The following is a 72,089-nucleotide window of genomic DNA, read 5'->3' as shown; positions in this document are numbered from 1 at the left end:
CTATGGAGCTGGATGGCTGTCAGTGGCAGACTGGGGGACCCAACTCCCAGATTCATCGGGAATCTGTGTATCTCAAGGGTAGGCAAACTAAGGCCCGGGGGCCGGATCCAGCCCAATTGCCTTCTAAATTCGGCCCACGGATGGTCTGGGAATCAGCATGTTTTTACATGAGTAGAATGTGTCCTTTTATTTAAAATGCATCTCTGGGTTATTTGTGGGGCATAGGAATTGGTTCTCCCCCACCCAAAAAAAAAAAAATAGTCCGGCCCACCACAAGGTCTGAGGGACAGTGGACCAGCCCCGTGCTGAAAAAGTTTGCTGACCCCTGGTATACCTGAAGCTACCATGCACCTGAAGCTACCATTCTAGTACCTGACTGGCAACTGGTACCGTCCACATAGAATAAGAGCTGGCAATGACCTTGAGGGTCATCTAGTCAACTTCCAGCCACAGATGAAGAGTATTTTCTTTTAGTCAAGTAAGTGAGTGAATGGACAGGATGGAAACTAATGTTTCACTAGCGCCAGCACAATGTGGTGCACAACATAAGGCCTGTGTGGGTCAATGAAGATCTGTGTTGTCTATTCGTGGCTCCCTGTAGGAATTATAAATGTCCATTGTTCGCAGTTTGTTCCTCAGCTATTCTTGAGAACATATAACACCCACTATAAATGGAGGGTGTCTGTGTTACTATACTTACCTCAGCTTCTGAGAGAGAAAAGGGCTGGGAAAAGGACAATCACTGTTCCTGCCATACCCTAAGCCCTTAATATATGAGATAACTGAGTTGCCCAAGCCACTCTGTGATTTTTACTCTTGACTAAGAAGACAAGATGGATAAAACCCACCAGGAAAGCCTCTCACTGAAAATGTAGTACAGTGGTACCTCAGGTTAAGTACTTAATTCATTCTGGAGGTCCGTTCTTAACCTGAAACTGTTCTTAACCTGAAGGACCACTTTAGCTAATGGGGCCTCCTGCTGCCACCGTGCCGCCAGAGCACGATTTCTGTTCTCATCCTGGAGCAAAGTTCTTAACCCGAGGTACTATTTCTGGGTTAGCGGAGTCTGTAACCTGAAGCATCTGTAACCTGAAGCGTATGTAACCCGAGGTACCACTGTAATATGATTGAGATGACACAAGAAAGACTGAATCATTGCTTTGGAGGTTGATAAGGGTTCAGATTTTTTGCAGGACTATGCCCCCTTTCTTCATAAGAGTTTCCTCCCCTGTGTGGCCGTTGATATGTGTTTGTGTGTATCAGGAGTGGGGAGATTTTTCTGGCTGGAGGGCCACATCTTTCTAACCCCCACCCCCCATCCCAATGGGCCAAAGCTGACAGCAGATACCTCTTCTGAATCCAGGTAAGACACTTTCGGTGCTCAGTTTTCCTTCTTCTGGCAGTCCTTCAAAGAGAATTTTAGAGCGCAAATGTCTTGACTGCCCAGACACAGCTGCTGGAAATTACATGGTCAGCACCTTCCTCAGAGGACTAACAGCAACAAGTGGTGGGCTCCTTTCTTATCTCAGTATGTGTTGTGGACCATGTGCTGGGTTAGTTGCCTGAAACTTTTCTGGAACTAGGATCCATCATCCTATGATTAGCCAAGATCTCTTGGAGGCTGGATCTGTTGCACCCTATGGATTCTGCCACCTGAGGCAGTCACCTCACCTTGCCTCATGGGTGGGCTGGCCCAGATCCATAGCCTAATTCTAGTGGGATTTCCATTTTTGAACATGGAACTTGCCTGGATGTGAACTGGAAGCTCCTATAAGTCATGTGGAAGTGAACTGAAAACAGGGAATGGATAACTGTTACGCTTAATTAAAAATATGAAGCTTACTTAACAGTATTGTTTTGCCTCTTTATGAATTTGCTTCTGTGAAAACTGGAAATAAGAAGGTGTACAAGATGACTGCAGCAACCAGTTCAGGAAGTTTATGCTAAGAGAGAGAGTCTGAAAAACTCATTTCCCCAAGGCCTACAAGAACAGTATTTAAAACTATAAAATGACAAGTTGCAATGCCTACAACTTTAGGTAGCATTCTGAGGCTTAGGGCTAAAGGCCAAATGAGCTTATCCATCTGATTTGTAATTGTTGTCTCCAGTCTACTGTTAGAAATGCCTATGTGAAATGGAATGTATGAATAACAAGGAAAACCCATTAAGATGCATTACTGTCATAACTATGACATCACCCCGAGCCAATAGGAAAGCTGAAATGGTACTCTAGAGCTCTGAAATCATTTCTTAAACAAGAATAGAGGTTTTTAGCTTCCACAGCTCTTTTTGCCAACATTACATTTATTGCTAACCATTCAGATTTAAAGCTTTCAAGATACCAATTCCAAAACCAGCAGTGTGACCTTTCAAAACATCAGCTCACTGGCTTGCATAAACTATGCCCCTAAAGATGATCCATACTTAATAAGGATGTATATCCGGAGTCACTGGGTGAAACACTGTCTTTTATTTTATTTTATTTTATTTTATTTTATTTTATTTTATTTTATTTTATTTTATTTTATTTTATTTTATTTTATTTTATTTTATTTTATTTTATTTTATTTTATTTTATTTTATTTTCCTATCAGTTGGCTTGACATCTTTTCAGTTTTACACCCACCTACCAGGAGTAGGGAACCCCAGGTCTATGGACCAAATGCAGCCCTCAAGATCTCTCTATCTGACCCTCAGGACTCCCTCAGGCAACATCCCTTGCCAGGCCTTCTCTGGCTTTTGCCTGGCTGGAATGTGCTCTTGAATGGTCACAGTGCTTCCTGCTTGCCTAGATGGAGAGGTCTGAGTGGAATGGAGCCTGCTCCTCAATGGGTAAGCCATACATCTCTTGCTCCACCCACTTTTGCTTCTGACCCCGCCCACCGCTGGCATGTGCCACCCAGAAGGCAAGGCAATGTGGACATCAGGCTGAAAAAGCTTTCCCACCCCAACTCTGCAAACACACACCTTTGAATCATGGGCAGTTCAGTATTATTTTGTGCTCAGAATCTGATTCTTGTTACTGGGTTTTCCTGACCACTGCCATGCTCCCAGATCCCCCTGCTTGCCTTTTGGAATAGCTGAGGGCACTGCAGTATGCCAGCTAGCTAAAACCTGTGCAGATTAAATACACAAATTAATGGAAGATTGTTGGATAAGAGAGGTATCTAGAACAGGCTTGTACCACTTGTGAACCACCAAGTCAAATGCAGTCAGCAACCCTCGCAGTGTTTCTCAAACTTGGGTCCCCAGATGTTGTTGGACTACAACTCCCGTCATCCTGAGCTCTGGCCTTGCAAGCTAGGGGGGTGGGAGTTGTAGTTCAACAACATCTGGGGACCCAAGGTTGAGAAAGGCTGCTGGGTCTTACTAAACCTCCTTCTTCTGCTGGGACTGCAAAAACAGGGAATACAGACAGTCATAAGGCACTCAGCAGATGATGAGACATAGCTGGTGGGCTGTTTTGGAGCAGGCAGCTCACAAATTGTGGAGTCTGTTCTGGTGTCCAAATCATTACTTTTCAAGTTGCTAAATGAAAACATGCATCAAAAAATAGTCCTCTGTAGAAAACAAACAAACAAACAAAACCCTACAACAACCCTCTGCTTTATCCAAATATAAACTATGTTCTATGGTTCTAGATTTTCTACATTATGAACTGCTGCTGGCGTCTAGCTCAGCATTGTCCACACTGACTGCCAGTGGCTCACTGAGCTGGCAGGTAGGTCCGTCCCCCCAAGATGTACCTGGAGATGCTAGGTAATGAATTACACATTTGCATGCAGTGCGTAGGAAAATAGGAAGCTGCCTGATATAGGCCCAGTCCATTGGTCTATGTGAATCAGAGCCCTTTCCCAAACAAAACACAAAGGCAACAGTATCAAGTTGGAGTTCTAGAGCCACAGAATATGGTTTAAGTTTGAATGCCAACTAACAGCAAAGAATGTTATTTTTATGTGCTTTGAGGTTTCTGCTTGCTGCAAAATTTTAATCTTGAAGGGCAAAATGTGAATTGACATAAGGAAGAATTTTTTATAAAAGTATTTTAGAGCTTTATCCCAACTTATGATGATCCCAACTTATGATGATGCCTGCTTTGTTTCTTCTTACTCCCTAAAACAGTTATATTTTAGGTGCAAGACAAACTCCTACACTTTTGATGATGCAGTGGGGGTCCCCCCCCCCAATGGTTCCTTTCATTTTCTGCTAAATTTGCCAACCTGATAGAATATAGCATTCATATTTGCAGGATTTTTTATCAATGAAAAATGATTAAATATACCTTTCCCCACAAAATAGATAGATAGCTGGGCCCAGAATTTTGCTGGAAGCTGCTCCCAGGGGTTCCTTTATGAGACTAAGGTTGCTTATGGAATTGGGATTGCTTTTGTTCTATATTCAGAAGTCTATAACTTTTAGGCTGCATTATCATCATTTAGAAATCACTTGATTTTTGCCTTCCAATGTAATTGCCACTGTCAGAGCATCTCTCAGCATCCTTTTTCTAACCGTGCTGCAACATGCTTCCCCTGTCCTCTTATAAATGCCCTTGAAATATTAATGTGATGAAGTTGTATACAAAATAGGATGTTCCCTGTAGGCCTTTCCATGCGATTAAAAAAAAAAAGTGTGCCTCAACCGAATGCTATAGTTGCTGCAATACTCCAACAATTGCCAGCTAGAAGCACAATGCCCTTGTTCCACATATACAGTAACTAGGGAGGGAAATGTCATGACACTGTTGACAGCTGGTGACTCTTCTTCCTATAATGGCACTTTGGGTTTGCTCCAATGTGCTGCTCCAACATAGGAATACATAGTAAACAAGGAAATTTAGTGGGGGGGTGGATAGTTCCTGAAATGGCAAGGTAGAATGGCAGTTGCTGGATGAACGCTACAGTGCCAGAGCAGAACATCGTCCACTGAAGATGTAAAAAACAAGTTTGTAAGTAAACAAATAAATAAGGATCCTTCACTAGTGACTAATGGTGTCCTCAAGCAAGTGGTAACCATGAAACACCAGGGCCTCTTGGATCATAGCTGTCAACTTTCAGATTTGAAAATAAGAGATCAGCAGCCTTGAAAATAAGGGATCAACAGCCTCACCTGTCCTGGGGACAGTCTACAGGATATCTAACAATCCGGGATAGCAGCGGGAAGCAGCGGGAAACAGCGCTGGAATAAGGGAATTTCCCACAAAAAAAAGGGAAGGTTGACAGCTATGTCTTGGATGAAACTGATGACCTGCATCAATTTCAAAGAAGATTTATCTTTAGTTTTGGCATAGAGGTGCATTGGACACACTGATGCACGACATGTACCAGAAGAAAGTAGGGAGGGTGCAACTCTGCTCATTCCCCTCGATCTTCCACTGGCTTTCAGTACCATCAATCATGGTATCCATCTGGATGGGATTTCTGAATGAGGAAATGAGGGCACAGTGTTTCAAGGGTTCCTCTCCTATCTGAAGGGCCAATAACAAAAGTTACTGGGGGCTCCCAGGCTCCCGGTGTCAAGGGCTGGACTGAGGAGGAATGGTGGGGACCGCCCCCTCTTTTCCTGAACATTCCCGAGAACAGGAGGACAGGATAGATTTAGAACGGTGGTTTGCAGAAGGGCATATTTCAGAGGCTGTAGAGGGCAGAAGCTGGGAAATAGTGGAAGAAGAAGAAGACCAAGGGAGAGACAGCTGAAATACTCCGTGTCCTTGGAAAGCATTCCTGACACACATACCCCTCGTAGGACATAGTGGACATTGAGGGTATTAGAACAGAGAACTCAGAGGCAGAAAGCTCAGATTAACTGACGCAGGAGTGACGTCGAATAGGGGAGACATAGAGGGGTGGGACTTTACTTGGAGCAATGCCATTATTAGGGAAGGCTGAATTCCTTCGTCATTCTCTGTGACAAATAGAATTTATTCGATTGAATAAATTGCTTGGTAATAACTTTTATCGTTTCTCTGATTGTGGGCTGTGGGAGGGATGTGATTCCCCAAAGCCTGACACCCAGGCAGGGGCTGGGACTTGTGGAGGGTGCTCTGTGGTGGCGGGGGATGTCAGCCCCCACAATATTGGGGGGAGGTTCAGCCCCCTGCCCATCCATATTTAGGGGGCCAAAGCCCCTTCCACCCCTATAGTTGGTGCCCCTGAAGTCATGGCAAAGAGATAAGGAACTGAACAGAGGGGATGTGGTCCTGCACTTAAAACTTAAGAAGTGTCCAAGATGAAGCATTACTGAACCAAATGGAAACAGTGACCCCACTACTATCAAAGTGCTATCACATCACATGTGCCTTTGAAAGAGGAAACTTCTCAAATCTGTGGGGATTAGTAAAAAGAAAGTTGAAAGAGTTAAAAGGTTCAAATCTCTCCAGCAGTTTTTGCTGTGGTTATTGAAAGCTGCAATAATAGAAGCTAATCTATAATATATACTGCAGATCAGGAGAGGTTCCACCACTTTCAGGTAGATGCCAATGTAGTTAATGAGCAGTAAGGAAGCTATCAAAAATAAGAAGTGCATTTCAGAAAGTGAAAGTGAAAGTCTTATCTAAACAAAGGGAAAGAAGGAACGGAAACTTTTGGAAAAGAAATGCAAGCTGGCAATAAAGAATGCAAAAAACAACAACAACAACAACCAGGAAACCTGCTAGGGAGGCAGTAAAACCTTTGGATGCCAAGGAATTCAAAGGTGTGCTAAAGGAGGAAAAGGAGATTGCAGAGACACTGAATGAATTCCTTGCATCTGTCTTCATTGTGAAACGTGTTAGGCAGATATCTGTACCTGAAATCACTTTCTCAAGAAGGGAATCTGAAAAAAACAGGCAAGTAGTGAAGTCCTCTCTGGAGATAGAAAGAAATTCAATTCAGATCACATTTAAAGCCAGTCCTACCTCATTCACATCACAGTTTCCAAAACAATATGTAAACAGAAACGGTGAGCCTTCAGAATTCACACTTCTCTGAATTTTCAATACAGTTCTCCAGTGAAGCATTGGGTACAAATACTAGGGTCAAATGTGTATTAAAATGTGTATATTCATTAAAGTAACATAAAAAGCATAATATTCAGGAAAAAAATTTTGTAAAAATGTTGATATTAGGCAAAATTGCATTCAAAATGTATATATTAGGAGAAATTCACACTAAAATGCTGCTGATTTTTTGTAAGAACATTAAAAAAACAACAACCACAAACTGATGTGGGAAACTGAACTTAAGAATGGAAAAATGATAAAACAAAAGGAAACAAAAAATCCAGAGTCATTTATCCCTAGTCCTCTCTAACTAGTATTATAGAATTTGTTGAGTGTTAATAAGCAGGTAGATAGAAGTGGTCCAGTCGACACTTTGTCCTTAGACTTTCAAAAATATTTTGATAAAGTCACTCACCAAAGATCCCTGAAGGCGCTTAGAAGTCATGGAATAAAAAGACATGGCTCCCTTTAGACCAGTAAGAAGTGCATGGGGGAAAAACAGGAAACACAGAGGAGAAATAAATGGACAGTTCTCACAGTGGAGGGATGTAAGAAAAGATACAATTTGTAAATACTGCTAATATATAATATAATGCAATGCTAGCATTCATGTGAGTATTGCATGGACTTAATGGGTTTGAATCCATAGGATGATGGACATTCACTGGCATTTGAAAAGACAGAATTAAGAACACTATTATTCCCCTTCTTACAGAGCCATCAGCTGGATGACTTAAACTCTTTGGGCTGCAATTAACTCAGTGAGACTTGGTTCTCAGTACATGCGTCGTATGGTGTGGTTGAGTGTTTTTACAATGGGAAAATGTCCTTGCGGAATGAGCGGCTGTGCCATAGAATCTTAAATGTGGCATTGGTAAGCCTTGTTAGTCCACTGGTTTTCTCTCCTAGTAAAACAGACACAAAAATAGCCATCAAACAGAACGAGAAGTCAGAAGAAAACAGTGGGCAGGACGGGAGGGGAACACTCAAGGGGCTGAGGTCAGTTCTTCCTTTCCAAAACAATAGAAATGACAAACACATTCCAGGATTGTTCTCCCACTATAGCAAACAAAGGTGCTTGGCGGCACATCAGATCATGTGCCAGGATAAACCAGGCTTGGAGGGCCCAAGGTTGTGGCAGGAAACACTGAAGGTTTCACTGAGGGCAATGGAGCACCAAGGTTGTTAAAAATAGAGATGTGTTCCTCCCTCTAAGCCAGAATATGCCAGTGGATTGTAGGAGCAGGCACGTCAGGGACTTGCAGAAGGGGCTGCTGATGCTCAGGAAAGGAACTTCCTCTTTACCACTCAAGTGTTTCTGTATCATTTGCTTCTTTATTAATATCATCTTGCCCCTTCTCTGCCTGGCCTATGCTCATAGTAATTTTGCTTTCCTCTATTCAGCCCAGAGGCAGATCTGCTTTGAAACTAATGGATCTTAAACTTCAGGGCCCCTAGCATTATTATTATTATTATTATTATTATTATTATTATTAGTTATTTATACATCACCCATCTGGTTGGGTTTCCACTCTGGGCTGCTCCCAATAGAATATTAAAAACAAAATAAAACATCAAACATTAAAAGGACTGCCTTCAGAGGTCTTCTAAAAGTCAGATAGTTGTTTATTTCATTGACATCTGATGAGAGGGCGTTCCACAGGGCGGGCACCACTACCAAAAAGGCCCTCTGCCTGGTTCCCTGTAGCCTCACATCTCGCAGTGATGGAACCTCAGTGTCCAGGCTGAACGATGGAGGTGAAGATGCTCCTTCAGGTATACTGGGCCGAGGCTGTTTAGGGCTTTAAAGGTCACCACCAATTGTGCTCGGAAACGTACTGGGAGCCAATGTAGGTCTTTCAAGACCGGTGTTATATGGTCTCAGCGGCCACTCCCAGTCAGCAGTCTAGTTACCACATTCTGGATTAGTTGTAGTTCCCTTCAAAGATAGCCCCACGTAGAGCGCATTACAGTAGTCCAAGAGGGAGATAACTAGAGGATGCACCACTCTTACAAGACAGTCTGCGGGCAAGTAGGGTCTTAGCCTGCATACCAGATGGAGCTGGTAGACAGCTGCCTTGGAGAAAGAGTTGACCTGTGCCTCCATGAACAGCCGTAAGTCCAAAATTACTCCCAGGCTGCGCACTTGGTCCTTCAGCAGACCCAATTTGAGTCACATGACTCAAATTGATTTATGTTTTGTTGTAGATATTTCAATAATCCCAACGTTTGCAAGTCAATAGCACAGATGTTTTAAAGGTTGTTGTACACAGCCCTACCAAGGAAGATAACAGTGGTTACCCAGAGCTGGTTGCTGGTTGCAAAGGGCTCCCCATAACAGTTCAAGCTTCAGGACCCTAAAAATGTAGGTCTGCCACTGGTTCAGCCTGCTCCTTTTCTATCATTGGTTTAAAAATACAGGAGAACATTCTTTGGATTTTCTTCGTAAGCATATAAGGGTGGTGAAGGGAGAAACAAGGGGAAAGACATTAGCAGATCATGCTTCCAGCCCAGTCCTAGCCATGCTTAAAGAAGTCCTACCATATTCAATGGGACTTGTTTCCAAGAACACAGGGAACTGTCTTAGATCATCATCTAAGTATTGTCTATACTGACTGACAAAGGTTCTCCAGGGTTTCAGACTAGGGTCTCTCCCAACCCTACCTGGAGATGCTGTGAATTGAATCTAGAATCTTCTTTCTGCTGAACATGTGCTGGGCCATAGAGCTGTTCTCTGAGAAAATGTGTGTCCATTGCTTCCTGCACATGAAATTTGTTTAGAACATCATGAAACCTGGTGGGGTTTTTTGGTTCTCTTGTTTCCTTTTCCTGATATAAAAACACCTGGGAAGAGTCAAAATTTAAAGGCATATGAGAAGAATTGACTATCAGTATCAAATCAAAGGTCTCTTGAGCCCAGAACTCTCTTATGAAGATTGGCAAACCAGACACCAATAGCAGCAAGCTTACAAGGAAGACACTATAATGATGATGTAAAGACTTTAGAACTTGATTATCACAGCTGCCCAGCCTCTGAACCCAGGAAGTCCATTATTAGATATAACTCCCTCTTACAGTAAGCACAGTTATGGCAAGTGCTAAAAGGACTAGAGCCATAAAATCAACCACTACATAATGAAACAATTCAGCAAGGACTGAACACGTTTAGTAGCCACAGAGTGATGGCTGTCACTTGGAATAGAAAAATGGGGAATGGCGCATGCTGGGAAAGGTAAGGGCTGGCTGGGACCCCAAACAAGAGCATTCCTGTTAGGCGGTATGGAGATACTGCAACATTTTGTCTCAAGTAAAGACACAAGGCAGCAGCGTTTTTCATTCCACCCTGTATTCATCACATGCAACACTCTTTCCATTCCACTGAAGTTCATCTCCTGCCCAAAATGACAGCATTCATCTCATGGTCTACTGTGGTGAAATTATGTAATTTGCAACATCTGTGCAATTAATTATTTGAAATACATTATTCCATGACATTTGTTTCAGTGCAAAGGAAATGCAATGCAATGGGGTGGGGTGTAATCAATTACTTATCATTTGAGGGTTGAAAGCAAAAATGACAGTGAATAGTCATTGTATTCACTGGACTGATTTTTGTTGTGGACATGGGCTGAATAAACCATCATCGGCAATTTCTGTTCCCATTTCCATTTCCGTCAGAATTCTCTGACATGCCTATTTACAACTCCCACTTGCTATGACTAATGGACAAACTCTCCATGAACTTGTCTCTTTAAGAGGCACCTGTATCCATTATTATTACAATAACCCATGGCTGAAATCAATAAATCAATGAATTCATCCATTAACTGTGCATTGAGTTAAAGACTACTTGACTACCATGACCTGAGGTCTAACATTTTGAGAGCGAGGAGAGCGAGACCAATTTCTTCCCTCTCCTTTCTCCCCATACTGCTCATACACGCAGACATCTTGGTCAAGAGTTTATGCTGGTCATCTTATTTTTTGAATGACACCCTCCCCCCCCCCATTTTTAATGGAATATGATTGCTGCTGTCTCCAGCCCTATGGGTCTCATGAGTCTTGTTGCTGCTTCTTGGAGAGGATGCTTAATCCTCCCCCTACCAACCCTTTCCCTCTGCAACACACTTCCCCAAGCACAGAGTTCCAGACCCTTGTTCATAAGTTCAATGCAGGTCTTCAGTCCTTTTGGTGAAAGGGGAGAAGTAGCTGCGAGCAAATATTAGGACATCCTCTGGAGGGGAAGGACTGCTCCGCCCCTCTCCTATAAGCAGCCCCCTCATGAGGGCTCATTTCAAGAAGGAAGCAGCAATCAGGTCAACATCACCGACTTTTGTGGTATAACATTTAGCCTAGTCTGGATGAGTTATTCTGAATCAAATGTTCCTCAGCAATTGGCAGCTTTCTCCCAGAAGTCATTTTAAAAGCTTCTCTACATCATCCTTTTTATTTTAAGCACCAGTACATGTTATTTCTATCACATCTTTTGTAAGCACAAAGCAACTCACAGTAACAGAAGCCAGTGTTTTTACTCTAGGGGAGATCAGTCACTTCAAAACAGATCTCCCTTTCTCTCCAAAGGTTTGACAATGCCTAAAACATGTCTTCTGAAGCCTGCTTCAGACTTCAAGCTACCATATATTTCATACATGAAGATATGCTGCAGCTCTACCTCTCTCACTGTCCATGCGTGTGGATCTGGTAGCATTTCTGGAAAAGCTCATTTGAAGATCCTGGATTTCAACCACCCATCTAACCACCTAAAGTTGGATTCCAGGACATCTCCATTGCATTTTCCAATAGTCAAACTTACTGACTGGTGCCAGGGCATGCTCACATCCTACTTTAGGGATAACTATTTGCAGAAGTTTTCTTAGTCCCCAAAGGACTATAAGGATTACAGAAGTGCTGTGTACATTTTTCCTTTGGAATTTGGTGGCTCTGAATGGGTGTAACTAGGAGGATTTGGCCAGATTCTCAGTGTTCACAGACCCCAAGCTGCTCTGTTGTGAAGCAAAGAGTCAAAATGGCAACTGTTTCCTTACTCATGTTTTTAATGGGATGAAGGCAGCTGCTGTCAAACGTTGCCATGGCTGAAATCTGCCACCCAAATAAATTGTTAAGAAGTATGTGGCTTCTTGGGGAAGATTTTCTGTTGGTTAAAATTTTTAATATTTTAGCAAATGCTTAAATTTGACTGAAAAAGCATGACCATGTGTTAAATGAAGCATGCCTTGCAGGATAATCTGGAATAACAAATTGAGAATGAAAGACAATGAATTGGTTCCAAAGCAAATGCCAGGAGCTGTGGCAAATCAGATTCATAGTCTTGGGATCCAGAGGCAGATTTTGGCAATCCTTGATAATATGGCGCCCTGAGCGAGGCCAACATTTGGCACCCCCAAATGGGTCTTTTCAATTATGGATCTTCTCAATTTCGTGCTCCCTCGGCTTGGCACCTTGTGGGGAGGGGACCGCCCACACCGCCCTAAATCTGACACTCGCTGCAGGATATGTCCCGTGTGGTACCAGGTTGTATGCATACTTGTATAAAATCTGTGTCCAGAGATGTTGCCCTGTGCTTGCACTTCAGCATGAGTCCACCACCACCACACAAAAAGCCCCACAAAGGGAGTAAATATATTGTGGGAATGTGGAGTACTGTATGAGTAGAACTTTGTGAGTCCACATATGTAAGATTTGTGTCACAGGGGTCTATGAAGTTCAGCTTGAATAAGTGAGGCTCCTTGGGAGGAACTTCGAACTGGTTAAAGCAACACTCACATCCTGTGGCGTGTGGACAGCCCTGCTCTCACTAGCTCCCTGTGTGATTAGAGTGCTTGCCAGCAGCAACACTAACATAAGCAAAAGCAGAAGCAGCACCCAGGGTTGGTCCAAAGTCATGGTCTGAGCAATCAGAGTCCAAAACAAGGGGTCAGGCGACAGGCAAGGGCAGGGCAGCCTGAGGTCACATTCAATTTGGTTTATGGCCAAACAGGGGCAGAGACAAGAGACAAACTTGGGGGAGTCCACCGTTTGGTTCAGAATAGACAGAATGTCATGTTGCCATCAAAGCACAGTTCAGGTATGAAGATGTTGTACCAGAAGCTCTTCCAACCAGATACTGGGGGTTTTGAGCTTCAGCTGCCTGAGACGCATCCTGAACCCATCTAACTCTTGTCAGCTCTCTTCATCCAGAGGTGTCCTAGAAAAGTGAGTCTTACTCCCAAGGAGGCCTTGACTTTGGAGGAGTCCTTGCCTGCAGTGTGGCACTTCTGCTGATGGGGTGAGTTTCTTACTGGGATGTGAGGCACCATCGCTCCCTTGGACCTCATTCAGCTGAGTGTCAGAGGCTGAACACCTCCATGTTGTAGATGGCCCCCCTCCTCAATCTAGGGACCCTGACTCCCTAGTCCCAGATTAAGCCTGACCTGTGGCTTGGTGCAATGCTGAGGCCTACAGGCCATCATCTGACAAGGAATCCCCCGGCTGAGACATGACAAGGGGGCATTGGTTGAGAAAGGTCTGTAAAGCAGAGTTGGTTTGATTTGAAGCAATCCTATCATGAGACATATGGGAGAATAACAGGGAACACTGGATGCCAAATGAAAAAAGTGAGTGAGCAAAGCATAGCAGTTCCTGATTAAAAAAAAGGGACTAGTGTGGAAGCAGCCACAGCCTGCAAGGGTGATCAATCAACTTCATTAATTTGAATTCTGGAGAACAGGATCTCTTCTGTAATTTTGTCTGAATAATTTACATTACCCATCTCCCTGATTATCATATTAACTGCATTTCTCCTTTGCTGGTGCATTACAGCTAATCAGAAATGCAGGGGTGCAGAGTGACCTTTTTCTGCCAGCGTAATCCATTACTCAGCAGCATGTGAGAGGTTGGAAGAAGCACAAGCCTAGTTAGCAGGGCTCGTCTTGCAGAGGCTGCTGCTGTGCTGAAAAGCTCCGATTTCCACAAATGTTTCCGGTCCCCTACAGCACTCACCTGTATTACATGTGGCCACTTGCTATAGCCCAGGAGCAGAATTCCACACTGGGAAGGGGAGGGGGAAGGGCTTCTTAGGACAACATATCAGTGACCCAATAACTGGTCCATGGGCCTGCTGCAATTGAGAGGTGAAATGTTTTTTTCCCACACCCCTTCCGAGGAGTGCCAGGAAGCTGAATGCCAGCATTTTTGTCTGCTTGGCATTCGACAAGGGGATGGAATTTAGGACGAGACTGCAAGCAGGACACAGACCAGCCGAATCACATGGCTACCAACACAGCATCCAAAGAGGAGGCAGAAATGAGAGGCGGAAGGTACAAGCCCAGTTGCACAAAGTGAATGGGCGAGACAGATACATTAGCTAGCAGGACAGGGACCATCAGGGTTTCTCCAATTTACCAGCATTATATAATCTGATTTATAGGCTTGTGAAAACACTCCGCTGTCGTTATTACTGCGGAAACGAGAGCAGTCTGCAGCTTTTCCCCATCCTCCCACTTGTTCCAAGTGAAGTAGCAGGAAGTGTGAACAAGTGTTCCAAATTATTAGAGGAAGTATAATTGCAAACATTGGAATCTCAAAAATCAGTACACACAAGCAAAAAAGCAAGAGCTCCCAAGAAATATAGACAGGCTTGTAACAGGCCAAGTAAATATGTCTAGCAGCTCAGTGCTAGTATATCTGACACATTAAACGTTCACAGTAACAACTTATTAAACAGATAAAATAGTAATGTGTGGTCTCCAGAGTAGGTGATTAGGCCTTCTGTAAAGGCCTAAGTAACATCATTTTGAAGGATTTCATTTCTCTTTGGAATTTTGTTGATGGAATTTTGTCACAGATTCCATAGCTTTGACTAAACAAGAGACTGGAACAAGTAGATTTTCTTCTATATTTATAATTATTATTTATTAAATTTGTATACTGCCCTTCATCCGAAGATCACAGGGTGGTTCACAATGTAAAAATACAAAATCAACACCCCCCCAACACACATTTTACCAAATTCTAAAAATCCCTCCGGACTCAAATTTTAACACTGAAAAAGAGGACATATCTGGGGGAAACTGAATGTATGTCCATTCTATTGCAAACCTACCACAGAATGTCAAATCAGTCCAAGGCCCAGTTATAGAGAAATGTTTTCCTCTGGTTTCATCCTGCATATAAGCAGGTGAAGTGGGATTCTGCTCTGTTAGGGGCAAGGAGGAAGATGTTAGGTCCTGTTTTTCAAACACGTAACTTGGTCTTAAAATTTCATCCTATGATAGAACTCCTCATAAGACACATCCTTGGTTTTGGTGTTAAAAATATATTATTTTAAGGGGGAAAATGTCTTAACAGCAAAATGTGGTGTTTCAGCCACATAACTACAATGAGGTTGCAAGCTTTGATAGCAACGTGATGGAAAGAAAACTTCCTGAAACCAATTAGAAAGTGAATGAACAGTTTCTATGACGTCTTTGCCCTTGCATACAGCCAATTGGAACTCATATGCTTTGCATACAAATCACCCATTGGAATATTGGAACAAGAAACGCAGCTTTCAAACAATAACATTTGAACCTTTTTTCCATAGACACTTAAAACAGCATGCACATATTGCTGCAGCTGTTAGGGGACCGTATTTTGCGAAGGTGTGTGAATCATTGGCTTATGATTCTTCAAGGAAATCTAATATCTAGAGATCTTCCTCTAAATGGGCAATTTACCTGCGGCGGTGTGCTTTGAGACTGGGGGGAAGAGAGAGGCACAACAAAGGAGTTTGCAGTTTGAATCTGGAGCAGAGGTAGAGAGAGATGAGACTTTTTAACTGCAGTTGGCTAAAGGTGAGGCATCTGGGGGCTGAAGTTCCTCCCTTTGAGAATCAAATGCACAATTTGGAGCTGCACCACCTGTTTGCTAGGTGGCTGTATATGCCTGAATACATTGCAAACAAAGTCAGAACTCGAACCAGTGGCTTCAAGTTACAGAAAAGGAGATTCCGACTAAACATATGGAAAAACTTTCTGACAGTAAGAGCTGTTTGACAGTGGAGCTTGGGAGATTGTGGACTGTCCTTCCTTGGAGGTTTTCAAGCAGAGCTTGGATGGCCATCTGTCATGGATGCTTTAGTTGAGATTCCTGCATTGCAGGGGGTTGAACTAGATGACCCTTGGGGTCCTTTTCAACTCTAAGATTCTGTGATTCTTGGATACTCTAATCTTCCAGTAATCATTCATACAAAAGAAAATTGGGCTATGTATACACCATACATTGAAAGCATATTTTCCCCACCAAAGAATCCTGGAAATTGTATTTTACCCATCCCAGGGCACCCTTAAACTACAGTTCCCAGGATCCTTTGCAGGAGTGATGTGCTTTAAATTCTATAGCAGTACAGCTGGACTTCTCACCAATTGGGGTTGAACAATACCTGGTATATAAAGACGTGGTACATCAGAGCCTGACTGATTCACAGGCAACTATCAGAGTTGTTACAAGGTTGTGGACTTCCACAATACAGTGGTGCCTCAGGTTAAGGACTTAATTCATTCCGGAGGTCCGTTCTTAGCCTGAAACTGTTCTTAACCTGAGGTACCACTTTAGCTAATGGGGCCTTCCGCTGCCGCCGCGCAATTTCTGTTCTCATCCTGAAGCAAGGTTCTTAACCTGTGGTACCATTTCTGGGCTAGCAGAGTCTGTAACCTGAAGCGTCCGTAACCCGAGGTACCACTGTAGGCAGAAAGCTGTAAATAATAATAATAATAATAATACATGTAGATTTCCTCAATTAGTTTTCCTCCAAGTCTTAAAACATTTCTGTAAACCTTCCTCTTCACACAGCACTATCAAAATCCCTGAGCATAAATGGAGCACTGCATTGATTTTGCCTCAGTGCCAGACTATAATCAGTTTTACAAGCTCAGGTCTATTTCCTTTCAGAATAAAATTGGTCTCCCCACCCCCCCTTTCAATGCTATTAAATTTTGAACGCTAAAAGACTGCCTTCCATTGTCTCCTTGACTACTACTGAAATTATATGGAGAGGGATACAAGGAAGGACCTTATACTGAATCACATCAATGGAGCATCCAGGTCCACAAATACAAGGAGTCGCAAGCTTTCTGTACGGATCATTTGTCAATCTCGCCTGCTGCTGTCCACTACGACTGCAAAAGCTCTTTAGGATCTCCAACAGGTTTCCTCTATGAGCATCCTATAACTTGAGACTCATTACTTTTTTCTTGCCAAACAACAACAACAAACAACTGGAGTTGCCAGCAATTAATCTGAGACTTTCTGCATGCAAAGCATTACCTCTACAGCCAAGCTGTAGCACTGGTTATCCTGACTGGCAGGGCTACCCTCCAGAGCATCCTTCTCCCAACTGATTGGTGCCCTCCAGATGTTTTGGACTGTAATTCCCATGACCAGCCCCAGCCAGCACAGTCATGTGGGCTGTGGCTGATTGGAGCAGTATACCAAAGCATTAAGAAGCTGGTCCAGAATTTCAGGCAGGAGATCTATGCAACCCTCCTGGCTCCCTACTGCTTTTCAACAAGTTGGACCAATAGGATCACATACGTGCAAAGGAGTGGCTTGTGAAATTTGTGTTGAAAAGTGGTAGGCTCCCGAAGGCAGGAGCGAGCAGAAGATAGGAAGGATCTGCTGGCAGATCTCTGAGCAATTTGAAGTAGATCAGCAATAATATCTGACCCCCAGTTGCTTAACAATGCAACAACAAAATAACAAATCCATACACAAAATATCCTGCTGAAAATATTTATCTATTGTTTTCCACAAAGGTTTCATGGTGGTGTACAGGATGTAATCCAAACAACTTCAAAAATAATTCTATATACAGTGGTACCTCAGTTTTTGAACATAATCCATTCCAGAAGGCTGTTCAGCTTCTGAAATGTTTGAAAACTGAGGTGGAAAAAGAAAATGGGGGGGGGGTCAGTGGAAACTGTTCAACTTCCAAGGCACATTCAAAAATGGAAGCAATTACTTCCGGGTTTCCGGCGTTTGAAAACTGAAACGTTCGGCTTCTGAGACACTCGAAAACTGAGGTACCACTGTAACAGATAAATTTTTAAACAATACAAAGCAGACACATGGCAGAGAGTTGGTGAGGACGGGGGAATGTCTTCGTTTCCAGAAGATGGAGATAGTGGGCACCTGTCATATCTCAACAGGGATGCTATTCCACAGAACAGGGGCAGCCACATCAAAAGCCCTGTGGAGTGGGCTTTTGAGATCTTTGGAACCTGAAGGAAAAGCTTTCCTGCAGACTGCAGTGACCTAATGGGCACATAAAGAAAAAGGATGGGCGGGGTATAAATAATAAATTAATATATTATTATTATGAAAGAAAGCTGCAGGGAAGGGAGTAACCAGGTGTGTGTGTGGTAGGACTGTGAGCTCTGTTCTTCCCTGACCTAAGGTATTGCTTTAAGCACAGGAATATGGGTTATAATAGAATCTGCTGTGTGAAATTTGCACTTGTAGTGGAAAGCCGTGTTCAATAGAGATTTTGATTTCCCAGCTCTCCCATCTAATCTTTGTTCCTACTTCCCTAGTACCAGTATAACATGAAACATGCCCATGGGCATCTGCATTACATCATATCTATTACCTACTCCTAGGTAATAGGAGTCACCCTATTGCCTAGTCTCAGTTACATTAGAATACAGTGGTACCTCAGGTTACATACGCTTCAGGTTACATACGCTTCAGGTTACACACTCCGCTTACCCAGAAATAGTGCTTCAGGTTAAGAACTTTGCTTCAGGTTGAGAACAGAAATCATGCTCCAGCGGCGCGGCAGCAACAGGAGGCCCCATTAGCTAAAGTGGTGCTTCAGGTTAAGAACAGTTTCAGGTTAAGTACGGGCCTCCGGAACGAATTAAGTACTTAACTTGAGGTACCACTGTACATCATACCATATGATAGTTGTTGTCTAAGTTGTACTCTTTTAAATACCATATTTGTATGGAGGCTGATATAGTTGGCACCTTTATAGTCTCACCATGTACACAAACCCTCCTCTAGCCGCTGTACTTCCCCCAATGGTTGTCTACTCTTCAAGCATTACTGACAGTGCTGCCTCACATTCTCTGTTTGGTCCCACCCAGTCAAAGATGGGGAATCTGGGCGCTGTGTGTACTAATATTGGTGCCATCCTATCCCACCTGCTCAGGATTTATATCTGACCACCATCTTCTTGCTGACCCTGCCCACAGACACAGCATGGCTAGTGGCCTTAGTATATTGCTGCTCATGCTATCTGACCCGCCTACCATTTTGAACCTTTTGGAATCTGCAGCCTTCACCCACTTGCTATTCCTCATCATCCCCTGTCCCGTTCAGGCGTGTCCTTTCCACTCATTATTATCTCTGGGAATATCTCAGGGAATGGCCTTCCCTCGACCCTATGCCTATATCGGATCCTGATGTCAGCTTGCGGGTAAAGTCATTTCCTCTCTGCCCCATGTTAATAGTTTCCTTCTTTCACGCCTCCTTTTCTTCCAGAATTTAAAGTAGTGGGGGTGGGGGAGCTGACCACACCCTCATGGGGAAGACAAGGAGGGGATATGAGCTCAGAAGTCTGGTGCCAACTTCATTCTTATAATCTTTTACTGATTGCAGTCAGAGCTGTTTCTTTGTCTTGCCACTCAGTACTCAAAGTCAGGGTTAAAAACCTTGCTTCCTTTCAATCCCTTCATTCCCCCCCCCCCATCCATTTACAAACTCCAATGCAGGCACACTTATTGATTCTTTATCTGTTAAGCTTATTTTCAAGCCATAAGAAGACCTCCCCCACTACCAAGAACGCTAACAATTGTAATAAAGAGCATACAGTCATACCTTGGAAGTCAAATGAATCCGTTTCGGAGGTCCATTCGACTTCCAAAACATTCAAAAACCAAATTGCGGCTTCTGATTGGCTGCAGGCAGCTTCTGCAGCCAATTGGAAGCCACATAGGATGTTCGGCTTCCAAAAATAGTTCGCAAACTGGAACAGTCACTTCCGGTTTTGCAGCATTCAGGAGCCAAAACATTTGGGAACTCAGCTATTCAAAAACCAAGGTACAACTGTATTAAGGATACATCATACCATATGATAGTTAGAAAGCCACAGCATGATAGAACAGACCCTCCAAGTGTCCCTAGACCACAGGTTTCCAGGAAACATCAAACTGGTACAGCTTGTATTTTAGGCAAGCTGAGGCTTTTGAGTATTCTTCAGTGACAGCCCCATATACAACAAACACATTATGGCAGTCTAATCTGGCTGTTTCCAGGGCATGGGAGGACATAGCCAGGTTTGCATAAGTGAGCGGGTGATTCTTAGACAGGCATTCTAAAGGCATACATTATTCAAGCAACATCAGATGGAGCTCTACGGAAGGGTTTTGGTAATGCTGGCCTTGCTTTTGATGAATGGTGACTTAATAATGAAAGCTGAATGAATCTGGGGAACCTCCACACTCCAGACTTGGAGTGATTCTACAGCTGTCTTTCATTAGCAGCTCTGATCTGGGCTCCAAATAAAATGGGCCTGGATTAAGTGGTGTGGCAAGTAAGAGCATTAATTATACTTCAACAAAATAATGGAAACCTAGCATTACCAACCAACCAAGCAACTTGAATGCTTCCCAACCTAAATATTGATTCTTCTTGGTTACTGCACCTTCACAGCCAAATGTACAACCCACTGCACTGACGTCTTCGTGGAGAGTTGGTTCTCCAGCCTTTAACAATAGCTAGTATGAAATTAGCCCACTTTAAAAGGCAAAAAGGCAGCTAATGAGGAACAAGTGACTAAGTGGCTATTTCAGGGAGAGAAGGAGTGGTGTAGCATCTGTATAGCCTACATGAGTCTTCCCGAATAATACTGCAATGCCAGCGGCATATTTTGACTTGGAAAGCTGCACAGCCAAGAGTCACCCTATTACCTAGTCTCAGTTACATTAGAATTCTGTCTTAAACTTGCAGTTCTGCCGTGAGCTATTTTTGCTATATGGACTTTGAAACGTCTCACCTGCTTGCTTGGGTGAGAGAATGCTCCATGACCTTTCCCATATGCAGAACTTCAAGATTTTTTTATTAATATTGTTTCTTAATATTGATCTAGCAATCTAAAATGAATGGGTGGGTTTTCTTAAAACAGCAATAGCCAATAAACAAGATCAGCTTTTCATTTCCTGAGATTTTTATAAAGTAAAATTTGGCCCACAAAACAGATCCTAATAAGGATCTGGCCCATGGAGCCAAAAAGATTCCCCACCCCTGGAATACAGAATTGGTCTCAAATTAACAACTAGGGGTTTTGTGCGTCTGTGTGTGTGGTCTGCCACTGCAGAACAGAACAGACATTTTGTTTGTTTGTTTGTTTGTTTGTTTGTTTGTTTGTTTGTTTGTTTGTTTAACATTTTGCCTCTTCCTCCCAGGGAAGCCCAGGGATAGCAAAAGAACAACAACCGTCAAGTGATAAAACAACGAAAACATATTGAAAACAAGTCCAATACAACTTTGCAGAGGCAATAGAGCAAATTGTGCCACTAGCACTCCTGGGCATGCCTTGTTTTTAAAATGAAATTTGAAATGCTATGTCAGCTTCAGAGTAACTAGCCAAGTTGACCACCAGAGTCCCTAAAGCTGGTGTTTTTTGCACTGTTCTGCTAAAGAGAAATGGATTAAAAATAGCAGAAGCTGAATCTTCTTTTCTGCCACCTCCCCCTGCACCCAGTCAAATGTTGCTCAGGAAGTTTGCATGATGCACGAGGCAGCAGATACCATATTAACTTACAGATGCCAGACATTATGCAACCTTCTGCTTTTCCAATTATGCTGCCCTTAACAATTCCTCTCTGCTTTCTCCACGCATGCATTACAGTACGTTACAAACATGCACATGATCCAGAGTGGTTTAACCTTTAATCTGTTAAAATGGAATGTTTCACTATTTGAAATAACCCTGGTGAATTTGTCCTGACAGGCTTAAAAAAAAAAAAAAAATCACCTGTACTGAGCGGGAGGAGAAGGGTTTGTAAAGACACCTTTCATGACCATCATGTCTTAATCTGTTTCTTATTCTTCCACTGCGCTGAAACAGCTTAGCAGAGTGCAATGATAGCAAAGTTGCTTCCGCTTTTCACTGATCAAAAATGAGGATTATTATGTTGCTGGTGTGCAGCGCATTAATAAAACAGCGAAGGGACAGTCATAGCTCAGTGGCAGAGCACATGCCTAGTATGTCGACAGCCCCAGATTTAATCCTCAGCCTCTCCATGCAGGACTTTTGTAAAGACTAGTCCAGCCCCCTGCAATGCAGGAATCTTTTGCCCACAGCTGTCCCTGGGTGGGTTTGAACCACCAACCTTCTGATTAACAGTCAGCTATAGTGTTTGTTTCAAATAGATGCTATGGAACTATGCATTCATTCCCTTATACATAATGTGATCTCTCATTTTCCCTCACAACTGAATGTGTGCACCATCTTTGTTACAGTATGTACTGAGCGGAATCCTAGAACAATAGGATCCAGAATGCAGCAGTCTGATTGATCTGCAGGAACCCCCAATCCAGCTCCAGCTGGAAGTGAATCAGCAACCTGATTGGCCTGCAAGAGCAGCCAATCAGGCTCCTGGATGCTATTTCGTTTATTTTGCACATTTATAGTCTGCGGGCTAAAATTAAAGGAAAAAGGAAAATGATAACAGTGGCTAGTTTAAAAAAAGAGAGAACTGGCATTTTAAAAAGTATTTTAGACATTAGAGGTTTGCCAGGAGAGAAAGATGCACAGTTCATCTAAACGAGCCTATCTATTAGATTAGTTACCTCAAACTTTAACCAAGTTTTTCCTGGGAGGGGGCATCGCTGATAAAGCCTGATGCTTGGTAGGAATGCCACGAGTTTTATATTCCTAGATCTATGAGCAGAAATGAATCTAAGAAGATGTTCCCTCAGATAAACTCTTTGAACTAGCATAAAGTAAGGTGTAATGCCTCATTCATTCGCTGGGTGTTATAGTCAATAAGTGATGAATGTATGCACTAACTTTTGGTACCTTGGAATAGGGTTTTAACCCTTTCAAATAGGCAGGATCTGTTAAACTAAAATAAAAACTCTTGAGTTTCAGAAAAGGTGGTAATGTCTGGAGTGTGTGTGCAGGTTTAGTATCCAGAATAAAGAACAGCCCCCTTTACCCATGGAGCTGAGCACTTCTTGACCAAAATTTTGGGTACAGTCAAACCTTGATATTCAAACATCTTGGCTGACAAACGTTTCAGAAGGCAAACGCCCAAAACCCGGAAGTGAATGCTTCTGTTTTCAAATGCGCCTCGGAATTTGAAAGGCTTCTGAGGCGCATTTCTCAATTTTCCTCTTTGAACTTGCTGACAGTGCTTTGATCCTTGGTTTTTGAACGTTTTGGAAGTCAAATGGACTTCCATAACTGATTATTTTCGAAAACCGAGGTTCCACACTTATTATGCTATTTTTGTGATATACAAATTACATGAGAATACTTGGTGTACTTATTTGTGTATCCTTATTCTTGCTTATAAAACGAAAGAAAGAAAGAAAGAAAGAAAGAAAGAAAGAAAGAAAGAAAGAAAGAAAGAAAACCAAGGTTCCACTGTACTTTAATCAGGACAATATCCCTACATAGGAAGATCTTCAGTTTAGCAAATTACATGCAAACTGTAGGATTATGGGACACATGTATTTCACTGTAAACATGTAATATATACAAGTTTTGGAAAGGTAAAATTTCCCAGAGCTCCCAAGTGCCTGCACATACAGTGAAACACATGTGCAATTGTTGCATGTGATCTACACATGAGTTGCATGCAGCTCCTTATTTGGACATAAAACCAAAACACATCGGTTTTAAAAAATGCTTCCATCCAAATCAACAAGATTCCAGATTTGCTGATGCCAGTAGCAGCAAGACCATATTAACCTCTCTACATGTTGAAAAGCAACTTGAGGCATTTGGGTGACCTGTGCATAATAGGGGGGGACGACACCTCCATCATACATACATTAGATTTTTAAAAGAACTGGACTAGTGAGTGGGTTCTGACCACAGAGCTAATTTTACCCCCCCAAAAAAAAGTATGTAGGGTTAAAATGAATGAAGATATTTCATGTTGACCAGTGCAAAACAAGGGTGGTGTTAGATATTTCAGCTATCTGCAGCTTCTTTTCATCAAAGCTTCCTTTCAGGAAACAGAATAATTTAATGATACAAACAGGAAGCATCTGCTTTCTCCTATATGATAATAAAAGTAAGCTCCTTACTGCACATAGGAAGGAAAAAATAAAGACCTGAAAAATTCTTGATTTTTCAGTTCCTTTTGCTCCATAAGCTCTTAGTGTCACTGAGGGCCAAATTACACAACTCCATTAGCTTACTGTAGTTTGAGCAGATATACGCAGTGTTTGGCACATGCTGAAGCAACTGTGTATTACTTCACCGACTTGCAGCTCAAATAACCTTTATTTGGTCTGTGCTAAATCCCCTTAAGATTTGTGGCATGATAAATATGCTGAATTCACGCTGAATTCACAACAGAACCTAAGAAGCCACCTTACATCAAGTAAGACTGTTGGTCCCTCTGGCTCAGTATTGTCTATCTACACTGACTGACAGCAGCTGTCTGGGGTTTCACGCAGGAGAGGCCAAGGAGTGGATCTGGGACCTTTTGCATTCAGAGCACATGCTCTGCCACTGAGCTATGGCCCTTCTCTGTGAGAAGGCGCTGAAGAATGAAACAGTCATATACCTCCTTTGTACAAAACATAATGGATCCACTTTCACTAAAAAGGTGTTGCTTCCAACAAGGCCACGGGAAATAAATCCTTTCAAATGAGCTGTGACAAATGTATCAAGAGCTATGCCTAATGCAAAAGCTAATTTGAGGTTTCCTACTCTCTATAAAAGCTCCTAAAGAAGAGACCATATTCTGCTATCCAGTCCATTTCTTAAACATACAATCTCACTAGGACTTTGTCAAGCTGCTTTTCAGAGCTGCTGCGGACAAGGGCCATAATCAAAAGAACTCACAGTGCACATCGATCAAGGAATTAACTAGGGGAAATATACGAAGGACTGCTTTTTCCTTTATTTATTTGAAAGATTTCTATGCTGCACTTCGGGGTCAGGCAAAGACTTAATATTTTATCCTAGGCCTCCCTGTAGTTCCAGTATTTTAAGCAATTTTAAACATATTTAATTAGCTAGTGCTTAATATTGTTATTGGGAGTTGTTTGGTTTGACAGGGGTGTGTGTGTGTGTGTGTGTGTGTGTGTGTGTGTGTTGTTTTGCTTGCCGTGCAGTTTCCTTTGTTAATAGTTGCTTCTGTGTGTTTTGATATGATGCTACTACGTTGCATGTCACCTACAGAATTTTTCTGCACTGGTTATTCATAAACGCAATTAAGTAATAATAAATAAGGACCTTGCACATATGAACCTGCCCCTCATTAAAATCTTCTTTGGCTTCAAGGCTAGCCCAATGCATACTACTGCTACCCTCCCCTCTCCACCAGTGTCGCCCTGGGCTCCTTCAGGATGAAGGGCAGGATATAAATTCAATATAAAAAATAAACTGTTGGTGGGCAACTTCAGGTGCCACCCCCTGCTCTCCTTTCTTTGTCTTTAAGGAAGACTTCCATTAGTAAGCCCTTCAAACACTTTCAGATAGAGGGCTTTCCTCTTGATAGCCCTTTGAAGAGAGGTCTATCCTCTGTAAAACCATTTACAATGCAACCCTATCAAGAGGACGCTAATGTTCTTGATATCAAAGTAGATTTCAGAAGCAGGGAGAACATCAGCCTGCCAGAGGAGACATGCCTCAAAATATGGTCAGAAAAAGCCATGTTCTTTCCTTTGTCTCTGGCTCCACATACAAGTTTGGATCTACCCATAACTGGAATGTGTTGACCAAGAGGGCCCTTAACAGCCTTGATGCTTCACCCTTTGCCTTGGTCAATCAGTGTCAGAGCCAGCAGTTGTGATGTAAGTCTTGGCAATAGCAACTTGAGGACCCCAAACTGCAGTATGACAATTGGCCCTTGCCATTTAAGAAAGCACGGGTTCTGCTTGCACATATCCTTTTAACTGAACTGGACAAAACCAACAATGTGCAAAGTTAATCTCTAAACAACAAGCATCTGTTAATTTAATAAACCTTTTGGTGCTAACCAGCTGACTTGTGACAATGCATGGCTTATATTAATTAAATATACTGAAAGGGCAGGAAGCTCAACTTTGCAACTTGGCTTGTTCGTGGCACCGAAAGACCAAAACCAGCAGGCTGGTCTTATCACAATGTACAATTCAAGGAAAGTGAAAGGGCATTATTCATGAGGGTGGGACATCTGACTGTTGATTCACTATCCCCACCCAAAAACATTCCTTTTATTTTTGTTTTAAGTGTTACGGCTGCTTTTAGATGGGTCTTCTCCCCCCCCCCTCTTTTCTTTTACAGTTAACGGGACTACTTGGCCAACAGAGTCCTTGCCTGCCACAAGTTATTGTTGAGGTCAATGGCTTAGATTTATTTAAAGATTAGATCTGCTGGTTCTAAGAATAGGATCTGGAGTTACATGTGCAGTCATAAAGATTATAAAGCCCAAGAGTCAAATGAAGTAAGGCTCTACTCCACCCTTCTTTTCTCCTTTTTTTGTCCCAAGGATTCTTTAAATTTAAATTTTTTGCTTTAGCATCAAAAGTGTCCAAGATATGTGTAAGAAATGAATTAGCCAAGTGATATGGACTTCACTCATCATTTCTGCTTTCTTAATTCATAAGTCACTGGGATTTTAAATCTTTCAAAACTGAAGGGAGCTGGCAAGTGGTGTTAACAACATATTTGTTCTCCGGCAGTAGTTTATGCCAAATACATGGAGCAGAGCTGTCTGTTTTTTTCTGAGATGATTTGGAAATATTTATAATAGAAATGGTCATATTAAATTATCTCAGTGTGTTCCCCAACCTGTACTAAATGGGAGATGTATAAATTTGGTCTATTTTTTCCCTTATTGATGATGCAAGGGACACAATTTTCCAACATTCTTAAATCAATAGAAATATATACTTTGTCTGATCTTCACAACACTCTGAGTTTGAAACACTTTTCCTAATTGCACAGTGGAACAATCCATCTGCAATGGTAAGTTATGCAATTTCTTTTCTTGGCAGTGTCAAGGAAAGGACATTTAAGAATGGAGTATGGTAGCAAGCTAAAAGACAGAGGCATTATATGTTGATGTTAGAGAATGAGGGCCTTTTCACGATGCCCACAGTCTTTAGTATGCAGGACTCACACCATTTGGGAGACCAAGTGTGTTTCAGTAGCTCCTACATCCAGAGGATTTGAAATGCCGCATGTGATTAATTGACCTTTGCATGTAATCTCCAAGATTTCAGTCTGCTTTGGCAGGATGCGTTTGGATTAATTTTGTATCACCTGCATATTTGGTGACTCTGCTTTTCACATCCTTCCCAGGTCAGTAATGAGTAGATGTTAAATAGCACAGGTCCCAACACAGAGACTTTGTGCATCCTGCTGTTTACCTCTGTCTATTGTGAAAACCGGCCCTTCATCTCTATCCCTGGCTTCCTATCTGCTTAACCAACTGCTGATTCATGAAGTAAAGGGCTTTCAGCCTCCCTTGTATTCCAAAACAGACCTTTGCTGGAGAACACTTTCAAAGTTGCTCCAAATGGAAAGCTTATTGCATTAACCAGTTTGCTATTATTCCAATGAATATGGTAATGGAGAGCTTCATTAACTCTGAACCCCAAGTTGTCGTGGAGTTACGCACAAGGATTGTACATGCAGTGAACATGGCAAGTGTTAATTAATAGCTGTGGTGAATTGTCTCAGGCTGCAGTTTTGCATTTCATTTCCATTAGACACCATTATTTATATGCTTTTCTTCTCTCTACACCTGTGTGTGTGGAAATACGAACACATGCTAACTAAGGCTGAACCTACCTGAATTTGGTGAAGTGTCCACTAGGACACAAAAACTTATGCATTATTGGTTTGTTAGTCTCCAAGGCGCCACAAGCTTCTTGGTTGTTTCTGCCGCAGCAATAGACTAACCTGGCTAGTCCACTTGAAGTTGTTTGGTTAATGTGAACCCAGTTGTGGGCCTACTAGGCTACTGAAATGGTAATGATGTATGACGATGTATGTTGGTCTCTCACTGTCTGGATTATTCTCATCTACGAAAAGGTAGCCTAAGCCCACAGTTTTTATGTGGTCTTCATATTAGAATCAGTGCATTTTCCAAGGTGGTCTCACATCTGAAATTGAATGTATGGCATGATATATACAATTCAGAAGAACTGGATCATCATAGCACGATTTGTAGCAGCGAGTTATTAGTAACATCAGATACTACCCCAACTATCTGCCAAATGGAGAGTTTGCATGAAAACTTTCTCCATGGCATAATCTAGGTATATTCCTTTACCCTACATTGGCACTCCTTTACTGGAACTTTATTTCCTTTTTCTTTTCTGCCTGCTTTTTCTGCCTGGAGGCGTTGGAGGTTGGATGGCAGCTAACAGACTGAGGTTGAATCTTGACAAGACAGAAGTACTGTTTTGAGGGGACAGGGGGCAGGCAGGTGTGGGGGGACTCCCTGGTCCTGAATGGGGTAACTGTGCCCCTGAAGGACCAGGTGCGCAGCCTGGGAGTCATTTTGCACTCACAGCTGTCCATGGAGGCACAGGTCAATTCTGTGTCTAGGGCAGCTGTCTACCAGCTCCATCTGGAACGCAAGCTGAAACTCTACCTGCCCGCAGACTGTCTCGCAAGAGTAGTGCATGCTCTGGTTATCTTCTGCTTGGTCTATTGCAATGTGCTCTATGTGCGGCTACTTTGGAAGGTGACTCGGAAACTGCAGTTAATCCAGAATGCGGCAACTGGACTGGTGACTGGGAGCGGGAGCTGAGACCACATAACACCAGTCTTGAAAGACCTACATTGGCTCCCAGTACATTTCCAAGCACCATTCAAAGTGTTGGTACTGATCTTTAAAGCCCTAAACAGCCTCGGCCCAGTATACCTGAAAGACCGTCTCCATCCCCATCGTTCAGCCTGGACAGCCTGGTCCAGCGCCGAGGGCCTTCGGGTAATTCCCTCACTGCAAGAAGTGAGGCTACAGGGAACCAGGCAGAGGGCCTTCTCAGTAGCGGCGCCCGTCCTGTGGAACGCCCTCCCATCAGATGTCAAGGAAATAAACAACTACCTGACTTTTAGAAGACATCTGAAGGCAGCCCTGTTTAGGGAAGTTTTTAATGACTGATGTTTTAATGTATTTTTAATATTTTGTTGGAAGCCGCCCAGAGTGGCTGGGGAAACCCAACCAGATGGGTGGGGTATAAATTATTATTATTATTATTATTATTATTATTATTATTATTATTACTGCTGCTCCTGCCACATTCCTAATCTGAGATTGTATTATTTAGTTATTTATTTTTAAAGGAACTAAGGCAAAATTGCTCAGAGGACATTTCCGCCAGAAAATTTGGGAGATTTTTTGTTTGTTTGTTTTACTCGCCTCCCCCGCCTCGCACTTCCACAAGAAGGCCACTTTGCAGAAGGGTCTCCAAATATTCTCCACTATTGACGTTTCCTCACCACTATCAAAATGCCCTAGAATGAGGCTGGATCCAGGTTGTGGAGTATGCAAAATGGTAGTCAAACTGTGAACACTGTTGCCGGGATGTGATTTGCATTGGAGCCCACCTCCCTTAGGAAAAGAAAGAAAAATGTTGCGCTATTGCCACTGATGCTAACTTCTCTAACGCTGACAAAATTTGGTGAAATGGTGCCCACAAATTAACTGTCTACAAATAGAGTATAGAATTTCAGGAGGTGATTTATGAACCACTCTAGGGTGGGGGAAATGCTTGTCCACAGAAGCCATTAAGTGCCAAAATTTGGGGCTTATGGCACAGTGGCACAAAGCGTTTATTGTGCAACATTGCAGCCTTGAGAAATGATCTAATTGTCTTTCCCTTTTTCCCCTCCTACACCCCCAAACAACAAATTGGCAGAGAGGTTTGTTTAATTATATAACCATAGATAGCCTGACTCATAAACAGATCTCTGGAACTGGTTTTATCTTCTCTTATTATGGGTAAACAATAAATTGGACCCAGCTGACACCTTGGTGCTGCTATAAGAGGAAAAAGCACATGTATTGGCAAAAACAAGGTCTTTGTAACAAGCTATGGCCCGTACTCTTGGTTCATGTTAGAAACCAATTGTTTCCCTTTAAAACATAAAAGTTTAAGAAGCGGCACAGTATGATAAAAGTTGGTAGTAGGTTACAAACTATGAACATGTTTCTCTTAGGCGATTCCAAAGATCTACATCTCAGTTGTTCTCCATGTCAAAGCAATATCACATTTATTGCGCTGCCGCGCTAAAGAGACCAGGGTAAGATCAGCAGGTCCTCAGAAGAACATGGCAACTTTAAGCAGTGGCTGGTGAGGCAGTGTTCCTCACCTGGCTTCACAACAGGAAGCTGATAACCAAAAGTGGGAGGGGCAAGGCAGCGGAGAGGCAGGTGTGGTGCAGGTGTGCTGGCAGGTGTGGTGGCAGAACCAATCAGATACTCCAGCCACTGCACCTGCACCATGCTGACCTCCCTGCTCCCTCTCAGTTACTGACAGTGACCTCCATGTTGCTGGCCCTCCCCAATGTGCCCTGTTGACTGCTACTGATCTGCATCCCTTTTTCATTTTGTGGTGTGCCTTTTCAATTGTAAGCCTGGGTGCAGGTATTATTTAAATTGTTGTTGTTGTTCTAGTAGCAACCCCAGAAGCCTTTTCGGCATCTGGTTATTGTAGTTCGCAATTAAGTATCAAGTTAGCAAGCTACTATTTCTCAATTTTCAATATTTATTTTTGGACTTGGTTGGGAATGACCCAGTATTTGTTCCGATACGCGAGATTGAACTCCAGGCCAAGACCAGTCAGCCCCTATGGAAGGGAGAAGCCTTGGCCAAAGAACATAAAGAAGAGGATAAAGATGAAGACTGCCAAAATAAATTATTGAACTATGCAGGACAAATTATTACAAAAAAATGGCAATTGTTTAAAGCATATTTTTTAAGCTTTGTGTATAGATTTTTACATTAGTATAACTTGTAAAAGTCACTTGTAATAATACAAAGGAGGTTTTAAAATTGGATTGTTAAATATATAAGGTTTTACGGACGTGCCTAAATAAGTATATTATAATGGAACCAAGAGGGGGAGTAGAGGGAAGTCGACCAAAATTTATGGTTTAATTTGGTTATGGGTTTTTTTTCTGGTTGTTGTTTTTTTTGTATTGTTGTTTTTGGAAAATCAATACATTGTTATGAAAAAGCAAAGCAAAAAGGGAATGACCCAGTATCGCTTCTTGTGCTGTGCTTTCACCAAAGTTTTTCCTTGCATTGGGAACCTGGGAAGGGGGAGATATAAACTGTGACAAACTGTGCATGCACCAGTTCTAAAATTTGTTTTAGAAATTCTCCAAATCATACTAGAAGAGAAGTGGAAGAGAAAGCAGGGTAGAGTCAGCCTACTAAACAGTGATGAATTAGAATGGAGAATCTGGAGGAGTTGTCCTTCGGTTCTGCTTGTGGGTTTCTCATGGGCATCTGGTTGGCCACTGTGAGAACAGGATACTTACCTACATGGGCCTTGGGTTCTGATCCAGCGGGGTCCTTTTGTGTTCTTATGACATCTGTTTGTATCTAATTTAGTAGTTATCCAATAATTCACTAAACCTCTGGAAATATGAATGCAGCATAGTGGGCAGTAGTTATTCTAAATACAGTGTTGGACCTAGACAATGTAAGACCCTGGACATAATGTTGTTTGGAGGACTCCATTTAAACAGCCATGGGTATCCTTCAATTGTGAAGCAAACTTTTTAATTCATACAGCTGCATAATTGACAAAAGCATTGGATTTCTTGGCTTTTAAAGTCTGTTGATTTTATGAATATTTTATATCATTTTATGCAAACTGCTTAGAGGTGGGGTGTTTTTTGTTTTTGTTTTTAATTAAGCGGTATATAAACTTCTTTAATTAATTAATTAATTAATTTCTCCCACAAATTATTCCAGTATCTGTTTTCTGTTTCAAGCCATGAGCTGAAATTTTGCAATAGGACCAAGTTCCACATGACTCAGTATGGCCAGCTTTGGGGTTATTCTGCTCTGTGTCCTGGAATATGAGGAGAGGCATGCCTGTATTTTTGCCATAGCCCTAAACAACTATTCCCCCCTACCCTCTCAGGACCGAGTCTGTCACCTGGGAGCTCAAATATGGCTCAGCTCCATATTGTTCTTTAAAAAAAAAAAATAGTAGGTGTGATAATGTGCTCTGTTACCTCTCTGGCAAATCACAGGTTAGTTACATGCTGCTGGTTGTGCAAAAAAAGGCTGCACGTTTCACTTTCCCCAGGCCTGGGACTAGACATTTTGCTGCCTGAGGCGAAGGACAAAATGCCTCCCTCAGGCCCCATTCTGGGTAAGGAAACCAGCCAGGCTGGCAGCTAAATCATACTTCATCGCTGTTGACAGGATAGTATATACCACCGCATGTGAGGGTAGCAGCAGGCTAACTCACAGGGCACAGGGAAGGAACACACAGCTCTTCCCTTTAACTGAGAAGAACGGCTGGAGCTCAGGTGGAAAAGTCAAGGGGCATTGCTGCCCTCAGCAATTGCCACCTCAGGCAGTTGCCTCACTTTGGCTAATGGTAAGACCAGAACTGACTTCTGCCAATGAATCTTCTGTTTAATGCATTAAAGTTTTAAACTTTGCTTAGGAATCAACAGAGTGTCTTGAACGGCAATGTTTCCCTCTGGCAGCCTCAGCGTGATGCATTTTCTTAAGGTGGGAACAGGCCTTTGATAAGCCCACTTACCAATACATGTGAAGCCTTGCAATGGGTGGCCAGGCCAGGCCACCACCATGAGATGCCACAATTCCCCAGTTGGCATTTGTCACAGACAACGGCCTAGAAAGGTGCGATCTCACCACCACTTACAACCAGGTTAAAGAACCTTTTTCAGGTGGAGAGGCACATTACTTAGTGGGCAAACGCCGAACTCTTTTCTTTTTGTGGCGAGGGGGGGTGCATGCTATTGGTGAGTGGGGCCAGAGGCAAAGTGGCCAGAGCAATGGGTGGGATTCTTGTTTTTGTACAGTAGGCTAGAATTCAGCCACACAGAAGTTAAGAGGCTTCTACACAACCACATATACATCTCCATCCTCCATGCAGGCAAACCAGAGGCATTATGGCAGGCGAAAAACACAATGTAGCCAGGCAAAAGCACTTGTTGGGGAGGTACACAGCAGGACCAATGGATGATGTGGCCAAGGGATGGGCACAGCCAATGGAAAGTCCCAGGGGTCACATAGAGAGGTCTGAAGGGCTTTGTTTTGCTTCCAGTTCCAAGGTTCCCTAGCCTGCCTTGCAGTACAACCCTATGCATGCTTGCAATGGTGGCCAAAATGAATCAAAGAATCATTCAGTCCAACTCCCTGCAATGCAGGAATCTTTCACCCAACATGTGGCTCGAACCCACAGCCCTGAAGAAGAAACAAATGGAGTGGGGTGGGGGAAGCAAAAACAAAATGAGGGCACTAATTCGATTTTTTAAAAATGCACATGCTAATTTATATGTATAGGTAGGAATTTAGACATTGCCAAAATTTGAATAGAAATGCAATCCATTTCACTATAGTGAAGGTAGCTGTAATTGGGTTGACTGCATGCCTAGTCAAGTCTGTGGGTCTGGATACTCTTGAGGGGCAACTTCCAAGGCCCCTGGCTCTCCATTTTAATGGTTATCTTTAAACCACTACTTAAAAGGCACAAGAACATGTCAGGCCAGTAAGTCAGCCCCAACAAAGGCCTGAGCTGTTTGGAAGAAGTGTGGGGTTGTGATCCGCTGCATGGATTAAAGAGAAGACCATTTTTACAGAAAGCCACCTGAGGCGGAAGAACATTGTAGCCGATTGCTTTATTGATACTGTATTACGAATGAAAAGTACAATAGGTGCATAATCCGGGCAGTTTGACTCTTGCATATTGAGTGCACACAAGTGAAATATTTCAAGATACATCAACACCCATCCCCCCCCCTTCCCCACTCCCTCCCCGCCATATAAAACTTGAGCAGACAATAATACATATGACAAAAAAACAAGAACATTTTTTTCTTTTTTAAAAAAAACAACAAATACAATTCTTCCCTTCATTTAGTGCAGAGGCAGCTAGGTCCATCACCAAAAGTCTGAGCCTTTGCAAACAGGCAGGATGAAATGGATGAAGCTCTTTATGGGCCAGTAAGACTGTGGAACCAGTTGGGGGAACCAGACTCCCTCCCTCAAGCGTTGTGGCTTTGCACCAGAGGTTGGAAGAAAACAGACCAGTATGTGTTTCAGCAATGTTTGTGTGTCCATTTTTAACCCTCCCCCCCCCCAAAAAAAACCACCCCAGAACAAAACACTAGTTTGTAAACGACAAATGCCCCAAGAATCAGTTGTGTTACACCGATAAAGGTATTTTTACATCTAACTCCTAACGGGTTGTGCTCAGACAGGCTTCTACTATGAAAAAAATAGCCATCCTTGATTTGGTTGCTCTTCAGCAGAGGTCCATTTCCACGATTACGCTTGTAGTGGAAGAGCAACCTCACAAAATCAGTTACACTTTTGCTCACTGCAACAGAAGGCTTGAAGACATCAATACCCATCAACCACTCATTCAAACATTACATGCCTTAGTACAGATTCTGTAGGTCTCTTGGGTCAGCAGGTTGTTGAACAGTGTTGTAAGTTTAGTAGTTCCCAAGGCACCTGGGTGATTCGAACAACCAACTGAGTGTTCCATAGGGTGTACTCAACTATCCCAGTACGCGAACACATTTCCTTTGGTTGCATTGCCACTATTTTTTGTATAAAGCAGACAGACCAAGGCCTATGTATGTTTACTCGGGAGGAACCAAAGTATGCGCACATAGGAGTGAAGCATTAAAGAGAGTGCATGCAAGCCTGGAAAAAGAAAGCCCAACAGCCAAGATGCTATATAAGTTTTGATCATGTTCGGGGAAAGTCTTGTCTATATAATACGCAGCTCTACTTCCGGTGCACAGTTTAGGTTGGATCTAATTCAAAGAAATCAATGTGGGCACTCACACAAAAAATATGCCTCTCTAGAGTATACCAAGATTCTAAACTTCCTGGGATTTATTATCCTGGAATTTGGGCCTAACATGTTGACTGATCGGGCCCTGAATTTACATTTGCTTCGCCTTTTGAAAAGTTTTGGCAAAGTATGATAAAAACACTTAACTTTACCAGGTACTAAGGTAAATGATTATACAAGGTGGAGGGGGAAGAAATCAACTGTGAGGGGGGCAGTGAACCAGCCTGCAAGACGCAAGTGTTCCAAAGCCAATTTATAAACATACACTTTCCTTCACGGAACATTTACATGTGCCCCTTCACTCAGTGTTGTCTGTTGAGACTCCTCGCCTCCCACCCACAAGTTGACAAGCACTTGAGCATGTATTAACTTTGTGGACATTCCACTGACTTGGACTAATATGCTGTAAGCTCAAAGCATGCAGGTACTTAACTGCTTTGCAGTATCTGGACCTGCTTTGTTAAGAATATTACAGAACTCAGTCCAGACTATATATAAAATTCCCTTTGCTCTTTCCTCACTCTCGAAAAAAATGATCGTCCCTGTTCCCTCTACCAAAGCATATATAGAAAGCTATAAACGCATCTTGATCATCTTTGAACAACTATTTTACTTGTCACCTTAAAAAAACAAAAATCAAAGGGGGACATTTGGTAAAGAGCTTCTATGAAAGCGTCTGTGTTGGAAACATTTTTTTAAAAAAAACACTTCTTTTGTTTTCCCCACTCCACCCCACCCAACCCCAAAACATTTTATCTGAGCTGTGTATTTCCCTGCTCCTTTGTAAATGATTAAGGAGCATATTTTTGTGGTTTGCAGGGCCATGGAAAACAAAAAAAAAAATCCCCCAATGTTTCATGGCTCAAGATTGCAAGGTAACAATTTAAACATTTTTGATAACATTTAAAAAAAAAAAAACCCTTACCCTTTCTTCAAAAAAAAAATTCAAGTAATCTTTATGTTCTTTAAATGTAGATATATAGATATAAGGCAAAGCAGGTACAGCACTGATAAGATGTTCCCCTTTTTCTATGCAATTTATATATGTGGCATTGCTCTTATGGTTCTAGATGAGCCAAGTGATTTGATTATTACTTTTTATACCACCTTCTCCATACGTTTCCAAGTAAGCCTTGAGTGTTGAGCAGATAATTGGGTTTTAAAAGTTCCAGTCCTTGATGCATCAACTCTCTCCTGTCCCTCAGGTCCTATGAGGCAGTGAAGAACAACCTTTCCTTCAAATCTGTTAGGTTACCTCCTTTTCCTCTGGAGTTTTTGTACTAACCCCTCCCCACAAAACTTCTCCCTCACTCTAGCAGGGAAAGGGGAAACTTGGTGCTTTAAGTGGTTGTTATTGCTGTCATTATGGGATGGCGCAAGACAGCCTTCAGAAGAATTGCACCTTCCCCTTTTGACAGGGAAGAAGGAAGCAGAAGCAGAAGCAAGATAAGGAGATGGTCAATTGTTTTGAGCCGTTTCTCCTAATAAGGCTCGATTGGGCAACAACAAATCTATGTTCTTGCCAAACCTGATAGATGCAAAGAGTCGCTTTCCAGAAAAATGGCATTGCATCAGAGAGAGGATGGCAGAGGTGGCCAGAAAATTGATTTAAAACACCTTGGTAGGAGGATGGTGACTCTCAGGCTGCAAAAGCCATAAATGAGTACTCTATGTACAATGATTGCTTCCATGGAACAGAATCAGGTAACTCACAAAGCACATGCATATGCCTTTGCACTTGGCATGCTCTGGGTATCAGGGAATGAGTGAAGGACTTAAGAAAAAAATATTTTGATCTAAAATGCATATAGATGTATTATTGTGTTTCTGCATGTGCATGCGTTTTGTGTATATGAGTGAAAGGCAATTAGCTCATATGGTCATGACCAAGCTATATTTCAGAAGAGAAAAAAAAAAAGAACACACGTATCACACTTTCCTAAAACGAAAAGCTAAAAAATTTCAAGTTCAGTATTCGAGATCTTGTCCTTCCCACCCCACCCTCTTCTAATTTTCTGGGTTCGTTTTCCCCTTTTCCAACTTACATTAGCACCATAACAACATTTAAACATTACAATCCCTCTTCAGTTACTACATACACACATACACACACACACACACACACACACACACACACATGGTCCCATTAAAAATAGTGCTTTTTCTGCCAAAAAAAGTTATATATAATATATATCTTATATAATTCAACTAAATCTGTGGCAAATGTGCAATGCAGACGCCTCCTCCATTAAAGTGAACTTAACGTTCACACACTCTCACTTCATCGGTGATTTTTAAAGGTGCAAGTACATTTGGAATTATGTAATTTAAAAAAAGGTAGTGGGCCTCATCATTTCTTCTCTGGCTTTTAAAACATGGAAAAAAATGAAGAAGAAGTCTCAAACACATACTGTAGACTTGTGATTTCCAAAGGAAAAAAAACTAGTGGGGTGAAAATGAGGCCAAAATTTTAAACCTTCAGATATCCCACTCCAACCCCCCACCCCAACTTCACTTTTATTGTCAATACAGACATAAACTGGGCTTCTTTCAATTTCATTATTTTCTCTTTCTCTGTCTTCATTGGTTGGTAAATTGACAGGCAGTGGCCCAATATTAAATAGTTCAAGTGCCTTACTGTCCCTTTTAAGTAAAGGCTGAGAATACTGGGTAGGAAAGGAACAAGAACCAGCAAACAAAAAATACTTAAAAGACAATGCCACAGAAATGTTGTTGCTGCCACCGCCAACGTTGTAATCCTGTTTCTCTTTCTATGTCAGTTGTTTGGTGTTAATGGTGCCCCTTGTGGTTACTCCTTGGTGTGAAAGGGCATTTGCCCTCACCCCTCCACCTTGGTTTGGGAGAGAGAAAAGGGTGAGGACAGGCCTAGGAAATAAAAAATAAAGAGTCCATTTTGGAAATTGTTCATCACAGTTCACTTCTGGCTGCCCAATGTTTCTGAGGTGGTGGTTTGCACAACAAGAGGCTTCTGGGTAGGCAGGACAATCAAGGGGCGATGGATCTTTGACTCCTCAGACTCTTGCAGTCCTTCAGTTTGCCATCGATACCGGCGGGCCCGGTGGATGTTGGGAATCCCTCTCTGAAGGCGCTGTGAACCTTTCTTCTGCCATATGTCGTATTTTGAGTACCTGGCATGAGAGGGCTTTTGAAAGGGATCCTTAAAGGAAAGCAAGAGGGGGAGAAATGGAAGTGGAACATCAGTATGCTGAGACAATGAAATAGAGATATCCACAGTTTAAATTCACCATAAAATGTCACCCCACTAAATAGCAGCTACAGTTGTACCTTGGTTCTCAAAAAGAATGAGTTCTGCGGGTCCATTCGACTCCCGGAACTGTTTAAAAACCAAGGCACAGCTTCCGATTGGATGCAGGAGCGTCCTGCAGCCAAATGGAAGCTGCACTAGATGCTCGGCTTCCAAAAATTGTTCGGAAACCGGAACACTCACTTTTGATTGTTTGGGAGCTGAAACGTACAAGTTCCACGTTGTTCAGCAACCAAGGTATGACTGTACTATTTGATTGGTACCCACTGGGCCAAAAAGACTGGCAACCTTTGGAAGAAAGAGTGAGTGGCTGACACACTGGCACCCTGAACAGGAGAACTCCACATTCGGAAGGCTGCTCAGTAGCATTTCTCCCATGACCTATCAACAAGTGCTCACTGACAGTAAAAATCCTGAGCATGTTTATTTAGAAAAAAAGCCCTGCTATCTTTATGGTGTATATAAAGTAGGAACAATGATATACACATTTGCTTTATATTGCTTTTCTTTCCCACCCCCAGAAATTTCTCGATCTGCTTGTGTGTAAGACATTATCTGCACCTCACGCAGAGATAAAACTGTTTTGCTGTAACTGCAAAAGCAGCAGATGCTAAAGATACGGGTTCCTAGTTGTCCAATGCTAAAATGCCTCCTGTTACTCAGATAGCATCTTCACTTACCTTGTTCAGTGCTGGTAAGGCTACAAGAGAAGACGACGAGAGATCACGCTCCGATTTGACAGATTTTGCGCAGTAAGTTTCCAAAAGGTTAAGATCGCAGCTCCGGAAACAGCACTCCTCTACTATGCCACGGTTGAGCCTTCCTCTGTTTCTGCCCACAGGCCTACCTGTAATAGCAGAAATGCCACCTTAAAGTTAGAAAACAAATTAAGAGCATTTATTTATTTGCACATGGCACATTTTTAAAAAAGCAACCCTAACCCTGAAAAGACAGCAGCAAATCCACCACTACATCCAAAGATCTAGCAGTTCATGCCAGCCAAGGCAGACGGTGTAAATGGTTGGTGTTTGTTTTTGTTACACCAGGTTCAAGCTGGCATGGCTATGGGGCTTGGGGAGCAGGATCTGCAGGGCTTTGGACACAGCAGTTCAAAAGCCACTGGTGTTCTTCCTCCAGTCATCCCGTTCTGGCACTTTCTACTGCCTACTACCAATGAGAACCCCCAGTAGTAGCTTCACATCAAGCTGGGCAAAGCTGTGGATTCTGCCACAAAGACAGCCCCCTCCATTGGTAGCATTCCTCTCCACTGACAGAGGCTGGCAGAGATGGCTATGCACCACCGGGCCCCTTCTCCCCAGTCATTAGCATGGGGTGCGTGTTGTGCCCTTGGTTAGTTAACACAGAAAGGGAGGGAAAGGGGACCAGGGTGCTAATCTTTTGTTGCTGTTGTTCTTTAAGACTGGCCTCACCCAAGTAGTTCACAAAAATATTTATTTATGAACCACTTTGTAGCCTAAGGCCATCAGGGCCAGAGCAGTGTACAAAATAATGTTACAGACAATCCCACATTTTATAGCAAAGTATTGGCATGCCATAAAAGTGTGGGAAGCTGCAACTTCAACTCTGCAATGGCTGCTCATCAAGAACTCACTGAACCTCTTTTTGCTGCCTGCCAGAGATAAAGATGATGACAACAACAACAACAATAGCAACAACAGTAGCCAAATATCAGAGTGGCCAGACTCCTGAAGCTTTAACAGTTGCACAGAAGAGTGAAATTTCTTTTTCTACCCAACAATTAACTGTAGGAGCCTCAGGGCTAGCCCAAGGCATTTTTGCCCCTGAGGTGAAGCACAAAATGCCCCCTCCCTACTAAGAAAGAAGGAGTGAGTAAAGATCTACATCAGGATCTCCTGCCCCTGTGGATTCTGCCGTCTGAGGCAGTGGCGTCACCTTGCCTCATGGGCAAGATAGTCCTGAGGAAAAAAACCCTTTCTTGTGCTTGTCTCTGTGTACACATTCCCTTTAACTCTGCAGCCAGTGCGCTCACTCTGCTGGTTTGTGAAGCTCTGTACATATGACACCAGCCACCAGCCACATCTGTCCTGTAATTTCTTGAGAAATACTGCGTTTTGATGAGTTTTCCTCCAAACCAGCTTCAATTGGATTTGAAAACAGAAGCCAATGGAAGACATTCGTGCCCATTCTCTGCTCATTCATGTGGACAGAGAGCAGGTGATTTGGAAACACATTCCACCATACTGATGTGTAGACGATGTGCCAATGTGATTTGAAACACAGCAAGGGAAAATGACCTTGCTGGAATTTTGGCTGCTAACGGATACGCAACTTTCATCATTCCAGGAAACAAGATCCTTTCATTTTAATGTACAGTACGTTGCATCAACATGCTAGAGTTAAGTGTCTCTTTGCTGTCCTGACGCATGCTCAATTCTGTGTCCACTGTTCTGCAGGTCAAAATATAATGTGCATCATGGCATTTCATGAGAAATTCCAGTATGCTTTCTATCAGTTTGTTTCTGTCTTCCTGGCCTGAAATGAATTAACTTTTCTATATCTGTCATCTGCTATTTTCTCTTTCATGGTTACTGCCAAATATTTCCTAGGATAGGCCACATTATCCAATTATCCTGTTAAATAATTGGACAGGGATTTGACTGTCCAAAATTCAGTATATCCTTCCATTCAATGCAAGACTCCCACCCCCACCCCAATAAAAGGTGGGGGGAAGCGAGCAAGGATATTCTATATCAAAACTATTTCTGCACACCATGAATGAAAGCAATGCTCTTCTAGTGGGGGGAAAACAAAAAACAAATAGTGCTGGTTAGTTTGAGCATTCATTCCAGAATGCAGTCATGTATACACACTGTCAGGTGGTGAGTTTCCCAACAGCTTAGCCTGTGATGCAAGAGTCACATGCAGACAACTGAGATTTTGCTGCTAACTAGAGAAGATGAAACAAAGCAAGTCTATAACACGAGCACACAGTAATAAAAAGTATTTGGGCAATCATATATACAACTCTCAGGTGTCCAAAGCACATTTGCACCAGTTCATCCATCCTCACAGCTGCCCTGTAAGGTAGGCCAGCATTGTCACCCCCACATTGCTGACTCCTTGAGGCTGAGAGAACTCCTCCTTTAAAGCTGCCTTGCTGCCAAAATGAGATCTGACCCTGGGCAGTTTCTGCTCCACAGCTTAGGCACTAACCCACCCTGCCAGCTCACATCAGAGAGTAGGTGGCTGTCTTCCTTTAAATTGTCCCTTCTCCTTTCAGTTGACTCACCTTCATTACGAAGGCTGCTTTCGTATTGGAGAGGTGTTACTGGGGCCCCGTACAGAAGGAGGTCCCCCAGCCAGAGATCACTCAGGCTCAAGCTGGCTGACTTTCAGCAGTAAGCTATATTTGGGGCCCTTTGGTCCATTCACTGTCATGCAATCTTTTGAGCTTCCTCTCAGGAAAAGACCCAGGAGGTCACATTCAACAGCACATACAGCCTCTGCATCCTGCACCCACACAGCAGCAGGCGACAGACACGGACACAGTGGCTAGACACTAATTTGCTGAAGAATCAGAATCCCCCTTGCCTTCTTGGGATTTTCGTTTGCTTGCCCCCACTTCCCCCCCCCAAAAAAAAACAGGAATTGCAACTAGCCTATGTTGTGTTTGCAATGTTGTTTGGGAATGTATTGCAAATGCACATGTGCGTACGAAGGAAGAAGTGGCTTGTGTATGTGCCTGCATATAGGGACTTATGTGCCACACTTCCGAGTAATTGTAAGATCCAGCAAAACCTGTGCCCGCTTTCCTCGCACGCCCCCTAACAACCACTTCTGGCTGATCAATCAAGCACCAAGTCAAGCGGAAGAAGACTTTGGGTGTAAACAATCCTCTCTTCCCCTGTCAAAGGAATGTGGGCACCAACAAGTGGTCCTTTGTCAGATGGCTGGGCAGCAGCAGCCATTGTTCCAAACCCCTCCCCCAAAATAGCTTCTCTCCCCCCCTCCCTATTTTTCCTAGTATTATTCTGCAGCACGGGGAGGGGGGGCAGAGAGAGAGAGAGAGAGAGAGAGAATGTGCTTTGTCAGCATAAGTGGCTGGAAAGAGCTAAATTCTTATCAGCTGTTGGAAAGGAAGAAACAGGAGCTGTTGTTTACAGAAATCAGACGCCTCTTCTCTTCTAGTCTATGAAGAAAGATTCAGGTCTCTCTTACCAATTTCTGAGAGAGGTTTAATTTTTTGGGTGGGAGTGGAGAGGAATCCCCTCAGAGCTAAAATGTTTATTCCAAGTACCAGCCACTGTTCCACATGCCACACTAGGCTTCTTATCTGGGAAAGGTGGGATATAATCAAATATACATACATACATACATACATACATACATACATACATACATACAAGAACTCCTTAAATGCTGATCAGTGTTCTGGATTTTGTGTCTATGGTTGATGTTGGTATATGGAAGCAACAAGAGCTGTTCCTTCTGCAGCATCTCCCTTCATACATTTTTTGCAGCAGTTTAAGTGACTAGTTTTGCAAACATTGTGCAAAACAAATACTAATTAGGCTTCTTGTGGAGTATCTGCTTCCTAGCCCTACCCAGAGTGTATTTTTAGCTCTCTAGCCCCTCTCTCCAGCGCCACCACCAGCATCCCCACCCCCACTAAGAAAGAAATGGTACTTAAAACATCTGAGAGCCAAACTCTCTTAGGACTCAGTGCAAGCCTGACTTCAATAGGACTATGATGAATTGCCTCAGCTGGGCTCCTGACCTTTGGGGCCTTCGGACATAGTGGTAGATTAAAGAGCCTAAAAAGCAACTTCCCTTCTAAAAAATGTTTTCAGAGGAGACTTCAGACCACCTACTACAACATGGGAAGTAGGGGAAGGACATCTTTTGATGCCAGACAGGACAATGAGCCACGCAGCATTCTTACTATACAGACTCTGGTAGATACTATGCTTCCTGTCTAGTTTATGGCAGCAAACACTGGCAGGTCTTTCTGTGCTGAAGTGCTCCAAGTTACCCTCTGTTCTCCTACTGCAGCAGAACACTTGGAACTCACTGACGAGCACTCTGTAATTTTCTGTATCCTTGACCACCTTGCCAAAAAAGCTTGTCATTTCTATGATGATAACTCTAGAATGAATTATACCCAGTTATTAAGTCAGGGATCCAAGTCCTGGAACCAAGATTCAGTTCCAAGAGTTCCATCTTGGGAACATATGAAGCAACTGGAGAATGCTTCTGGTTATGTGCTGAGCATGCTTCCCTCACTGATTTGCAACCAGAACGCAACGTCACATCTAGGCTTAAAAGGCAAGGTGTCCCAATCAAAGTGGGTGGGCTTGTAGGCAAGCTTTGAGCTCAGTCATTGATCTTTTAAAATGTCAACCACTAGCTCCAATCCATGCACTTCTAAAATGCAATGCGCACACACACACACACACACACACACACACACACATATAATGAGGCTATGTGGGCTAAGAGTGGCCAGTGCGTGAAAAGGGCTCTATGCGCAGACTGATGTACCGATATACCATGGGTGGGGGCACCCTCATTGTTTCCAATATCGTTTTCATCATTCCCAGTGCACCATGAATACAAGAATGCCACAGAAGCATAGAGGTGCAGAAGAATGCAACGCAACCGGATTCCCACATAGCAACACATTTTTTTTAATCCTCTGTGTAACTAAAAAACAAAATGCTTTACAGTAGCCAGTTTCTCATCAATCACAAACGATCTCACGTGGTGGTTGCAAGGGGGAATGACATAAGCAGCACAGCACATTGGTGCTCTGAGAGATAAACCAACCTATACTGAAGGAACACTTCCACAAACCCCATCATCTTGTGTGCTGGAGGGACTTGTCCTTGGGCAAGAAAACTCCTTGCTTGCCCAAAAGTACTGTTTCAGGGATGGTATTGTTATTATTGGATTGTATGTGGCTACCCATCAATTTAAGTTTCTGGTGGTAGTGGGCACTCTTTGCTGGGTAAAGAGTTTGGCAAAACTCTTCTGAAACCAGGTAAGCTGTGTTTTTGCTCAAATGCAGCTCTGACTCAAAATGGTACAGGGATCTATCTCAGATAACCCCCAGTCCCATTTTAGGTTAAGCAGTTTAGCTGCAGCATCCATGGGATTAGACTTCATGTCTCACAGAACTTCTGCGTCTCCAGTCAACAGCAAAGCAATAAAGCTCCATAAAGCAGGGCATCACCACCAACAGCATTGCCAGAGGTAAACAATGGGCGGGGATGGAATTGCTTCATGTTTCTTATTTATTTTATTGTATTTATATACCACCTTTCTGCCAAAACAGCTAAGGGCATTTACAACTTTAAAACCCTAAAAAATATATGATGTAAAATGTAGAGTGACTCCAGAGACAGATTTAAGGGAGCTCAACCGGTTCAGTTGCACTGGGCACAGAGCCTCAAGGGTGCCACCATTATGGTGCCCAATGGAAGGTGAGAGGCACAGGGTGTGTGAATTTGAGACCCCCAAGTCCGCCAGTGGTGACTCTCAGTTCCACCAGGAGCCCATTGTCTGTGTGCTCCCTGGCTTGATCTCCCTGGCTTCTGCCTTCCCTCAGGACACATAGGTCTTCATCAAACAAGGGAAGGAAGGGCCTTTTACAGACCCATGAGCTGTAAGAGGAAAATGAGTGCAGGAGAGCCGGAGAACTAATACCACAGTCCTGCACATGTCTATTCAAAAGTAAGTCCCACTAAGTTTAATGAGGCTTAGTCCCAGGTCAGTGGGCAAAGGATTTCAACTTTTACATTTTATTCACACACACACACACACACACACACACACCAGTTATGAGGGAAAGACTTGTAACTTACATATGATGAATACAGGTTCGTTAGTGTCACATTGCCCAGTAATAGGAAGATAGCACTGGCCTACCTTATAGGGGCTTCTTTTGAGATGGTATTTCATGTATATGTTTTCAAAACTTGAAATACACCACATAAAAACGTCAACAAAGGCCGTGCATAAAGAATATACTTACTGAAGTAAAAACCTCGGTCTCCACAGACAAACTGCAGTGTGTCCACTAGCTCTCCCCCACAGAGGGTTTCAGGAGCACCATATGCAGAAACAGAATCCACTGTGTAGGCCAGGAAGGTGAGGGCAAGCAGCAGTATCCTCCTAGAGGTGCACATCTTCTGCACCTAAGAGACACACATTCAAAGGCATTAAGAATGGCTACAGAACGGTTCCTTCTATATTATCCAAACAGCTGTGAAATGTTGAAAACGGAATACAGTATCAAACTAAGTGTGTGTGTGTGTGTGTGTGTGTGTGTGTGTGTGTCTTTGGTCTTTTTTTATTCTGAAAACCAAAGCAATCCCAACAAAGCATAGATAATTAATATTGTATAATCTATATTAGTATTAACTCTGCAATCCATACTAAATCATTTGCCTGAGGCTTTTCCCACTGTACCTTTCCCAAAATTGACTTCTTCAAGTGCAAAGGAAGAAATGACACCTTGCCTTGCTTTGAGAGTTAATTAATTTTGGAGCTCTGGTCCTGAGCATCAAATTGCCACAAGTGACTTTCCAATGAGATTATGGCCTCCCCGGTTGTCAGCTAAAAAGCAACACCTCTATATTGAACAGAGAGGTAGCCTAGAGAAAGATCTCTTGGTGGGAAAGGGAATGCCTCCCTCAGCTCTTGCACTTCTCTCTGGATGGCCTATCAGGAGTCAAATGTAACAGACAAGACTGACAATGGGGATGAAGAGACACACATCAAGGATAGGGCAATACACAAGAAGTTCACATTACAAATACCATAAAACAGGGATGGGAAACCTGCAGTTCTCCAGATGTTGCTAGAATACTGACTCCCATCAGCCCAGCCACCAGGGTGATGGGAGTTGGAGTCCAACAACATCTGGTCACAAGTTCCACATTCCTGCCATTAAACATACGTTGAAGAAACCAACATAACAAAGCTCACTGCAACCACTTCAGTTCACCTTGTAAAAACTGAAGCCAGGCAATGAACAGTTGTTTCACTGAAGGACTCAAGGCAGGGCCCCCAAGTCCAGATACAAGGCAAGCCCCATCTCCACTATATATTTAAAGCAGTATCACATCAGTTTAACAGTTATGGCTCCCCCTCCCAAAAAAATATATCCTGGGGTGTGTAGTTTGTTAAGGGTGCAGCGAGTTGTTAGGAGACCCCGATTTCCCTCATAGAGCTACCATTTCCAGAGTACCCTGGAAAGAGGAAAGCTCTGTGAGGGGAATAGGGTTCTTCCACCAACTCTCAGCACCCTTAACAACCTACATTTGTACCTTGGTTGCCAAACACCTTGGAACTCATACATTTCGGCTCCCGAATGATTGAAAACCGGAAGTGAGTGTTCCAGTTTTCTAGTGATTTTCGGAAGCCGAATGTCTGGTGCAGCTTCTGATTGGCTGCAGGACACTTCTGCAACCAATCAGAAGCTGCGTTTTCATTTTTGAACAGTTTGGGGAGTCAAACGGACTCCCAGAAAGAACCAAAGTACGACTGTACTCTTCTCAGGATTATTTGGGGAAAGCTGTGACTTTCAAGTGGCATGATACTGCTTTCAATGTATAGTTCAGATGGGGCCCCGGCTAGGACAGAAGTGCTACCTGCATTTCCAAACAAGAGAGAGTGTAAAAGTTTGTCAGGGTCTTGACCCTGTGGTGGAGGTACACCATGCTATAAACATTTGGCTTCCCCTCCCCCAAAAAGGCTACAAGTTTCTATGCCAAAAATAAAGGTACTAAATATATATATATAATTAATGCCATATAATGACTTTAGAGTCTACTGGAGAGATATACAAATATAAACAATAACAATATATTGCACCCTATCAATAAAATACAAGTATATAATAGCACAAAACAACCATATTATGGTTGTTATGTCAAAACAAAATAAAAAAATTCTTTCCAGTAGCACCTTAAAGACCAACTAAGTTAGTTCTTGGTATGAGCTTTCGTGTGCATGCACACTTCTTCAGATACTTCTTCAGGTTGTTATGTGTTATGAATATCATGAATATCATGATTCACCAAGCATGTGTCAACTGATAAAAGTCTTTAGAGGCATACAAGTAAAGAGGGACATCTCTTTACTTTTGAGCAGGAGCTCTAAAGGGTGTAATTATATTTGTGGCATGCTGCAAAAAGTTATTTGGTACAGTTATTTTTTTAAAAAATGAAACGATCTGTTGCTCTTTTAAAGTACAGCAACACCTGGTAAAAACCAATTCAACAACAGCTTGTCCTCAAACAATACTTGGTCATCTATAACAACACGTTGCTCCTCCTGTTCAGTGAAATCAGGGCACCTTCTTTGTCAATCATAAATTTCAAAAGTGGGTATTTTGACCTATCAAATATAGCTCCCCTAACTGCTAGACTCTTGCTCTGGACAACTTTAAACCAGACTTAACACTGCCTTCAGAGACAGCATTGCTGTTCTTTGGAAAGTCTAGCTAACGTATGGCCATCATTCACAACAGCACAAGGCAGACAGGGTGACCTTTCGTAGAGTTGGAATGAATCCCACCAGTGATCTAGTTCAATCTATTCCTGGCTTAGCCCCAAGCTTTCTAATGTGACCCTAGACAGAGTCCAAGGCTGGCTTTCTATCCATTAATCCATACCACCTATCCTGGATTACCAACTTTCTAGTAACTTACAGCCTACTCAGCCCCCAGTGCAGTGCAGTGCAGTGCAGTGCAGATGCAGGGAAATAATTGCTGTACTAGGCAGGAGCAACACAGTGATGGCCCAAAGGTAGTTTGGTATATTATTTCAAAACAATTTGATTTGGTCTTGAATCAAGTGCTGTTTCATAAGATTCAACTTGGAATTAAAAATCTTAAAATGCTTTCCCCTTTAGACCCAGAATAATGATATTAATAAATTGGTGTGTGCGTCAACTTGTAGGTCATGAAATCTATTAATGAAAGCAGTGTCTGTCCAAAGTATTTTAGGATCACACAACTAAGCTCCTTGAGGGATAAATATATTTGTGATTATTTCGGTACAGTATGTTAACCTTTGCAGTTCCCCTATTTTGCCTCCAATATAGTCTGGAAGCAGCACAATGAAATAATGGTTTAATGTGTGCATGCTACCAACATCTTCTGCCTCTGTTAATGGTTAACACTGCACTGAGTTGAGTCTAAACCAACACCGCCTATCAGTTTACAACACATGGTGATTTGATTTTCCTTCATTATTAGAGAGCTGCTGTGATTTGGCATGCAGTGCTGCATGCAAGCATCTGTGTAGCTAAGTGGCCTCTCTAAGTGATTTTTGTAAACAGAGAGAGGCTCAGCTTGCTCAAAGCAATTGGTCCAAATCAATGGTATAGATTTACCCTGTCCTATATTAATTCTGGAAGGTGCAAGTATTGCAGACTATCCAGGCTTCTAAACAAAGAAATAACCATAACAACCAGTAACAAGGTGTTTGCAATGCACTATTTTAGCGTTTTGCTATATTCGCCCATATTACAGGTATGATTGCTGTTATCCCCTCCCCCTTCTAGGGATTCAATATTTCTTAAAGAAAATAAAGGAGATATTGTTGCAAGTAGAGATCTGTGAGCATGATCTCCTGTGTTGTGATAGTAGCTGTGGAATAGGGGAAGGATGTTAACTGTGCTGCCAGGGAAGAGAGGGCTTAGGTCTCTGTGCCATTTTCCTGGACAGGGTTTAGCTTTCGGAGTACCGTGTTGCCTTTCCAACTGTCCACGGGAACATGCCAGAAGTTGAAATCCTGAGCGTAGCAGTGGATGCCACAGGTGGGAAGCCAACAAGTGACTTGGTGAACTGCCCAAAACTCAGAGGCTAAGTAGAGGCAGAAATTCTGCCGTGTGGTCCCAAACGTCCCAGTGAGCTACAAGTAGTGACCTGTGCTCCCTAGCCCTACCTACGCTGCATCAGATGAAACAAAAGTCCCGCCAGCCTACCTGGGCTCATCTTGTAGGCCGCGTGTGTAGGCCACAGTCCTGTGTTCTGTTTGCTAAGGAGGCTTAAGGACAACCAAAAATCCCAGCTCCAAATTAACATCTGCCTCATGTTGTTAGTTTAACCAACTTGTCATTGACCCTGGTCACAGTTAGTCGCCCACAAGTGGTTGCTTAATTCTGACAAACTGGCTAAACAAGTGTGCGTGTGTTTTCCAGGAAGCCTCAAAACTGGAATCCGCGTCTGAAGTTCACAAGTTATTTGGGGGGTGGGAAGGCATCTCTGCAGACATACATTGTAACCAAGCACACACTGCAGCCTAGCCTATTGGCCAATAGACTATTAGCCAATCCCACAGAGTGCTTCTTTCAAGCCAAACCTGGGAGAAGGAAAGACCCTGTGGGCACCAGAGAAGACCTCTGGGCTCACCTGCAGGCACCACTCTGGCCATTCCCGCTCTATCCCTCCACGCTATGTGGGCATTGCAACGACAGGAGGTAGGTGATGTGGCTCTTCAAATGGCTTGGCATGTCAACAATGCAGACACCCCCACTCATAACAATATCTTGGCAAAACTCAGAGATAACGGCATAGAAAAATGCAAGTGGGGAGATGCAAACCCAAATGAAGAAACTATTTCACCCCCACTTCCTCACTTCTCACCACATATTCTGCCTGCTAGCTTATCTCCACCTTTCTCTTGAAGTGGAAGTCAATGGTACTTTTAAGTGAGCAGCCAGAGAACTTGGTTCTAGGTAACCAACTTTCCACTCTATCCTTTGATCCCATTATTAAACTATTCTCTCCTGCCCAAGCCACAGCCCAGGAGCTAAAGCAGGCACCTTGAGAGGAGGAAGCAACTGTTTTGTCATCAGCAGCAGTAATTTCAGATAATGTTCAGACTGAAATTAGAATGGCTTCCCCCGTCACCACAGAACTGATCCATTTTCCATTTGAATAGAATTCCCTCTTCCTCTCAATAGCTGCTTCCCTTGCTCCCCTTAGGCCAAAAGTGAACAAGCTACACTTACATTATTCTCTTGCTGGTGGTTTCTGTTAGGAGAGCCATTTCTGAAGCATCCTGAAATAAACACTGCGCAAAGGGGAGTATGCATGATCCCATCCTCTGATCTCTCCTCCCACATTTAAATGCTGCGCTTTTCAGATACAACTCAGCAATGTTCACCTTGGGCAGATTTCCTACCCTCCCCCCCCTTCCCTCCTTCACCACCAGAGGCCAATGTAATAGGAGACCAGGCTGAGAACAGCAAGGGAGCAAAAAAAAAACACCCTTGTTTACTGCTCTTTCCCATCCCTAGATGAATCTTCTGCAAACAAGCTTGCATCTTTGTGTTTACTCCACAGGAGTCCAGAGACAATGGGGCAGCAGAGATAACAGGGGCTTAGTAGCAGGCTTAAGAGCCAGTGTTGCCATGTGGCCTGCTTGCTGCCAAGCTCTCCTGCTCCTCCCAGCAACAACATGTGGACCTTGTGGCTTTCTACAAGTTGCTGGGACTCCATCGTCCATCAGTACCAGCCAGCATGGCCAACAATTAGGGATGCTGGGTGTAGTTCAGCAACATCTGATGCCAGGTTATTCACCCCTGCCCCTAAGCACTCAGGCCAGAGCCCACACTCCACTCCCTTGGAGCAGGTTGGAATCAGGGTAAGCACCTTGGTAAGGGTTCAGCATCAAAGACGAATGGCCACAGCTTGTCAAATGCCTCAGTTAGATATTTCCAACCTTGTGGATTTGTCTCAAGTGGATACACAGGAAAGCCATCAGGTCCGGGCTGATGAAAGGTGGAAATAAACACAGTTAAGTTCCCTCTTGTGTGCCTGAGACCACCTTGAAAGAGAGAGCTGACTCTAAGGAAGAGCATGGGGAGAGAACAGCACAGGCCACATGGGAACATTCCTCAGTAGTACCTGGATCTCAGAGCAGCTTAATGAATCTACATGCCAAGTGATTACCAAACAATTCACAGTGCAAACCAATACCAGTCCACTCAGAAATAAAGCCCATTAGGTTCCATGGGCCTTATTCCCAACAAAGTAGGTACAGGGGCTATATTACTAGCTGTGCATGCCAAAATAACACATCCCTTTGCTTTAACCAAAAGAAAGTGGAGCAAAGGAGGCCTGTTTGCCTCATGACTGGTAACACTGTAACACATTCGTTTCATTTTAAAATGTAGCAAATGCTCATAAAAGCCGCAACTTTTTTTTTTACAGTTACAATTCAGATATATTCATGAGCTGACTTGCTGAATCTTGCATTTGAAATTGTCTCCCACAATTGAATTCCACCCCACTGTTAATATTATACTGGCCTTGTATATTAAGGGGTTTACTTAATGTCATGGGCCAGAGAGTGAGTTGTGCCAATTTCCTATAAAGCCATTGGTGGGAGGGTTTAAAAATCACAGGATAGGCTGGTGGGGAGAGGATGCTTCAATTATCAGCTGTTTTTTCTCCTGGTAGAGGTACTTCAGTTTCAGCTGGGAAGAAATGGAAGAAGCTTCTTTTTTGGGGGGGAGAACATAGGTGGGGGAAAGATTCTCTAGCTTCCTATTGTATGCCTACAGGTGTTTCTCCACCTTTTTAGAGAACAGCAATGGCAACCTGCTCCTCTCACATTGGCCTACTACAGTTACATCTAGTTGCCCCTTAACTCTTGTACTTGTATGATCTTAATTGGTTATGTGCACACAGGAGCTTCAACAAAATGTTGTAGTGCAGGCTGTTCCTGTCTGTGGGAGACAGAGGGCCATCTGTCATGGATGCTTTAGTTGAGATTCCTGCATTGCAGGGGGTTGGGCTAGATGACCCTTGGGGTCCCTTCCAACTCTACAATTAGAAGATTCTATGATTCTATGAACTGTGGTCCTCCACCTGCTGCCCTTGAGCCTCAGCCATCAGGACCAAATGGTCATGGTTGAGGTCCAGCAGCAGCAAGCAGGCCATAAGGCACCTCCCATTCCTGATATAAGTCCTATCTGAAGGGCCTTCAAAATGCCATTTTTAAAAAAGGTGAAAGCAGGTCATGCTGGAAGAGCCCAGATTATTATTTTTGCTTTCAGGTGTGGAAAGTGTTGGGGGTTGGCTCTCCCTGCACCAAGACAAGCTACGTATATGTTTTCATTCAATTATATATAACTCGGTCCTCCCTTGAACCTCTCTCACACATACGCCTGTAGAACCAAAGCAAACTTCAGCCACCTGAGTCTGATGAAAATGAGTTGTATTCATAGAATCTTGGAACTGTAGAGTTGGAAGGGATCGCAAGGGTCATCTAGTCCAACCCCTTGCAATGCAGGAATCTCAGCTAAATGGAAGGATACTCCAAGTAGTTCCACTGAAATTAATGAACATGTCTGACTTGAGTCCATTTGTAGTCTCATTAAACTGAGGTCGCATCCAAAACATGCCTCTGAAATTCTTTGGTTTTCCACCAAAGAATCCCGGAAACTCTAGTTTGTTAAGGGTGCTAAGAACTGTAGCTCTGGGAGGGGTACCCTACAGTTCCCAGGATTCTTGGGGAGAAGCCATGGGTTTTAAATGTATGGCATGGATGTGACCTTAGTTGGACACAACCAGTCTTCAGTGTGTCTTTTCAGGTGGTCCTTTGCTTTAAGACAAGATAGTGGGGAAGGGGACTCAGCTAGCGGAAAGCCTCCTGTGCCACAAAGGACCATCATATTCAGGCACCACGTTTACCACTGAAATAAGAGTATTGCTTGAACTTTGGGGGGGGGGGAGAGAGATTTAGTACATTAAATAAAAACAGGAACACTCTTTCTAAAGGCATCTGGCAGGAGACAGGAAAAGGGAGATTTAAAAGTCAGTCTTCACCCAGGTGACTGATCAGTTTCAGTTGCTCAGGTTAACAACTTTTTTTATTTCCCCCCTTTCCTTTTCTGCATTTGCTTCCAAAACCTGAAGTCAATAAGAAAAGGGGGGGGGATACGTCTCTCCCTTGCAAGCAAAGTCCATGGTGAGCTGGAGTCGACTGGCACGCAATTTGCCCCCAAACAGATTTCAAATTGGCTCTGTTTCCTGGCAATTCGTAGCTAACCCTCCCAAGCCCTGCAAGAAGACAAAATTCCCGCCTGTTGATAGCTTCTTGTTTCACAGCCTCCTCCTCCTCCTCACTTCACCCCTTGACGAAGCAGACTCTTGCCGAGAAAACGTCTTGGCACAATAAGACAGCCAGTCTAAAAGCCGCCACAGCACAGAATTTCAAGATAGTAACAGCAAGTTAAAGCACACAAGTCATTCCCCCCCCCCTCCGCCCCGCAGGCAATGCCTCTGTTGTACCCATTCCACAGACAGCTTAAGAAAATATTTGCACCATAAAAGATGAGTGCTTTTTGGCTGCCTGAGACGGCACTGTAAACTCCCCTTGATCTCCCTTGATCTGCTGTAGATGACTCAACAGGTCAGAAAGAACTATTCTAGTAACAGCCTTCTGTGCAAACCACAGGTAAACAGCTTTGCACTTTAAAGAAAGTTGCGGAGAAGATGTCTCTTTCTGCAAGAAGTTACGTTGCATGTTCCCCAATAAAAATCTGGATATTAGCAAAGGGAAGTCCTTTTCCCTCACACACCCCTCAACTCAACTGTCTCCCCTCGAGACAGTATTTTGTGCCATGGCTGGCTAAAATCTCTTGGGGTAAAAAGAAAAAACCCGAAACCTGAACAACTGTTGACAAACACTAGTGGTGCTGAAGTGAGTTGTAAACAGTCGTCTACAGTAGGACAGAGTGAAGCACCAGCCGCAGGGTTTGAAGCATCGCTCTCTTCTCTCCCTACGTCTATCTCAGCTAAAACCACCAATGCAAACCTTCCCCCGCCCACTCCTCCTTCCTCCTTCCCTTCTTTTTAAACACTCAGCATTCTAAGCCACAGATTAGGAACCCTGTCAGCGTACTCCTGGCTGAAAGCGGTTCAGACACATCTGCTGGTACAGTTATGTTGAAAACTACAGTTTCCTCAGGTCACCCAAATCCCTCCAGCTCAGCAGAGTGCTAAAACCTTTCCAAGTTTCTCAAAAACAATTACTTCTGGGGAAAGCAGTTGGAAGAAAAGAAAAGGAAAAGGAGAGGGAATAACAACAAGAATAATCTATACAAAGTAGAAGGCCATGTGCCAGCAGTTAACTCTCGGTCAGTTTTGGGCTTTATTTTCCAGTTTTCTCCCCACACCCCTCCTTCTCAGTGTTTTCATCCCTCAGAGACCTAACATGCTGCAGTGTTTTTTTTTAAGAAGTGAATTTAACTGCCAGGACTAAGGAACTGTGTGTTCTTCATACAAAATGCACAAATCTTCAAACACCCCCTCCCCACTTCTAAGCAGCTTGAGAAAAGCAGGCAATAATTTTGTAATAATAATACCAGTAATAATAATAGCACGACTTAGTGTTCCGTCCAGCAAACAAGTACATGACCTTACATGTCCCTGTGCACAAAATTGCAATCCAGATCTCCAAATCACATGTAGGAGGACTTACGCCTAACTTCATCTCGACACTTCTCCACAGGCAAAATACAAAGGGCACCTTCGGTTCTCCACCCAAAAGGTCCACATACAACCTGAGGACTACCGGCTATTTAATTTCAATGCACCATAAATGCAATTAAGACCCTTGGCATACAAAAATGTCCCTAGGTTGCTTTTTTAAAAGTAACAACAGTAATAACAATGCCAAAGGGCAGAAAACGAGGCGCACAGCTTTTGCAAAACAATTTCTGGCCAGCAGCAACACCTCCATTCATAAAAGTGACGAAGGAGTGGAGGGTTGCCTCCCGTCTCCTTTGACAGATCTAACTCTCCGTTGTGTATTGTGCAGCCCGCGCCTTCAAGTGAGATTTACCAGCCCCTTCCCCGTGAAATTGCCTCCCGTTTCATCGCTCTGGGTATTAACAGTCCTGCAGCCCCCAGCCCCTACAGCCAGGAATGTTCCCGGAGCTGGACGCTTGCAAAAGCTGGAAGAGTGCAAACCTTTGCAAGGAGTCCAAAACAGGGGACTCTGACCCATCCCTCGGGGTCCCTCTAGCGTCACCAGGCCAATATTGCAGAACGGGGGTCTTAGGGGGTTTGTTTTTCCTGACTGCTCCGCTAACCCGAAGTCTGCCCACCGAAAGTTGTGTGTGTTTGTGCGGTATGGTTGGTTTTTTTAAAAAAGTATGCAAACTCTCGCTCCTTTGCAGCGCGAACTTTCTGCAAAACGCTTGCACAGCCATTGCGAGAAGGGGAAAACCGCCTCACACACACACAAAAAAAAAAGGTGTGCAAGGCGGCGGGGCGGGGAGACGGACCGCACAACTCCGAGGCAGAGTGCGCAAAGTTGTGGGTGGCCAAAGGAGCCCAGGACTTGGAAAAGTGCTCGCGTCTCGCGTCGCTCTCGGGAGCCGAGCGCAGAAACTTTTGTGCTTCTTCTCCAAGACGGGCTCCCCATCCCCGGCCGGACTCCAGCTATTGGCTTCTCTTTTTCTGCAATCGGTGTGTCCTTCGGTGAACTCGAGAGCCCACGGAGCGACGGGAGAGAGCGAGAGAAAGAGACGGAGCGCGCAAAAATAAAATAAAAAAGAGCATCCCAGGGGGGAAAAACTGCACGAATGTGGCAGCTTTGCTCTCGGGGAGAGCTGCTACTCCGAGATGCTGCTGCTGCTGCTGCTGCTGCTCTGCCCTCCGCGCCCTGCACCCTTCCCGCTCGCTGTCCTCCGTCCGCCCGGCTGCTTTGCAAACGGGAGATAAGTCCCGGCTGGTTTGCTTTTCCCCTTACCTTTGAACTGCCACAGCTGCTGCTGCCGCCGCTCTCAACTTCTTGCGTGCAGATTTGGAACAAGGCAGGGTGGCTGTAGCATTCATCCATGTGGTTCCTCTGCTTTCTTGACATCGTGAGGCTGCTTTGCTGGGTTCTCTGGCTGTATTTGGTATAGCAAGTCCCTTTTTTGAAAGAGAAATCTCTGTCTGTCTGCATATACTTAAGAGGTTTCCTTCCCCTCACCGCCACCACCTCTCTCTGTCTCTCTTTCTCTGTCTGCCTGTCTGTCTTTGCTGCCTCTTTGCGTGGGTCTGGTTTCCAGAGGCAGCGCTGGTGGGGCTTCCCAGTAGCAGCTAGAGCCTCAATTAACTGCTCCACAGCTGAGGAGACAGACTGAGAGCGCTCACTGTCCCTTCTTTTATACACCCATCCAATGGGCATGCTCAAACTTCCAGCCATCAAGGTAGCAGCCAATAAAATTGCAGAGGTTATCTAACCCCTCTCATTCGCCCCCCTCCTTTCTTAACCTCCTCTTTTTTAATTTTTTTAAGCTCTCCTGAGACTACCATTTGGAAGACAAAAAAAAAAAAAAGTTCCAACAGTATGGTTGGGGGCTTTTACTTCATGGAGAGCATTCCTCGTCCTCCCCCCTCACAGGAAAGAGGGGGAAATGTGGAGGGTGGGTTTGCTTGCATGCATGCATGCTATATAGATATACATTTCTTTGGTGAACTAAATCAATGCTATTGGGATTGAGAGATGTCAGCACCTTCAGGCTACCCAATGTTTAACAATGATTTGCCTTTCATCTCACTGATTGAATTAATCCTCCTTTTTAATGTAATCAAAGCTCAGGTCAAGGAAAGAGCTCTGCAGTCATGCTCCAGTCACACTGATCTTGTTAATCAATGACTATTGCTCACCTATCGCTTCTTGTTTATCAGTCGCTATTGCCCACCTAAATTGTTATAGGTAAGTGCAACTAAAGAAAGGCCCTGCCAACTTGCTCTGGGGAAGGGAGGTCAGCCCAAAAGCTCCTGACCTCAAGATCTTACTCAAACTCACTGCCCTAGGAAGAGTGGGTGCAATGTTGAGGGCATCTACTTCTCCCAAGTGCACCTCAATTTCTATAGGAGAAAAGGCAGACTCAAGGGGTGATCTTGGGCACTGCCACACCCACCCACCAACTTCTCAATCCCCTCCAAGGGGCTCTCAAGGTGTTTCCTCTATGGAAGATGTCCCTGGGTGCTTGCCAGTTTCTTAGTATGTTTACTCAGCCCCACACTATCCCTGTCTAAAGTTGTAACAGCCTTCATGTGGATTTAACAGAAGCAAGGTAGACGCCGTTTCAGATGGATTCTTAGTCAGCATAACAGAAAGCCTGAAAGGAATGGAAACAACAAAACAAACACTAGTCTCCCACAATCCAATAAGGGAGCCCTTGGGGAAAAGACCTGCCCTATTGTCCTCTAGTGGTGATCTGTTGTAGCCCCACAGAACCTGGGAAGGGCAGCTTAGTTATAAATTGTTTCTATGGGCTGTATCCAACTTAACACAATTAGGAGGGTTGGGGGGGGTTGTTTTTTTTAAAGGTGCTGTTAATTATGAATGGGTTTTTCTCCTTGAAATTGACAGTTCAGTTTTCTTTTGATCAATTGTCTTATTTTCCCATAAAAATCTAAACAAGGGAGTCAGTGTTAAACCGATAAGCTTTTGTCATTTTTTATGAAAAGTGTAGGACAATCATCTTCTATATCAAAATAGGTCCACAATTCGTGCTCCCTACATTTTCTTTTTTCTTTTTTCTGGTAACAAGACAAAACTTTTATTAACCTTTGAAACACCAAATCTAGGAATTGGTGGAATTCTAGAGTTTGGCACTAGCTGGATAGAGCTTCTTCTTCTCAGCTTTGGTGCTGCCTGAGAGTAGCAAACCTTGAATTATTAACTATCTTTATTTTAATGATACATCTTTAGTGCATACAGAACTTCAATCACTCAGTCAGCCGAGCTGAGTAACACACCATTAATATATAGCCTACATATTGATGCGGTTCCATTTTTGAAATCCGGTGTAGATTAATCCATGGTGGGATTGGTTCCTTGTGACTGGCATCCTTGTTAATCATTCATAACTTCATTAACATCGCTGTTGATTTGGCTCGCCTGTTCAGAGAGACATAGCATGAACCTTATATACCTTGAAAGGTACGCTGGCTCCACATTCACATGTAAACAAGCTTTTGCTTATGAAGCTCTTGATCCTGAGCAGGGCTTAGTCACAAACACTTTTATCAGCCAGTGGGGCTCTTTCGCCTGTTTAAAGTCAGCATGAATGGGGTCTAATTTTTCCAGATGTTTGAAGTTAGTCCTAGCATGAATGGGATCTAAATTTGCTAGTAATGTTGCCCATTATTTGCCACAGATCAAATGGGTTATGCTGCAAAAACACACAATGCAAAATCAGAGGAGCATCACCAAAAACACATCCATGCTGTAAACACTTACCTGCCAGTATTTTTCATTGTCTCCAGGATCAATGTCTAAGAGACCGGATAATCTGAAAGTAGGTGAGAGGGAACCGGGTGACCTAGTGTCTCCAGAATCAGCATCACAACACTGTTTTCCAAATACGTACTTCTATGCTGGAATATTTGTGACATTGAGAAGATATAAATGTCAGCAAAATTAGGACAGAGGGAAGGGGAGATTTTACATACCTGTTTTCCTTTGGTTTCTGAAGCCACTGTCACTGCTTTTAGGAATGCTTTACTCACAAGTTAACCTTACTGCCCAGAGGATGACGATGATTTTAAATGGATTATCATTCCCTAAAACTATGTCCAAAATTATAAGGCGCTGATTATTTATTCACTCAGTGAAACCCATTAACTAGCTAGAAAGAAAGGTTAAACTTCTTAACAAATTATATTCCAGTATAGGAAATGATACGGTGAATGTCCACATATGTTTTTTTTCCTGTACGTAATGTGTATAAATAGATACAGATGACAAATACTGCGTAATGGAAAGGGTCCTTTGGTCTGTAATCTGTGGTTAATGGCTAATGGTTTAGAGAGAGAGCTGACCCATTGATTCTCTTCCCCTCTGCCCGTTGGAGGCATCTCCCTTGAGTAGATAAAGGAAAATTATAAAGGGTGGGGGGTTGTGCCCTAAGGAAGACAAAATAGGCTTGTAGCTAACAACTGAAAGCAGAAGGATGGAAAATACAGCAGAATATTTCTAACCAAACGGAGACTCTCCAGAGCGTGTTAGTTTCTCCAAAGCTGTAAAAGCCAACCAGCACTAACAAGTCTCCACACCAGTCCAAGCAACGTAACCAGCGTCACAGGCTGCCATTGCTGTGCTTGTGTTTGTTTCTTTGATCTTAATTGCAGCTTAGCTTTCCCTGAGTGCAAGTAAATAGGACATGCTGGAAAAGAAAAAGGCACAAAGGACAGAATAGCCCAAGACAAGAGCTATTGATCACAAGAGACAGGTTGTTTTCCCTTGCCGTTTGGAAGTCTGTGTCTGACAGTGGGCAAGAATCACATGAAAACTTTGAAGCATCACCACCCACAGTCAATACATGGTTGCATTTACATTTAACCATTTCATCCAAGATGACAATTTCAAAAATACTGTATCAAGCAAGCTCTGAAACCACATCTACAAGAGCATTGTCATTCGTTGTGCTCCATGATGGAAAGTCTCCAGATAAATTAACACCCCGACCCCACTGCCATTCTGCAGAATCAAGTGCCTACACCATCCATAAGAATGAATAGAAAGGATACAGGCATGGAGAGGGGGACAAATTCATCTCTTTAACCACACTGGCTGTGAGAAAAGGTTGGCAGTTAAAGGGTGGGAAAATCTGTTTTTGTTTCTATGGATTGGTATGTTCTCTAAGTACTTGTTTTTATTTACAGGCAATCCTCATTTGGCATTTGGGTTATATTCTGGGCCCCCATGCATGTCAGTGGGGCCCACATAAAGCATTCTGCCCCACCACCCCCTTTCTGTCCTTTTAGTGATGCTTCAGTGATGTTTTCTGGTCACTTCCGGGTTTGGCGTCTTGATCACATGCATGATTGTGCGTTGATCAGGTGCGCGTCAATCAGTTGTTGCCTTTATTTATTACATTCATGTACCACTTTTTCTTCCAGTGAGCTCAAGGTACTGTACATGGCTCTCCTCACCCCCAATTCATCTTCCCAACAACCCTCTGAGGTAGTTACAGATAGGTAGCCGTGTTGGTCTGCCATAGTCAAAACAAAATAAAAAAATTCCTTCCAGTAGCACCTTAAAGACCAACTAAGTTAGTTCTAGGTATGAGCTTTCGTGTGCTTTCTGTGTATCTGAAGAAGTGTGCATGCACACGAAAGCTCATACCTAGAACTAACTTAGTTGGTCTTTAAGGTGCCTCTGAGGTAGGTTAGGCTAAGGCACGGTGACTGGCCCAATGAGCTTCATGGCTGGGTGGGAATTTGAACCCTGGTCTCCCAACGTTCAAACCAGTATACCAGTTTTTCTCAAGTTGTTCCCCAGCTCCCATCATTTTGTAGTTAGAAGTTACCCTTCGAAACTAATTTCTAAACTAATTTGCATTCCATACAGCAACTAGCCAATTCTTTAAGAAAGTTAGCACCAGGATCCAAGGCCTTCTGGCTGATGAGGTTAAACTGGTGTCCCAGGAAAAAGGCCCCATACAAACACACCACTAGCCATGTGGGAACCTCTTCCCCAGGAGGAGAGGAAGCTGTGTGGTCACGGGTTCATTGAAATCAGTACTGTCTACTCTGACAGTTTGCAAGGGTCTCAGTCTGCGGTCCTTTGGTGCAGCCTAGGGTAACCATTTATACAAAAGAAGACATTTGTTTCCATGTGCACATGCTCATTTACGTGTATAGATGCAAACTTAGAAACAGTTACTATAATTTAAAAATATAATACATCTCGCTATAGCAGGGAAGGTTGTGACATCTGCAACCCTGCTGCTCACAACAGCCGTCATGGACCATGCAGAATGATTGGGCCTGATCCTGACCTGATGCTGCACCTGTTCCAGCTAATGGCCATGAGACTTACTTGGGATCCTGCAGAGCCCAGCTCAGCTCTCTCCCAGCCTTTGGGATCCCCTATTAGGGCCAGCAGCACCTCAGCATCTTCATATGCTCAGAAACCTATACTGGCATCTCTGCAGGTAAATTAACATCGTGTTAGCAGCACCCACGAATGGCTTAACATACAAAGCAGCCTCCATGCAGTGGAAGAGAAAGAGTGAGGAGCCTTATTTATGTGTGGGTGGCTCACCTCTCAAGCAAGGAGCAAGAGGGGAGCTATTCCTCAAGAGACCCATGTATACAATTGGTGTGAGTTGGCTCTGCTGGATTGAGGCCTTTTCTTCCTGCACTTTGTTATTCAATAGAAGCTCTTGGATTATCTGCCAGGGCATGCAGGGCACAACTGGGGCAGGATGTGTATATGTGTGATTAATATTTTGCAGATCTTGGGAGGTTGTGTTTTATGCATTTTATGGAAGACATACATTTTTAATTTTTTAATTTTTTTGCCGTGAAAGCTGGGTGTGGTGGTGAGAGATACATCTGGGTTGTGAAATTAATGGCTTTTTAAAAGCAGAGCATGTTGGCTAAAATGAAATACCTCGGAAAAGCTCTGGAATGCCAGGTATGCATCTGTAAGATATTTTCTTCCCGTGTTATGGGTTGCTGTTATGTGTGGGGTAACACTGAACTCTTGACAGCCCAGCCAGCAGCCACATATATTAAAATTGCACCCTGCAAGGCACTCCAGAAAACACAGCAACATCCCAGGGTGGGAGGGGGTGGAGGCAGATAAATCAATGTGAGAAGTGCTCTCTGGGAGTAGAAAGTTTTTTTTTTAAAAAAACCCAACCCTCTGCTGCAGATACTTAATTCTAGGTTCTTTGGATTTTAGTTTGGAGACTTGCTATCTGGCCAGACAAGGGGTGCCTCCAGATTGTCATTATTTTGTGGGAGGAATTTAAGGATATGCCAGACATTTAGGGTTGCAGAATTAAAATGGATTTAAGTGCTCTGTCACCATAGTGCAATGAATCTACTTACACACACACACACACACACAGAGAGAGAGAGAGAGAGAGAGAGAGTGTGTTTTGGCAGTTAGGAAATTGACAGTTAAATGCACCGAAAAGTGTGAGATGAATGCATGGTTAATGGGAAGCCACAGGGCTGGCTCACTCAAGAGGCAAGGTGAGATGACTAACTTGGATGGCAGGATCCACAGGGGCAGCAAATCCAGCCTCCACGTAGTGTATTGTCTGCTGCTGATGCAGTGACAACAACAGCTGTGAGATGTTTGCCAGAGAGTGGATCTTCTCAGCAGCCTCCTCACTGCTGGGCCACTCCTCCCCAAGGTGGGCCACTCCTCCCCAAGGTGGCCTCTCAACGAAGAGAAGGCACTGCTGGTCTCCTCTTACCCCCAGGGAGGAAGTGGCAGGGGCTGCCCTATGGGGTCTCCTGGACTCTGCACCCACCCAGCAGGCCCCTTCTTCCCTCCTCCCTGGGACGGCCTTTGATTCCTACTTCAACCACTGGTTAAAGTTGATTTCATTTGCCCCACCTGTTCCCGACGTTGATCTTCACTCACTCCTTCTTCCCTGGCAGAAGGCGCACCATTTTTGTGATTCATCTCAGGTGTCAAAAGGTCTTGGGCCAACCCTGGGAGGACATATAAACACTCCAGGAGCAAATCAGGGTGAATGTGGGAGGAAGGCTCCTTCTCCTATAACCACGCTGTAAACAAATGAGAGAGAATGCTTAATAAATGTTAGTCTAACCATTGTGTGAGCTTTGTGCAAGTAAATAAAGATCAAACGCTTATGGTTGTAGAACCTCCCCACAAACAAATCAGAACAAATGCTCAATAAAGACTGGGGAAGTCTAATCTCTAATAAAATCTAATGAGCAGGTTGTCTGGAGGAGCCTAATTACTCTACTGGGTGGGTGGGTGAAAGGGGGGCATTTTATTGATAGCTTTTACCTGACTTTTGCATCAAAAATAGTTTTGCAGTGCTAGTGCATAAAATATCCTGTACCGTTTGTAAACGGATGTTCTCAGTAAATGGAGAAGTAGTGTAGGCGGAATTTGAATGATTTGTTTTTCCCATTTCTGACACACACAAAGCCCCACAACATGGGCTCTCTCATAATCAAGGTGAGGAGCCAACAGCTCTTGGCAAATAACCACAGAGGCTAAGTGCATTTTGTTGTAAATGTTTATATTCTGCTGCTGAAAAAGTATGATAGGGGATGGGAGAGAGGGAGCAGGGTGTGTGCGGCATGGCACCCAACATGTGTACTTGTCAAAAAAAGAAAGTGAGTGTTCTGAGGTGAGCCTCTGCGATGTTTTTCCTTTTGAAAAGAGTGTGTGTTTGTGTGATCAAAAAAGAAGAAAATATTTGACTCCAGGTGCTATCAAGGGCCCTGAATAAACCTAAAAGGCGTATCAGTGAGGAACTTTTTTTCTGGCAGGGTTTCTGACACTCTTTCGGCTATATGACATGCCAAATCTCAAGAGGGGCAATCTTTCCAGGAATGAATATACCTTAGATCCTCACCCAAAGATTGTGGTACCTTTGTGTCAACCTTTACATGCTTCCTCGGCCACCGCTGTGCCTCCTACCTCTCCTTAGTACCACCTTGAGCACCTTGGAGGAAAGGTGGGATATCAGTGTAAGAATGATACTGGTACCCTCTTTTGCCATCATTCCCTCTTTCAGTTCCCTGCGCAATATGCTGCCAGGCAAATTCAAGTTCTGTTGCATGCAGCAAGGGGAGGAAGTTAGGTTGTAGTTCAGGTTAATCAAAGAGGCAGTAATGGGACCAGATGAGCTTCGTGGCCAAGTGGGGCATTTGAACCCTGGTCTCCCAGGTCTTAGTCTGACTCTCTAACCGCTGCACCGCTCTGGCTCTTGATGGAAAGGGAAGGCAGCTAGGAGTGCCGTGCTGCCCTCCAGATGTTTTGGGACTACAACTCCCATCATCCCTAGTGGTCAGGTATGATGGGAACTGTAGTCTCAAAACATCTGGAGGGCCAAGTTTGCCTATGCCTGATTTAACTGTACCAGTGAAATGCCACCTATCTCTTTGCTTGATCACTTATATTTCTATTATATGGTATACAAAGCGTAATAACAGTAATCAAGAGGGGGCACATAAGAAGCAGCAGGAAAATAAAGAACATGTATTGGGTTTGGGGGGGGTCTTGGGCAGATGCCCTTTGGGTGGGGTTTCCTGAGTAACCCCACCTCCTCTTCACTGGGGTTGTCGATGCCCATTTGCTTGCCTTCTCCTTCTAGGACCAATCAGTAACACTAGGCAGAGAGAGAGAGAGAGAGAGAGAGAGAGCACGCAAGAGGCGAAGGCAAGCCAGGGTTTCTGATTTTCCTTCCTGTTATCTGTGGTTGCATGTTCAGAGAGGGCAGGTGAACAAGCGTCAGTAGCAAGGAGGGAGAGCCGTAGGGGGTTGCTAATGCCCAGCTGTTTCAGCTGCTTTGACCTCAATGTTGTTGCTGGAAAAGGAGGATACAAATAGTAAATCAAATCAAAATCGCATCAGATCAAACTACTGATGCTGGCCCGAACTTGGTTGAAAAACAGATTTTATTCCCCTCTTCAGAATTCCCTACATATTTCAACCATGCACATTCTTCCCGAAAATGCTACACCATTGGGAAACTCAGGCCACACTCAAGGAAACTGAATGAAACACTGAGTGCAATCATTGCAATTGGGAACTTCCCAAATCTGAATATTACACACCTTGGGTGGGTGCCATTCTGTACAACCCAATGTTCATTTTTTATCACATTTTTTATGATGATTATTTTTTAGCTGGAAGGATGATGCACATTTGTTAGTAATTTGTAAATGCGTACAGGATTTTGCAAACAGCCCAGACACTTTTGCTCAAGATTATGGTTCTGTTGTGGGGATATCACATTTTCTTGGCACCATGTGGATTCTTTCTTTCTTTTTTAATAAGGATAAAAAAAACATCCCTGGAAAACTGCAACTGCTGTTGTGTTTGCAATGTGGAATGTGGTAGTGCAAGTGTCACATTAGATACTGCCCCTGACAAAGTTAGTGATGAGTGCTCAGCTCCCTCTTATTCCCACATTGTGAAATAATTTCTTTGTGTGAACTTGGTATCCGTAACCCCTTCCCTGCTGCAGCACAAATAATTATAGCCCTACCACCGCCACCCAACTTATAAAGGGGAGCAAGATCACCCCCTTTCATCCTCTGTTCCCTTCATGCATGTTGAGGGGTGATTCCCTCCCTGTTTTAAATTATTTTTATTCTTTAAAAGCTTGTACTCTTCCATTGAGCCTAAGTTATTGACCTCATAGAAGGGAGCAGGGGAGTCATCCCACTGCCTTACTGCTGGAGTTGTGCCTCTTTTGGTGCTGAGTAGGGACTATGGAGGTGTCACACCAACAAGGAAACATAATTACGGAACACTTTTTTGTTTGAGCAGAAAGTCTTTCTGAGTCTTTGTTTGACCAATTAACATTCCGGTGGTTCCATTATTCTAGGGCTGTTTGGTTGTGGCTATGGGGCCATAAAGATCCCTCCCTGTGCCTTCTTATTGTCTTGCAGGAGAAGAAAACTCCCAAAGCGGAGTGGAGGACAAGCTGAGCTACTTGACAGCCATCACTGAATAGTTTCTTAATATAGTGGTGGCTTCTTTTTTTTTACAAGCCATTTAGAGGGTTTATCACCCCACTCCACCATTGAAGTGCCTTGTAGGTGCGCTGCTCAAAAATTCAGGAGAGGTGGCCAGACTGAAAGGCAAAAGACCCCACCCGCTAGGTAGCTCCAGGGGCAGTTTGTCTCTCTGTAACTTGCACTCCAATCTGCATGATGTTATTAACTGTTTCTTTGTTGGTTTCATTAGACCCCTATCTCTCTTGGGTAAATGGAAAACTTTGCAATCCAAGGACTACTGCAAAGTATGACTTTACAGGTGTGTATGTGTGCTGTCACTTTAAATTGCTCCAACTGCTACTGATTGAATTATTTTTGTCCATGTCAATGCGGACACCTTTTTTCTTTTAAAGCCATTTGCAACGGCATGGTGACCATAGCCTGATCCATATGAATGGCTTATCACATGGGAACAGTCGCCTTGTGAAGCAATCTAAGCAATGGGGCAGCCACAACATTGGTAGGCTTCATTTGGATCAAGTGATTCATGCTGTTGGATCAAGTAAAGAGAAGTTGAAAACAAGTGCTCAGCCAAAAACTGGAGGCAACCAATACAGTTTCTGGGTAGGTGGGGGTACAGGAATTGCCCCTTTTTGAACATTTTTCATAGTCTTGCAAAAGAGGGCAAGAGAAGAAAAATGTCCTGGTTGCCAAGACAATCAAGCTGAGGCTGCTTGTGTTGCAGCAACAAGACTGCCACAGCACAGCAGGGCAAAACAAAAGCATTGGCCCTGTTGCCTTGGCCCTTGGTAGCTAAACCAGATTGGCTACAGGTGCCACACATGACGCCATGGTGGCTGATGCCCAGTGGGGCTGGAAGGGCAGAAGGCCAACAACAGATGGAACCAGCTAATAATGATAGGTGGAACCAGCTATCCTTCTCCCTGCTGAGTTCTACAAGGGCAAACCTGAGGCTCGGGGTGAGGAAGCCAATAGGCAGTACCCTCCCTTGAAATGGTTGTATATAAGAAGGCAGGCAGCTGAGAACTGACTGAGGGCACACTGAGGTTGGTGAGGCAGCACCATTCTCCCTCATGGACCACTGCATATGTCATTACATCGCTTACATGTCCCCCGACTGGCTGAGATTGCTTGAGATTAAAGAAAACAAAATGGTGCCAAAGTGGCAGCAAAGGAGGAAAGCGGTGGTTGGGAACAAACACAAACACTGTGTGTGAATGATTTGGGGCTGGGGGGATTGTCAAATCAGCAGCAATTAACTGCCTCTTCACCCCTCCTGTCAAAGAACTCATTCCTTTAGTGACCACCTGGTTATTGGACAGGAAGGGTGCCAACTTGAATGAAACATTGGGGGGGTACCTGCCCCGCATGATTAATCACATGATATGGTGCACACACACCATTTGAATGGCAATGCCCATCAAATTGGGGGGAGCCCCCTCAAATATTTTATTGGAGGGGTGAAGGGACCTCAGCCCCTGGGAGTTGGCTCCTATGTTATACAGCTTTCATGTACTTCATTTTGGTTGTTTCCTCCTTCTCACTCCAAACCTTTCTTCCTATTAGATTGCTAAGACTTTCCAGCCAGGGCTTTTGTTTTATTCTTTGTCCAGCGCAGAGCAGAATGTTAAGCACTGGAGAGATAGTGGTGACCATGTGGGTTTTGCTTATTAAGAACATTTGCTTCCTCGTATGGGCTTTTATCAGAAATTGTAGAGCCGTCAACCACTTTAGGCACCTTTATCAGTGGTGGATTGGGGATTTAGTGCCCCTTCTTTATGAAGTCTATATTTATGGCATGTGCTTGTACAAGGAGCTCAGAGTGGTGTACATGGGGCTATCTTATTTTTATCCTACAGACAGCCTCTGTTAGGAGGCATTTTGGCTTGTTCAAGACCACCCTGAGAGTTTCATGGAAGAGCTGAACTTTCTGCCTCTTTAAACTCAGCCCCCATTCTGTTTTGCCACACTGGCTCTGTAGGACAGTTCAAGAAAATATTAATCTTCCAGAGTTTTATATAATCTCTGTTTGACAATTACATAATTCCAGAGTCCTGTCTCCCAAATTAAAGATGCCCATTAATTTCACGAAACCTCCCTGGACTCAAACACCTTCCTTCCCCAGATCTTGAGACTCCACCCTTCATATTCACATATCTATTTTGGATCTGGATCTGTTTTGAAATGGATCTGGATAGGGCCTTAAGTGCAAGGATGGCTAATCTTTCTTGGTCCAATTCACCCTCAGCCAATCCTCCGGGTACCACATGCCAGTGGCAGGCGTGGTCAAATGTGGGCATGTGCGCGCTCTCTCTCTCGCGCGCGCTCTCTCTCTCTCTCATATATATATGCATGGCATACATATACCACACAGTCAGGACACACAGAACAAACAAACTGGATACAGCCCTCTCTAGTGGATTAGTTTAGGAGGGTGTCTGTGGGGGGATGCCATATCTACTCAGTCAATAGAGCATGAGACTCTTCATCTCAGGGCTGTGGGTTTGACCCCCACCCTGGGCAAAAAATAGCTGCAGTGAAGGGAATTGAGCATAGTCTCTTCCAACTCTACAACTGTATTATTCTATGATTTTTCCTCCAGTCGCCAAAATTGTTTGGGTGTTGGGAGTGTCCCATAAAAATTGCTATGAATGGCCCACCATGGGTTAGCAACACCTGCTTTAGAGGTTGGGCTATAGCACAAAACAACATTATTTGGGGTCAAATCCCCCATACCACTAATTCAGTCCCTCACAAATGCCCATCTTTGAGACCTAATGTAAAAAAAAAGAAGGGGATGCAAGCAGACCCTATTCTTGGCATGAAAGAGTTTTCTACGTGCCCAATATGCTTTGCACTGATTATGTCCTCACTGTTGCTTAGGACCTAGGAGCTTTATCTGCATATGCAATTCAAATTTAGAGAGAATTACAATAATTAAAATAGAAACACAATGTGTTTCACCATAGTGGAAAACAAGAGTGGGACCAAGTGACAATCTGTGTTTCTAATCTGTTTGCTGCCCAGGTGCTATCTGCTGGTGGCAGACTTCAAGATCCAGACCCTTCCTTCTTATGGCTCTTTAAATTGGACTTCTGATGAACAGCCCTTCGAAGAGAGGACTCCTTCAAACTGAGATGTGTGTCACCTGTAAAATAGCACACATGGCCTAGATTTGGACAAAATCTGGAGTCTGAGCAACCCATGTATAGTAAAAATTGAGTCCATATAATGTACAGAAGAGCTTTCTTGCTTTGGTGCTTTAAATCAACACATCATGGTGCAAGAGAGTTTAAAAGGAATAATGAGAAGCAGCGAGATTTTCAGGCAACACCTTCCATGCCTAGAGAACAGCAGCACAAAAGAAAATTTTCTGAAAATGCACATGAGCTTAATCCAAATAGTAATAAGATGCCAGACTCTGGAAATCTGAATCCAGTCTACATCATAGCTAAGCAACGGATGGACAACGTCCTTATCAGATCTCATGATTTCTGGACATCCACTGAAACGTTACCAAACCATTCCCTTTCTAGTGAAAGCCTCTTCTGCATAAAGGCATTTAGTGAATGCTGACTTTGAGCACTGAGAATGCTTCCTGTACACTTAGGAGATTTCTTCTGAAATGTGCTGCTTTGCTCCTCCAGGAACCAGTCACTGACTTCTAATTAATTTGAGCTTTTCACTGACTGAATGAGGCATTGCCAGTCTCACTCATGCACCCAGCAACACCATGTGTGCAAGGAGTCCAACCACTGAGCAGTAGGGCATGGGGAGAGTTTGCAAGATCTTCTTCAGAAGCCCCACTATGAATTCCCCCACTAAATGAAATGTGACAGGTAACTACCAGGGAGAGGACCTTGTTGGTACTTGCACCCTGGTTATGGTTAATCTGCCACCTTATGGTCATTTTTGTGCTGGGTAAAAGTCTTTCTCATTCACCCAAATAACTTAAATCTTATGGTCTGGTCCTCTAAGATTTATGTATTTTAACTGTGTTATTGGTATTGGTATTTTCAGTGCAATTACCCATGTTTTACTGTCACAAGAAGGTTTGTAGACCATGGTAATGAAAGGGTCAAATGGGATTTTGAAACCAGGGTGGAGAACTGGAGAGAGAGAATTCAGGGTGGGGGGTTCAGAAAGGAATCTAGTGATATCATAGCCATGCTATTTAAAAGCAAAGGACGGTGGAATTCCTCACCTAATCCAACATCCCAACAGCTTAAAGGAAAACTATGATGTAATAAAAGATAACACTCGATCTAAGTACAAAGAAGATTGAAGCTGTACTTCGTAAAAAACCTCTCTATGCAAACTACACCCTGTGATCCAGTCCATTAACATTTCTCCCCTAATGCTCTCATTTAATGCTGGTGATTCCTCCAATGTTTTAAACCTATAGCAATAAAAAGAGGAGCTCATCATCAAAACCTATTGAGAAACAAACATTTTCACTAAATCCTGGTGCAAAGTGATTTTGCAAATAATATATATGCCAATCATTAACCATTATGAAACTTGCTTATGACATTTTCTGTTTCAATCATTTCTGACAAAGAAAAATAGTTCCCACCCACCATACTGGGCAGGTTATGGGGCAAGATGTTGCTCAAATTCATCCCATTTTCACTACATCAATGTTTTTGTGCTTTTGTAAAACAAAAAAATCATTTCTTCTGTAATTATGTGGGCTAGACATTTGACTTTAATAAATGCAAGATTCTCATACAAAATACCTTGTGATGAGCATATGATCTACCTCATTGGATCTAGAGATTTGCATACAGACCCTACAATTGTCTTGGTCACAAGTTCTCAGCATCTGTCATCTGATAAATATATGGTTTACCATACAACACCAAACATAAAAGCATAAGAAAAGCCTGCTGGATCAGGCCCATGGCCCATCTAGTCCAACATCATGTTCTCACAGTGGTCAGCTAGATGCCTGTGGGACACCCACAAGCAGGATTCAAGCACACAAGAACTCGTCTCCTCCTGCAATTCCCAGGAACTGCTACTCACAAGCATCGCTGCCTCTGACTGTGGAGACAGAGCATAGCCATCATGGCTAGAAGCCATTGACAGCCCTCTCCTCCACTGCTGTGATTGCAACTCAATCTGCACACCTTGGCTGGCTATGCAGATGCAACTGTCTCTCCTTTGAGGATGACGGCAACATTGATCTTACGTTGCAGAAGAGGGGAGATGGCTAGGACCAGTCTCCAGCTCATCAGAATGAATGAATCCAAGTTAAGCTACAAGAAAATGTAACAGAAACCCAATATATTTGAAACTCTTGACAGTCTTCTCCAAGAGAAAATCTGAAGTCACTTCTAGATGACCCATTTGTTGAACATCCATCTTGATTTGTTTGCCATGAGAGCAGATGTTGTTGGTTGTTTATCGAGAATTCATTCTAGTTTGTTTTCAGAGAAGTTAGATGACAATTGTGACAAGCGTCATCCCACACTTGCCATTGCCTCTCCTTGCCACTTTCCTTATTGCAACAAGTCCAATTTTGGGGTAGAAATGGGTTTGTTGCCCAAGACTTCCGCATCAACTTGAATTGTCCAACCTGAATTTGGAGGTTTATCATTGAAAAAATAGTGACAGTCTGGAAGTGTCCTGCATTTAGAAAAGGTATGTCTTTTATAATTGTGCAACTCAGCTTGCAGAAGAGGGGTTTGCATGGGGTTAAGACAAGGTGAGGGACATCAACATTCAAAGACTATCCCAGTAAACTTATCAGGTTACTTCCCTAACTCATTGTTGCTTAGACTGATACTTCTTAGGTTGCACCCTGGTTACCGTTTCCTCTTCCTCACACATCTTCCTCCGATGTTCTGGTCACGTTACCCATTTTTCTCTTTGCTGCCCATGCTCTCTTCTGAATTCCTGTTTGGATGTAAAACAAGAAAACAGCCCAGTGGTACCTTAAAGAATAACAAATTTTTAATGGCCTAGAAGCATCTAGTGCATGAAGTCTTATCACTTGGTGCTTTATCTTTCTCTTTCACGTCACATCCATCAATAGAGGGAGGGAATAGGGCCATATCACCACGAAATGAGAAAAATATACAATTCTGTATCAAGCTGGTGAT

General features: G+C 43.3%; 1 protein-coding gene across 2 annotated transcripts; it reads right to left on the bottom strand.

The window, feature by feature from the left end:
* Positions 1-34,009: 34,009 nt before the first annotated feature.
* On the bottom strand, positions 34,010-56,640 carry IGF2 (insulin like growth factor 2). Of its 2 annotated transcripts, XR_014158375.1 has the most exons (5): positions 56,264-56,640; positions 45,517-45,679; positions 39,182-39,348; positions 35,694-38,393; positions 34,010-35,661 (listed from the first exon to the last, which is right to left on the bottom strand). XR_014158375.1 is itself a non-coding variant. In XM_081869277.1 (4 exons), the coding sequence occupies exons 1-4, from the start codon at positions 56,459-56,461 to the stop codon at positions 38,151-38,153; spliced, it is 771 nt and encodes a 256-aa protein (XP_081725403.1). In that variant the 5' UTR covers positions 56,462-56,640; the 3' UTR covers positions 34,010-38,150. The 2 variants fall into 2 exon arrangements, 1 of the variants encoding a protein (XP_081725403.1); XM_081869277.1 differs by having other exon boundaries at positions 34,010-38,393.
* Between the last annotated feature and the right edge of the window lie 15,449 nt (positions 56,641-72,089).

Source organism: Podarcis erhardii (genome assembly GCF_964252035.2).
Source record: "Podarcis erhardii genome assembly, chromosome: 1".
In the NCBI taxonomy this organism is placed as follows: Eukaryota; Metazoa; Chordata; class Lepidosauria; order Squamata; family Lacertidae; genus Podarcis; species Podarcis erhardii.
Note: the sequence above shows the minus strand (reverse complement) of the source record. Positions and strands in the feature narration are given on the sequence as shown.

Coding starts and splice junctions, on each gene's coding strand:
- IGF2 (XM_081869277.1), bottom strand. CDS start 56,461: ATGCAGACAGACAGAGATTTCTCTTTCAAAAAAGGGACTTGCTATACC. Junction 39,349..45,516: donor AGACCGAGGTTTTTACTTCA/GTAAGTATATTC, acceptor CTGCTATTACAG/GTAGGCCTGTGGGCAGAAAC. Junction 38,394..39,181: donor CCTTACCAGCACTGAACAAG/GTAAGTGAAGAT, acceptor CTTTCCTTTAAG/GATCCCTTTCAAAAGCCCTC.